The 57,166-nt window shown below is 36.0% G+C and overlaps 3 protein-coding genes across 4 annotated transcripts; 1 reads left to right on the forward strand and 2 right to left on the reverse strand.

Moving 5' to 3' along the window:
* Positions 1–7,287: 7,287 nt before the first annotated feature.
* On the reverse strand, positions 7,288–21,451 carry LOC131947166 (adenosine deaminase AGSA). Its single transcript, XM_059308290.1, has 12 exons — positions 21,183–21,451; positions 19,142–19,362; positions 17,317–17,446; positions 16,443–16,592; positions 15,139–15,199; positions 13,931–14,027; positions 13,266–13,379; positions 12,552–12,661; positions 11,916–12,106; positions 10,113–10,270; positions 8,513–8,715; positions 7,288–7,766 (listed from the first exon to the last, which is right to left on the reverse strand). The coding sequence occupies exons 2-12, from the start codon at positions 19,328–19,330 to the stop codon at positions 7,556–7,558; spliced, it is 1,614 nt and encodes a 537-aa protein (XP_059164273.1). The 5' UTR covers positions 19,331–19,362; positions 21,183–21,451; the 3' UTR covers positions 7,288–7,555.
* Positions 21,452–31,049: 9,598 nt separating this feature from the next.
* Positions 31,050–40,712, reverse strand: LOC131947171 (serine/threonine-protein kinase PLK1). 2 transcript variants are annotated; one of them, XM_059308307.1, is made up of 13 exons: positions 40,521–40,712; positions 37,860–37,967; positions 37,614–37,730; positions 37,302–37,519; positions 37,076–37,171; positions 36,776–36,975; positions 36,527–36,607; positions 36,273–36,386; positions 35,955–36,053; positions 33,911–34,064; positions 33,676–33,805; positions 33,233–33,349; positions 31,050–32,697 (listed from the first exon to the last, which is right to left on the reverse strand). In XM_059308307.1, exons 1-13 carry the CDS (start codon positions 40,629–40,631, stop codon positions 32,470–32,472), a joined length of 1,773 nt encoding a protein of 590 aa, XP_059164290.1. In that variant the 5' UTR covers positions 40,632–40,712; the 3' UTR covers positions 31,050–32,469. The 2 variants fall into 2 exon arrangements, with proteins under 2 accessions (XP_059164290.1, XP_059164289.1); XM_059308306.1 differs by having other exon boundaries at positions 36,467–36,607.
* A 3,364-nt stretch (positions 40,713–44,076) lies between these two features.
* LOC131947172 (uncharacterized) lies at positions 44,077–55,555 on the forward strand. Its single transcript, XM_059308308.1, has 15 exons — positions 44,077–44,315; positions 44,966–45,071; positions 46,388–46,635; positions 47,158–47,286; positions 47,535–47,651; positions 48,031–48,194; positions 48,816–49,062; positions 49,453–49,578; positions 49,821–50,057; positions 50,363–50,510; positions 50,898–51,033; positions 51,201–53,426; positions 53,743–53,824; positions 54,205–54,406; positions 54,795–55,555. The coding sequence occupies exons 2-15, from the start codon at positions 45,014–45,016 to the stop codon at positions 54,824–54,826; spliced, it is 4,152 nt and encodes a 1,383-aa protein (XP_059164291.1). The 5' UTR covers positions 44,077–44,315; positions 44,966–45,013; the 3' UTR covers positions 54,827–55,555.
* Positions 55,556–57,166: the final 1,611 nt, after the last annotated feature.

Here is a 57,166-nt window from a genome sequence, read left to right on the forward strand (position 1 = left end):
TGCCGCAAACGACACTACTTGGTCACTACGGTTAAAAGAAATATAGCGTTTAAACTGTCCTATCGTTAAACTATCCTAGCGTTAAACTATCCTAGTGTTAAACTATCCTATCGTTAAAACTATCCTATCGACTTTAGATCGACTTATTAGAAACACATTCTTACCTCGCTGAATAAAGTGTGACAGAAAAAGTCACAAAATACCCGTCCGCGTGGTCGTTAATTTCAAACAGTGAACACGTCGGTTAGATCGAAACTGTCACCGTTATTGTATGCACCGAATCAATTCACTACACACAATATGTCATGTGACTTTATACACAGGATCTTGTCCGAGATAAATGTTATATGGACGACAACTTTCATTTACCCACTTCACAACAGTCTACATTTTTTTTATCTTGACTGACAACTGGTGGGGGGGGGGGGGGGGGGGGGGTCGGTCCCTATTACGTGGCTTGAAAATATAATTTATTGGTTTGATAAAAAAGAGAAGTTAGGCAAAATAGATATCTCTACTCAACGGTTCTCGATTTATGAAATAAAAGAACAAATCCTATTCATTTACCCACTTCACAACAGTCTACATTTTTTTTTATCTTTGACTGACAACTGGTGGGGGGGGGGGGGGGGGGGGGTCGGTCCCTATTACGTGGCTTGAAAATATAATTTATTGGTTTGATAAAAAAGAGAAGTTAGGCAAAAATAGATATCTCTACTCAACGGTTCTCGATTTATGAAATAAAAGACCAAATCCTATTCATTTACCCACTTCACAACAGTCTACATTTTTTTTATCTTTGACTGACAACTGGTGGGGGGGGGGGGGGGGGTCGGTCCCTATTACGTGGCTTGAAAATATAATTTATGGTTTGATAAAAAAGAGAAGTTAGGCAAAAATAGATATCTCTACTCAACGGTTCTCGATTTATGAAATAAAAGACCAAATCCTATTCATTTTAGATAAGAAAGTTGTAAACGCGCCAGCTGATAAAACCAACAAAACGCGTTGAAAAAATCTTACAGCGGGTTGTTGAGATGGCGTGTCTTATCACCTAGTTGTCTGTGTCTTATGTGTCCGGGGTCTTATGTGTCCCTGGGTCTTATGTGTCCTGAGGTCTTATGTGTCCTGAGTCTTATGTGTCCTGAGTCTTATGTGTCCCTGGGTCTTATGTGTCCGGGGTCTTATGTGTCCCTGGGTCTTATGTGTCCTAGGTCTTATGTGTCCTAGGTCTTATGTGTCCTGAGTCTTATGTGTCCTAGGTCTTATGTGTCCTGAGTATTATGTGTCCTGAGTCTTATGTGGCCTGGGGTCTTATGTGTCCTGGGTCTTATGTGTCCTGGGTCTTATGTGTCCTAGGTCTTATGTGTCCTGAGTATTATGTGTCCTGAGTCTTATGTGGCCTGGGTCTTATGTGTCCTGGGTCTTATGTGTCCTGGGTCTTATGTGGCCTGGGTCTTATGTGTCCTGGGTCTTATGTGTCCTGGGTCTTATGTGTCCCTGGGTCTTATGTGTCCTGGGTCTTATGTGTCCTGGGTCTTATGTGTCCTGGGTCTTATGTGTCCTGGGTCTTATGTGTCCTGGGTCTTATTGTCCTGAGTATTATGTGTCCTGAGTCTTATGTGTCCTGGGTCTTATGTGTCCTGAGTCTTATGTGTCCTGGGTCTTATGTGTCCTGAGTCTTATGTGTCCTGGGTCTTATGTGTCCTAGGTCTTATGTGTCCTGGGTCTTATGTGTCCCTGGGTTAAAACAAACGGAATAACATTCCAGGGTCGCCATCTTCACATCACCCAGGAACAGGTGCTTCCCACAGCATTGTTTTCATCAGTGGGTATTTTATTTTTAAAACAGAGGCAGAAACACCTTGTTTGGGCACTGATTAAACGTTTTAGTCCTGCGGGTTTTATTTCACTTGAACCATTGTAGCAGCTAGCAAGTTACTGAGGGCGTCACAAGGTCGGGTCTCGCTCACTGTTTTCAGCTGAGTGTGTCACCCCACCAACATCTTTCGATTTACTGTCACCCCCCCCCCCCTCCCCTATTAGTTTAATACTTAAGCCGGATAAAGTATTGTTTTGATGCTAAATTTTACTTTTTGTTTGACAACCTATATCGGACCCCCCCCCCACGCCACAACATTATGACACTAGGGGTCGTCCATAAATGACATCACACTCGTAGGGGGGTAGGGGGGTCCGTAATTTTGTGATGGTGTGTGATGAGGGGGAGGTTAAGATGGTGCGACGTCACACTTTTGCATTATAAAAAGCAATGTTAGAAAACGAAATTTAGACGTTATTTCGCGTTTTTAGAAAACTGTTTAAAGATTTTAGAAAAATATCGATGTTTAAAAAAAAAATTCAAGTGTAATTTTGAGGGGGGGGGGTTGTAGGCTGAGGTGTGACGTCATTTAAGGGGGGTTCTGGTTTTTTTTGTGACGGAGGGGAGGGGGGGGGAGGTAAAATCGTCCAAAAAAGTGTGACGTCATTTATGGATGACCCCCTACCTGTTATTAAAGTGTAACGTTACGTTATTTATAGAATTAAAAAAGCATTCAGCTTCGACAAACGAAAACAATTTCTTTAAGAGTTTAAATACTTTCTTCACAATTTATTGCATACGGTCATTAAATGTAATCTCGTATACGTTACTGTGAATGATGTGTTCCCCAGCTTCAAGTTTGTATCCGTCACTAACTAGACAAGGCCCTATACATTGTTTGTTTTTTAAGGGGTCGAGTCGATAAAGCTCGTGGTTGCTATACTGAAAAGTCTCGAGTTCGAACCCTCGGGTAGATGAGGCTCGACAGATGGGGGATAGCAAATCTTCTTTTATGACGAAAAACAAGTTGACCCGTATCCAACAAAATCCACCCTAGTAACACTACTGTAGGTAGAAACCAATGAAAGTAGCACCATGAAAACAACACCAAGGAAAGTAGCACCAATAAAAGTAGCACAAAAGAAAGAAGCAGCAGGGAAAGTAGCTTTAATGAAAGTAGCACCAGTAAAAAATAGCGCCAATGGAAGTAGCACTACGGAAAGTAGCACTACTCTATGTGGTATCTTGTAGGTACATGACACGATCAAATGTTAATAAAGTGGAAATTCGTAGCCTGAACATTAAAATTTGTTTTTTTGTTCCTCTAGAAAAATTTTTTACTCTATTTATTTTTTAACGCAATTTCCATACTGGGATTGCGATTATTAACTCGTCATTTCTGGATGGGATGTATGGACGAATGAATGAATGAATGTGTGTCCGCAGCTTTACCGCAGCTTTAAGTCGTATCTCCTCTCAACGAAGCAATATTGAGGACTAGTTCCAAAGCAAATATGTTAAGCAAGTTCCGAGGATGATTGTGGGACAAAAAAATTCCCGGGATTCCTTCCTGGATTTCCCGGAAAAGCCAAAAAAACTCGAAAAAATGCAGTTTTTGGCCCATATCTCGGCAACCAGACCACTTAGCGACTTGAAACATTTACCATCGATTCCTGTCATAATTTAGAACAATATTGCCGAAGAAAGTTTTAAAAAATATCCTTTCGTTCGGTCACAATTTTTTTTTTAAATTACATAATCACCTACAAACCGATCGTTCTCCTAGCTTGAACGCATTATTCGTCTTTGTGATCACTTATATATTTTTAGATAACATAAGGAAATTGCGCTTAAATTGTCACTAGACTTTTTATTAACTTGTTTACTCTATAATTACCCTTTGTTTCTGCACATGAATAAAATAGTCTTGAAAGTTTAAAAAAGTCTTGAGTCAGATGTAGCTGTTAATTCAGATTTAGTTGTTAAGTCAACTATAGCTATTAAGTCATGTTTACCTGTTTACTCAGTCTCAGACGTTAAGTAAACGATTGATTCTAATCCAGGTTTAGCCGATAAATCATCTGTAATCGATGTGCCCAAGCCGTTGATCAAGTAGAACGCAAATCCTATTTTTTAAACTGCCTGTTGATTGAGATTGCTGACTTAAGTTTACTGTTTGCTTAACTCTTGTTCCTGTTTGCTTACCTATCTGTCAAAACGTCTGTCCATTTTTTTTGTTCTTTAAATACAGATCTCAGGTTTAATTTTTTTCTTAAGTTATTTTTATCTGCTAAGCCACTCTGTTTTTTTATATACCTCGAGATAACCTTAATACGTCATACACAATTAGGTGGCACACAATTTGGACAAATTTTAAACAACCCAGTCATGTGTTATATTATGTAACATTTTTTAACAACCACCACACCTGATATCATACAACATTTCTTGTAACAAATTGAACGCTCCCCACACCAGGAATTTTTTTGTGCATTTTAAAAATAAAACAAAAACAAAATCGCATTGGTTCGTATAAAAATAATATGTTTAATTAATCTATAATCAATATTATTGTTGTAAGTTCCAGTAAGATGTGTTTTAAGCCGCTGTTCATAATTTATTCAACTGGACTTTCTAAAAACCAAGCATTTAGCAAAAATATGAAGAAAGAAAGCCAAAGACTGAATGTAATAAAACATTCTGCCCCCCCCCCCCCCCCCCCCAAACCTGTACAGAATTATTGTTTGATAAACCACGCCCACTCTCCTCTCATTAAATAAAATCTGTGTCAGATCTTCGAACACCCGGCCAAATGCAAACATTGTATTTGTTCCGTGTGCTTGGACCTGTAAGGTTAGATAACTCGACCGCTCCTTATTTTCCTCTGTACACGGGCCGCACAAACACCATTTCACTTTGTGAGAGTTGGCTCCCCGCATTTAACCTATTGACAGTTATTGGCATTTATTGTCTATAATATATATATATATATATATATATATATATATATATATATATATATATATATATATATATATGTATATATGTGTATATTATATATATGTATATATGTGTATATATATATATATATATATATATATATATATATTATATATATATATATATATATATATATATATATATATATATATATAGATGTGTGTGTGTGTTTGTGTAAGTATGTGCATGTGTACGTGCGCAAAATCCCTTGGGTAGATATTCTATTAATTGAAATGTGTTAATTATTAGTTACAGTTTGTGGCAGGGAGGGTTCTAAATGTACTGTCTGATTAACTAAATAGTTACATCCTAGACAAATACTAAATGTGTGTGTGTCTGATTAACTAAATAGTTACATCCTAGAACAAATACTAAATGTGTGTGTGTGTGTGTTAACATCATGAATACTGAAGACTTGTGAACTATTTTCAGCTTTATCGTGCCTGAAGAAGCAATACAGATTACAGAAGCTTCTGTAATCAAAATCAAATGTCCTTGATTTTAAAAAATTGCATGCTAATCAAATATTACATAATAAAAAATCACCAGCTAATCAAAAGTGTCGAAACATTAAAAACCAGCTAATCAAAAGTGGTCGAAACATTAAAAACCAGTTAATCAAAAGTGTCGAAACATTAAAAACCAGCTAATCAAATACCCACAATTGAATGCAAACAATCTTCAGAATTTGGATGCTGTGATTACTCTTCAAGCTTATTAGAGGAAATCTACTTGATTACCGTGCGTGACGCCATTTTAAAAACGGTTATAGTGACTCAACCGACGTTATAATGACCAGAGTTGAAAGTATTGAGGATAAAATATAACATGTTTTATATAGAATTCCATTTTTTGTTTTCTCGCTGAGGAAAATGTCCGTCAGTTTCCTTAAATATGACTGAACACAACGTCCGGGAATGTTCTACACCACCACCTCTGACATCTCCAGATGATAGATGCGGTAGAGTTCAGCGTTTCAATAGCCACGGCATATCAGATGGTCATTTGAAGGGGCTTACGTGACGGTACAACTTCCTGTGTCATCTCTAGAGAGTGGGTGGGTGGGAGGTGTAGGGGAGGGGGTGTTATTGTGTAAGCTTTACATAATATACGACATCCTGGTTCAAACGCTAACAATGATCCAGTGCCTATATTCAAGTATCTTTAAATTATAGCTGAAGACACCACACAAACTTAAAGAATCGGGTCACATTTTCTTATCGCTAGATCAATAAATTGTACTTTATCTGGAATAGTCGGCTCAGAAAATTTATAACTTGATTGCATTTCTGTGGCGGTTTAATGTAGATGGATCTTAACCCTAGTTTACAACTGCAGGTGAACTATTTCAACTGTACTATATAGGTGAACTATTTCGACATCTATGTAGGTGAACTATTTCAACTGTACTATATAGGTGAACTATTTCGACATCTATGTAGGTGAACTATTTCAACTGTACTATATAGGTGAACTATTTCAACATCTGTTCTATGTAGGTGAACTATTTCAACTGTGCTATATAGGTGAACTATTTCGACATCTATTCTATGTAGGTGAACTACTTCAACTGTACTATATAGGTGAACTATTTCGACATCTATGTAGGTGAACTATTTCAACTGTACTATATAGGTGAACTATTTCGACATCTATTCTATATAGGTGAACTATTTCGACATCTATGTAGGTGAACTATTTCAACTGTACTATATAGGTGAACTATTTCGACATCTATTCTATGTAGGTGAACTATTTTAACTGTACTATATAGGTGAACTATTTCAACATCTATTCTATATAGGTGAACTATTTCGACATCTATGTAGGTGAACTACTTCAACTGTACTATATAGGTGAACTATTTCGACATCTATGTAGGTGAACTATTTCAATTGTACTATATAGGTGAACTATTTCGACATCTATGTAGGTGAACTATTTCAACTGTACTATATAGGTGAACTATTTCGACATCTATTCTATGTAGGTGAACTATTTCAACTGTACTATATAGGTGAACTATTTCGACATCTATTCTATGTAGGTGAACTATTTCAAATGTACTATATAAGTGAACTATTTCGACATCTATTCTATGTAGGTGAACTATTTCAACTGTACAATGTAGGTGAACTATTTCAACTGTACTATATAGTTGAACTATTTCGACATCTATTCTATGTAGGTGAACTATTTCAAGGTCCTTACTTTATGTAGGTTAACAATATATAGCTAAGCCGTTTCACCTTCCTGCGCCTACAAACTGAACTGACTGTAGTAGTTAAGCCAAATACAAAAATGAATGTGTTTTTAACGAGGAGATAAAAGTCTTTAAAAAAACAAATACTACGGAGAAGAAATTATTTAAATCTTTTAATTAAGTAAACAGAATTTATGTAAAAAAAAATGGTTCAATCTCCAAGTTTAGGAGATCAACACAACACGTCTATGGTATGGACGTTTTGATTTCGTCAATACAACTTGTATTGTAGATTATGTCAATACAACTTGTATTGTAGATTCTGTCAATACAACTTGTATTATAGATTATGTCAATACAACTTGTATTGTAGATTCTGTCAATACAACTTGTATTGTAGATTATGTCAATACAACTTGTATTGTAGATTATGTTAATACAACTTGTATTGTAGATTCTTTCAATACAACTTGTATTTTAGATTCTGTAGATACAACTTGTATTGTAGATTCTGTCAATACAACTTGTACTCAAATGACAACTTTGACGATCAACGAGAAACAAGCGACGGTGAAGAGAAAGACAACACCCGCAGGCGTTTGTGAAGGACTTAGTCCGTTTGTAGAGTGGGTGTGGATTGTTAGGTTGAAGAGGGTGAGGGTCTTGTTCACAAACTCGTCCCATTTCTGGCTCCATTTGTTCAGTGCTACATGTTTGTCGAATGGCGTCATGCTGCTGTACCTGCAACACAGACACGTTGTTCTTTGTAGAGATCATATGCCCGGTCAATGGAAAGGGTCATCAGCCCAATATAAATATATATATATATATATATATATATATATATATATATATATATATATATATATATATATATATATATATATACATATATATATATTATATACATATATATATATATATATATATATATATATATATATATATATATATATATATATATATATATACCTAATAGATTACCCCTGATACACCCTACACATTACCCAATAGATTACCCCTGTACACCCTACACATTACCTAATAGATTATCCCTGCTATACACCCATTACCCAATAGATTACCCCTGATACACCCATTACCCAATAGATTACCCCTGGTACACCCTACACATTACCTAATAGATACCCCTGATACACCCATTACCTAATAGATTACCCCTGATACACCCATTACCTAATAGATTACCCCTGATACACCCATTACCCAATAGATTACCCCTGATACACCCTACACATTATCTAATAGATTACCCCTGGTACACCCTACACATTACCTAATAGATTACCCCTGATACACCCATTACCTAATAGATTACCCCTGATACACCCATTACCTAATAGATTACCCCTGATACACCCATTACCCAATAGATTACCCCTGATACACCCTACACATTACCTAATAGATTACCCCTGATACACCCATTACCTAATAGATTACCCCTGATACACAATACACATTACCTAATAGAGTTGACGGCCAGTTGCTTCAGAAAGGGAAGACTTGTTTTCTGGCCTGACGTCGCCATGAACACGACGTAGAAATCGTGGGAGAGGGGTGCCGCTTCCCAGGCGGCGGGGTAGTCCGAGCTGACCACTACCGGGTATGTCTGTGAGGCCAGCATTGCCATGGGGTGGTTTCTCAGATCCGAGACAAGGCCGAGTATCTTTTACAGAAAAAAAAAATTCAAACATTTTACTTCCAAACTTTTACTTTCAAACTTTTACTTCCAAATTTTTACTTCCAAACTTCTACTTCCAAACTTTTACTTCCAAACTTTTACTTCCAAACTTTTACTTCCAAACTTTTACTTCCAAACTTTTACTTCCAAACTTTTACTTCCAAACTTTTACTTCCAAACTTTTACTTCCAAACTTTTACTTCCAAACTTTTACTTCCAAACTTCTACTTCCAAATTTTTACTTCCAAACTTTTACTTTTAAACTTTTACTTCCAAACTTTTACTTCCAAACGTTTACTTCCAAAATTTTACTTCCAAAATTTTACTTCCAAACTTTTACTTTCAAACTTTTACTGTCAAAACTGTATTTTTAAAATTATACTCCCAAAATTCTATCAGCTAAATTATTGTTTAAACTTTGTTTCAAAATATTTTTTAAAAGTTTTAGATGGAGTTGGTTTCTAAAAATAATAACACGCGAAATGTAACCCTTAGGGGTCGCCCATAAATGACGTCACACTCGTAAAGGGGGGGGGGGGGTCCGTAATTTTGTGGTGGTACGTGATGAGGGGGAGGGGTCAGATGGTGTGACGTTACACTTTTGCATTACAAAAAAAGGAATTATAGAAAACGAGTTTTAGCCGTTATTTCGCGTTTTAGAAAACTGTTAAATTAATTGTAATAGGAATTTATTAAAATACTCTATTTTGAAAGAGTTCAGACAACATTTTTGAAAAATATCGATGTTTTAATTAAGAGGTGTGACGTCATTTAAGGGGGAGTGTCTGGCTTTTGTGACGATGTGTGACGGAGGGGACGGGTGGAGGTAAAAATCGTTTTAAAAAAGCGTGAAGTTATTTATGGATCGCCCCTTACAACAACAACAAAAAAAAAAAAACGTGTATAACTGCCTAAATACTGGTCTAATTAATAGTACTTTTTTTTTATTATGTATCAAATTAATCAAACCTCTCAATAATCTTTGGGGTCATCCATAAATGACGTCACGCTTTTTTTGACGATTTTTACCTCCCCCCTCCACTCCGTCACACGTCGTCACAAAAACCCAGACCCCCACTAAAATGACGTCACACCTCAGCCTACAACCCCCCCCCCCCTCAAAATTGCTGTTGAATTTTTCTTCAAACATCGACATTTTTTCCAAAATCTTGTCAGAACGCTGTCAACATAGAGTATTTCGATCAATTCCTATTACAATTAATTAAAACCGTTTTCTAAAACGCGAAATAACGGCTCAAGCTGGTTTTTCTAACATTGCTTTTTTATAATGCAAAAATGTGACCTCACACCATCATCACACACCGTCACAAAATTACGGACCCCTACGAGTGTGAGACAAAATTGTTTGTTTTTAGACTCGCCTGGTTTGAGATAGGGTTGATCTCGATGGCCGTGTCTTTCGTCATCACCATCTCCAGTGCCTTGGGGTGCTTGAGCAGGCCGTAGCCGTGCCCGATGCGCCGTGTGTTCAGGAGGAGGGCGTCGATAACATTCCGATCGACTTCGGTGTCTTGCCATTCTGTACAAGGAAATACAAAACAGTCACCACAACTCCCATTATAATAACAAGTTTTAACTGCATACAAATGTAAGCATACTCTGATTATATATATTAAAAAAAATTCCAGTACTTGCTTATATATGAAACGATAAAATAAATAGTATTATTTCAAAATCTTAACTTTTGTAGGTATGCTATTTTAATGCCCAGACTGTTATTATTAATTTTTAATCCAATTCCACATATCCAAGAAACTGAATCGGTAACAATTGAAATCTGAATTATTTAGCGTCATTATAATCGTCAGTCCCCTAAGGCCGTCATGTTCTGAAATACAACCTATTAACCTGAAAGTTAAAATATTCTTGCGTCATCGTCAGAGAGAATACTTAAAGTTAAATGCATAAAAGCCCTTTCATTTATAAAAGGATCAAAATCGAGTAAAAAGATTTAAACGCGTACAAATTTACACCAACAGACATTGTAGCTTGAAAACAATCTTGTCAAAACAGTAAATGACAATATTTTATTGGGGTCGTCCATTTATGACGTCCACAACGATTTCAGATTTTAGACCCCCCCCCCCTTTCCCCTCCGTTTGGATGACCCTAACACAAAGTCTCGAGTATATAGTCATTATTACAAGTTTTTCTTTAGGTCACAATATCTGTTTGTCTGTCTATCTGACTGTCTGTGGGTCGAATCTTAAAATGACAATTTTGACCCATTTCTTATGCTGAGATTTAGTTCGAGCTAAATGTAAAATGTAAAAATTGCACTAATTGTGTTGTTAAATTTAAATATCAACCTACTATCTTGATTATTTGAAATGTATTATTATTATAAAGGGTATTGAAGAAAACAAATACAAAAGCCTTTACAATAACAAGCTTTTAAGTGCACTAATAATAAGAAAATAAAGCAAACTTGCTTTCATTCATGACAGCATGTGTCGGTAAAATATGTTAGAAAAACTATAAGCAACTGACGCTTTTGCTATCAAAAGTATGTTTTGTGTTCTTATTTAGATGCTATTGGTGTGAAGGATCCCCTAAATTGTATCTTCTAATGTACTCACTAGTTTCATCTGAGTGGAAGTGTGTCGTGTCGGCAAGTGTACTCACTAGTTTCAGCAGAATGGAAGTGTGTCTTCTAGTGTACTCACTAGTTTCATCTGAGTGAAAGTGTGTCGTGTCTTCTAGTGTACTCACTAGTTTCAGCAGAATGGAAGTGTGTCTTCTAGTGTACTCACTAGTTTCATCTGAGTGGAAGTGTGTCGTGTCTTCTAGTGTACTCACTGGTTTCAGCAGAATGGAAGTGTGTCTTGTAGTGTACTCACTGGTTTCAGCAGAATGGAAGTGTGTCTTCTAGTGTACTCACTGGTTTCATCTGAGTGTGTCGTGTCTTCTAGTGTACTCACTGGTTTCAGCAGAATGGAAGTGTGTCGGCAAGTGTACTCACTAGTTTCAGCAGAGTGTGTCGTGTCTTCTAGTGTACTCACTGGTTTCAGCAGAGTGTGTCGTGTCTTCTAGTGTACTCACTGGTTTCAGCAGAATGGAAGTGTGTCTTGTAGTGTACTCACTAGTTTCAGCAGAATGGAAGTGTGTCTTCTAGTGTACTCACTGGTTTCATCTGAGTGTGTCGTGTCTTCTAGTGTACTCACTGGTTTCAGCAGAATGGAAGTAGTAAGGCAGTTTCCCATCAGTCGCAGTCAGAGATTGCAGGTAGAAGGACAGTGGTCTGCCGTTTTCGTCTTCTTCCACCAGGTCAAACCCCGCCACTAGGTCAGGGTAAGCGGCCCTTGCTGTCAGCGCCGTCTGCACTTCCTCGGCCACAGTCTCCTGCAGGGGGTGTCTGTCGGTGGGGTGTGGGGTGAAGGGAAGGGAAAGGGGGGGGGGGAATATAGCTTATTTTAATTTTTTAAGTAGACGTGGTGGATTTGTTCTGAAAGGCGTGTATTTGTAGTGGAGTTGTAACGACAGGCTGGCAGTTGTGGTGGAGTTGATAGGCTGACAGGTGTGGTGGAGTTGATAAGCGGACAGGTGTGGTGGAGTTGATAAGCGGACAGGTGTGGTGGAGTTGATAAGCGGACAGGTGTGGTGAAGTTGATAAGCGGACAGGTGTGGTGGAGTTGATAAGCGGACAGGTGTGGTGGAGTTGATAAGCGGACAGGTGTGGTGGAGTTGATAAGCGGACAGGTGTGGTGGAGTTGATAAGCGGACAGGTGTGGTGGAGTTGATAAGCGGACAGGTGTGGTGGAGTTGATCGGCTGCAGACGTGGCAATATATTGCTAGGTACCTGAGGCTCGTCATGATTATCTTGGCTCCAATGAAGTCCGGGTTGTCTTTCTTGAACTCGTGCACCACCTGGTCGAACATCCGTAGTGCGTCCTTGACATTACTCGTGAACTGGGAGATAAAAAATAAGGGGTCGGCATGGTCCGAGTCGGTAGAGCTTATGGCTGCTAAACCGAAAAATCTCGAGTTCGAACCCTCGGGCTGATGAGGCTCCTTAGCTGGGGACAGCCACTCTTCAAATAGAGACAACTACAAAATCAAACAACTTCTGCCTTGTAGTTTGTTCTTGCTATGGAAGCAAATCCAAAAAGAAAAGCAGGCTGAAATCGGAGACAACGGCATAACCAGTTGACACGTATACTGAATAGATCCCTTCCTACACTAAAATTAAGGACGAAGAAGAAGATCTTCAATACTAGGAGATAGAGATCACGTTACATGATCATCTGACCAATCAGAAATCTTGTCTTTTCTTCTAAACTATCATTTTCATCTTTTCAACTAGGTGATAGAAAAAGCGGTATCTAATCTTCTTTCCAATTAAAAAAAAACTTTCTACATTACTATTTAAGCTTGCAGTAAATAATTCGAATTTTAAAAAAAACTAAACAACTTTGTATGCTATTTTTTTTAAATATTTTATTATGTGTGTATGCTTAATAACTTGTATACTTCGATAAACAGCCAGCAGTTTAAAATTCGTGCTGTTACTTACCATAGACAAAATACTCCGCACTTCGATGTACTGCACATTGTCTGCCTTGAATTCCTCCAGCGCTTGTCTGAAGTAGTCTCTCATGATCTCAGTGTTGTACAGCAGATATCTCATCTTCAAGGTGTAAACACATATGCTGGTCAGGAATTTTAGACACCTCCCAGCCCCTCCCCTTGCCGACTTTCTCTACATCACTACAGAGGCGTAGCCACCCCTTCCCGGTGCCCCCTCAAGATTTCGATTTGCACCGCCCTCAAACTTTCGATTTGCAACCCCCTCAACCTTTCATTTTATTTTTCCAACCCATTTTTTGCGCCCCCTTAGGTCGGCACCCGGGGACATGTGTGTCCCCCCCCCCCCCCCCTCACCCCCTCGCTACGCCCGGTTTTTTTACAATTACGGATAGCGGAAGCAACTCTATGCGCATGCGCAAGATCCGGCAAAATCTTTAAAAACTGGTAAACGAAAAAAATGACTCCCAGTTGCAACAATGTGTTTTTGGTAACCCCCTCCCCCCTGGAGGAAATAGAAAATTATTTAATTTAAATAGAAAATATATTCTTTAACATTTTTATAATTGCCCGCTTCCCTGCAAAGTTTAAAGTGCCCCCCCACCCCCAACTTTCTCCTGAGAACCAAAAGTCTGAAAGAAACCCAGATCGTACCTGCTGCAGGTACCTCTCAAAACGTTGCCGAACTTCGGCCGTGGTGGAGTATGTTGTAAGCGGGTCGGTGGACAGCAGACTGATGTTTTGGCGTAGCCTGGGAGAGGAGACACAATCACAGAGGTCAGTTAACCAAAGCCTTGACCTACGATAGACTCCCCACCCCCAGACTGTCATAAAATTGGTGGGAGGAGGGGGGGAGGGTCAGACTTCTGTAACAGTTTTAATTTTATTGAAGGCGCTTTCTTAAAAGGCAATCTTTAATAAATGAATCTATTGTAGCAGAGTCATTGCCCGTATATGTCAGTGAAACAGGTCAGTCATTTGGTCGGACTGTGTCAGATAAAGACCTGCTGGCTAGGAGGGGAGGGGGGGGGCTGCCTGTCTGGCTAAGGGGGAGGGGGAGGGGGCTGTCTGTCTGGCTAAGGGGGAGGGGGGCTGCCTCTAGAGCCGGAAATGTTCGCATCATCAATTAAATAAATTGCAGGATCCTTCATTGGTTTTGTATGCGGGGGGGGGGGGGGGGGGGGGGGGGGATGAAGGACATATTTCTGTGGGAGACTGGAGAACATTTTCTGGGATAGGAGATTGAAGGACATATCTCTGGGATAGGAGAGACATATTTCTGAGATGGGAGAGACATATTTCTGAGATGGGAAGATATCTCTGAGATGGGAGAGACATATTTCTGAGATGGGAGAGACATATTTCTGAGATGGGAGAGACATATTTCTGAGATGGGAGAGACATATTTCTGAGATGGGAGAGACATATTTCTGAGATGGGAGAGACATATTTCTGAGATGGGAGAGACATATTTCTGAGATGGGAGAAGAAATATTTCTGAATTGAGATTCAGTTTGACTTGATTTACCTGTGTGACATTTTTAGTTTTTTTTTTAGTGTGGAATAAGGGGAAGTTATTCTAAGAAATCTTAAACCATTATGAGTGATTGACTACGATGTTTGTAGTAAAAATGATAAAGTGAGAAGTCAATGGGGGCGATGGGAAGCTGTATGTTCTAGAAGTTTTAATCACATCTTAGCCTCCGTAATACATATATATATATATATATATATATATATATATATATATATATATATATATATATATATATATATATATGTATATATATATATATTAAAACGTTATTTTGGTTTTAATGCATGTTTCAAACTAGGATGTTAAAAAAAAAACATTCGCTCACTTTTCGTCAAACTGCTCGACATTTCCAGCAGCACTACGTCGGGCTTGTACTTGTTCCCACTCTTGGTGCACATAAAAATAGAAAGTAGATTGGTTTAAATCAATGTTGTTTATTTGTGAAGCATTGATGTCAACAAATGAAAGCATGTCAGTGATACATACTGAATGCTGCATGGCGCATACAAGTAGATCAGTGGCGTAGCCAGGATCGTCTCAAGGGGTGGGGTCCATTTTTTACCCGGGGACAAACTTTCGATTTGCACCCCCCCCCCCCTCAAACTTTCGATTTGCACCCCCCCCCCCCCCCTCAAACTTTCGATTTGCAACCCCCCTCAAACTTTCGATTTGCAACCCCCCTCAAACTTTCGATTTGCACACCCCCCTCAAACTTTCTATTTGCACCCCCCCCCCCCCACATACTTTATATATATATACCGAGGGGTCTATGGGGGGGTTATGACCCTTCCTAACCCCCCCCCCTCTGCCTACGCCACTGAAGTAGATGTAGATTTAGATATTAGAAGGTAGACTTTAGTGTCATGGTGCATACAAGTAGATGTAGATTTAGATGTTAGAAGGTAGACTTTAGTTTCGTGGTACAATAATATACAAGACACGCTTAGATGTCATGACACTGGTTAATGTCATGACACGGGTAAATGCCATAACACATGTAAATGTCATGACACATAAGTAACTAAACACGGATAAATGACATACCACGTGTAACTATCATGAGGGCATGACATGAGTAAATGCCATGACAAACTATCATTACACTCTTCCCTGAGATTAGGTAAGCCCTCAGGGCACAATGCAGTAGAGTAGATATATGGGCTTTATCTCCCCCTCCCCCCCCCCCCCCAATTTACAACTCTACATTCGTGCCAATACCTACCCAACTTGTATGAATAATATATAGTAGATAAATAGACTCATTCTTGCTATAAATCTAATTAAAAGCTTTCTGCCGAGAAAGAAGCCTACTTAAAAAGGGTGTAGTGTGGAATGTTTACTTTTATATCAAGGGAAGTTTATTTTTTTCCTGTGAAATGTTTAGTTTTATAGTGTGGAACGTTTAATTTTAAAATGTAGAATATTTACTTTGATGGTGTGAAATATTTACTTTTACATTGTTGAATGTTTACTTTTATAATCTGGAATACTTACTTTTATATTGTTGAATTTATAGTTTTATAATCTGGAATACTTACTTTTATATTGTTGAATGTTTACTTTTATAACGTGGAATGCTTTTACTTTTATGATGCGGGATGCCTAGTAGGATCATTTGTAAAAATTTACCTGTAAGATTTCCCGGGTTTCCGTCAAAGACCGCAAAGAAGACAAAGTCATGCTCGTCCACCTTCATGTAGACATTGTCTCTGTATGTCAAATTTTGGATGACCCAATGGCTGCTGGTCAGACCCGCGTCGTGAAGATGAAGGCCGGCCCCTAATTTCAGATTGTTTGTAATTAAAAGATAGGTTTCTATAGTATTCTTTCTCGACGTTTAATTATCGTTTAAAGTAGCAAAGTAATAAAAAAAGTACACTGGCAAGTTCGAAATACAACTTTGGTGGGGACTAATTTTCCAAAATCAGGAAGTTGAACTCAAATACAAAACAAAGATATAGTAGCGTTTGAGGATTGTGAAACTAGTTCTTGTGATTCGCCATACCTTCTATCAGATTTAAATACACCTCACTCGAAAATCTGACATTATCCCTGATAAAAATATCAGATACTATTTGAATCAGCAGTCACGAGGCCCGGAGCACTCAAGACTCCCATGCGAGCACTTGGGCGCCTACATTCGTTTTAAGGTGTGCTCTGCGCTGTGCATACTACTACTATATACTTCCCGGAGTGGCAGACAGCGCCTCTATGGTGGTGTAACCGAGAAGCCTCTGACACCCAGTGCGGTCGCCCGAGGTGTGCCCTACCGCGCCGATGTGGGTGGTGATCAACATACACTCAAGGTTTTTACTCTGCGCATCATTAGCATCAGGGCGGCAGTGGGACAAGCCAGAACCCAAACAATTGATTTCAAGAAAATGTGATGTCAACAGTGTTTACAATTAAATAACTAGTTCAATTCAACCCGAAATCATTATTTGCCGTCTAGGAAAAACCTTTACAGCAAACGGATACGCCGAAGTATGTTTAGCGAGGTTACCTTTCGGCATTAACTGAATGATTTTGTAGATCGCTTCTTCACTGACGTTCGGTTTCACCTTGTAGAAGCTGCCAGCTGGTAGGTAGGTCTGTCTGTTCTTACGGCTGTTTTCCATTACCATTTCTTTTTGCTGGAGGCAAATGAAGAATGAGCTACGCATGTTACACAGCTAGTTAATGGAAAAGGGATCGATTAAAATACAGACTTTCAGAGAAAATGGTTCAGTGGGTAACGACTTAAAGAAAATTGTGTTCAGAGGCTAAGAATAATGGTAATGGTAATGGATACTGAAAACATCAATCACAGTAAGTAGAAATGAAATTCAGGGGACTCTGTGAGAACAACTTGACGACTTTGACTTTGGAGACAACCTCGCGCGTCTCTCCAACAACCAACAGCAGATGCAGGAGAAAACAAAACATTGTGGTAGAAAAGTCAGCGCAGGTTGGACTTAACATCATCAAGCAAATAACTAAAGTACTGAATATTAACGCCGCCAGCACTGGACTGGTCACACTGAGGAAACGAGTCCTTTATCTACTTAAGTATAGTGGACCATCAGGTAGGAACAGATGCAAGAGCAGCATTCACACAGGTAGAGAAAAGCTGGACTTCCAGTGAGTTCTCCTTATCCTACAAAGTGCGTCTGATCAACTCTAATGTCAGTGCTGCTATATGGGGCAGAGAGTTTGGAGGACAACAGAGACCACCATTTATAAAGTCCAGACCTTTATAAACAGTTTCCTCAGACAAACACTCATCATCCGCTGGCCCGACAGAATCATCAACAACGACAAACAACCACCCGCAGATAAAGAAATGAGGAGTTGGATAGGCATACAATGGTCAGACGGCCAACCAACATTACCAGGCAGGCATTGAGGTGGAACCCTAGTGGAAAGCGCAATAGCGGTCAACCAAGAAACATCTGGTGACAGGACCTGTAAGTGGAAACTACAAAGATGGGTTTCAACTGAAACCTATCCCAGTCAATTCCAGCCTCTATCCTAATCCTTATCCCAGTCAATTCCAGCCTTTATCCTAGTCCCTATCCTAATCCCCATAAGAGTCGACACCATCATCTCTCAGCGCCCATCAAGAATTGAGCGCCATTGCATCCCGTCTTTAGCTAAAACCTCTGTCAATTGGAATGTTAGGCCTCTTCTTTCAACTATTTCTCTTTTAACCTTCTGTTTTATTTGGCTACCCTCGTTTTCTCTTGTCCTGTGGCAGTCCTAGACAATGGGTCTGCTCTTATTCATAGAACGCGACCCAACCATCCCCCATCTTTTTTATCTAATGACGCCTTTTGATAGTTGAATGGGTGTTCTTCTTTTAAACCCCTCATTTTAGGTGGTGTTTGACCAAAAGATTCTCAATATTTGTATGAAGCACTTATTGTGAAAAGCTTCCAGTTTTATCTCATTCGTCGACATCCTAGCCCTTAGAATAATCCCATCCTCTCCCCTGCCCTATCCTTCTCTCCATACCTCTCCCTATCAATATCACTGCCCCTCTTTCTAACCCTAATCATAACCTCATCCATTTGTACCTATGTATAAGAACGTGGAACCCACCCGGAAAGAGAAATAGAGGAAGACCACTGGGAACATGGAGGAGAGAGATGGAAGAAGAAGTACAGGCTACTGGCAAAACCTGGCATGAACTAAAGTGGCTCGCCCAGGACAGGGTGGAATGGCGGAGATTTGTTGCTGCCCTATACTCCACAGGGAGTGATGAGGATTAAGTAAGTAAGTAAGTATAAGAACGTGAACACAACTAATCCAAACATCCATGCACAGCTCCGCCAACACATCACTTGTACCTCTTGTAGGAAAAAATCCAAAAGCATCTCATTCCCGTTCAGCTCCACCCCACTGCCTATCCTCATAGCCGCCTCCTGTGCCACAATGTTCGCCTTCAGTTTCTCAATCTCCCGCACCGTCACGGCCGCGACGGTCGCCATGGAAACAAGAACGACGACCACAGAGACACACCAAATTTTAAATCTCATGCTGGCTGAGTTAAAAACTGTTTGGTGAAAAACTGTTGAATAAAAAACTGATGGATGAAATCTTTAGGGTGAAAAACTGTTGAGTGAAAGACTTGAGTGAAAGACTGTTGAGTGAAAAACTGTTGAATAAAAAAAAACTGATGGATGAAATCTTTAGGGTGAAAAACTGTTCAGTGAAAAACTGTTGAGTGAAAAAACTGATGGGTGAAAATCTTTAGGGTGAAAACTGTTGAGGGGGTGTAAATCGAAATCTTGAGGGGGGGGGTGCAAATCGAAAAGTTTGTCCCCGGGCGCCGGGAAGGGTCGCTACGCCTCTGGAAATAGGTTAGGTATAGGGCTGGTAAGTAGGTCAATAAACAGTTCTATGGCTCATGCAGGTTTTTTTGAGCCGTAGAACTGGTTGGTGACCTAGTTACCAGCCCTATAGGTATTGTTTTAAATATAGATGTAGTTTTAGTTGTTGGTGTAGTTTTAGGTGTAGACGTGGGTGTAGGCGTAGGTTTAGGAGTAGGTTGTTGTGCTGTTGGTGGAGGTGTAGATTTATTTACATGTATAGGTAGGAGATAAGGATATGGAAAGAGATAGGGTAAATAAAATAGGATAGGGACAGAAATAGGGAAATGGATAGGTTTAAGGATAGAGAAAAGGAGATAAGTACAATGACAATCACAAGACTAGGGATAGGATAGGGATAATGGTAGGAATTATTATAGGGACATATGTAAATATTGGGATAGAGTTATGATTATGTTTATAATTATGGTTATGATTCTGCTTAGATTTAGGGTTATATGTACTTTCTCGAATGTCCATATTCGAATATAGACGTTTAATTTTAACTTGTATATTATCCCCAAAACCCGGACAGCGCCGGTTCTAAGCTGCTAGTATATATATATATATATATATATATATATATATATATATATATATATATATATATATATATATATATAAACTAGCACATAATACAGGCATGGCAGTTAGGTTAACATTTCATCTCCCTTTAAATGTTTTCAAAATCATGCACGATGTTATTGAACTAATTATGGCTAAAAATCTGACTTTGGTTTTTTGTTGGACTTTATTAAAGATTGGATGTATTTGATGTGTTTAGTATTTTTGGTAACTAAACAAAAAAAAAATACAAATGCCACAAAAAATTTGTTTGTTTACATTTTTATCAAAGACGATGTAAACAAAAATGGCAGAACTACGTCATGTGGTTTACATTTTTATTTTTATTTTAAAAACTTTTGCAGCAAAGTTTTGAAAACAAACCACTGTGAAGTGGGGTTTACAAAATATCTATCATGGAGTTCCTGTTTGGGTAATCAATGTTTGTGTAAAGTATCATGAAAATAAACAGAAGTTTAGCCTTAAACCCATCAATTATTTTCAAGTTCCCTGGATTCAAAATATTTATAACATTGTTTCTAAAAATATTAAATTTCTGAATTATTTTCAGGCTGAAGTTTTTTTTATTTTTTTTTTTTAATGGCTGCTTTGATGGCAAAATCTAAAAATAAAAAAAAAACCACGATTTGTATCCATGTGACCATGTCAACAATAATGATGGGAGCATTCTCGTCAACTCGGTCACGCCCTTTGGGGGTCGTCCATAAATGACGTCACACTCATAGGGGGGAGGGGGGGTCCGTAATTTTGTGACGGTGTGTGATAAGGGGGAGGGGGGGGTCAAATCAGGTCTATATATCTAGATTCTAGATCTAGTAACTTTACTGTATCATATGTATGCTTATGAGTTTGTACAAGCTAAGTTACATAACGGTTTTGTTATGGTAAACGTAGTCCTATTTCATCTTTACGACAAAAGAGTTAAAACTCTTACCTTGAGAAAGTCGAACAACACTCTACAAAAAAATGACACAATATTTCCTTCAATAAAGATCAATGCGCACCCCACCGCAGTGCACTCTGATTAAATGCGTAACTTGCTTGCTTTGACACGACACATCGTGCGTAGGTGAGAAGACAGAAAGTGAATACCCGTTCCAAGTCGAAAAAAGACATAAAGGGTTGGTGTGATACCAATCGCTGAATTTATACACACCCCACCCACATGCACATCCAATCGGCGAACATACTTACACACACTCCAGCCATATAAACATCTAATCCGCGAATATATTTACACACACACCCCAGCCATATAAACATCTAATCAGCGAATATATTTACACACACACCCCAGCTATACAAACATCTAATCAGCGAATATATTTACACACACACCCCACCCATATACACATTCAATCGGTGAATATATATATATACAAACATACACCACCCATATTATACAAATACAAAATACAACAACCTATATTATATATATATATATATATATATATATATATATATATATATATATATATATATATATATATATATATATATATATATATATATATATATATATATATATACTAGGCATACTGCCTAGCTTCGCTTAGGTTTTTAAATAACATTTGAGAATTTGAATACTTAATTATTTAGCGATGGATTTGGTGTTGAGTGCTTTAATTTAAACAGTAATGCTAACTTTAGAAAAAAAATGTTTTAGTTTGTCATTTAAATACCGTTCTCAGAGAAATATCGGAAAGTACGCAATGTATAAGTAAAATGGAATTAGAACTACACAGCTTCCATGAAAAGTACATCTCATAGTTTTTATTACATTGCCTTTTGAAATTTATTTATTTATTTAATTGGGATACGTAACTAAATTAACAACTTAATTTTGTACTAAAACAAATGCTATACTTCGTCATTTTCTGTTTCTGTTTAAAATAGTATACAATTATTTGAAAAATAATAATTTAAAAAACGTTACCTCCCTTGAAAACTGAACGTATGACGTATGTCTTTGTTTTTTTTTTTACAAACAGTTGCTATGCTTATATAAGAAATTACGGTATATGAACATATTTAACAACTATAATAGCTGTTTCCGACGGGATTAAAGTTTTTTTGTTAGCCTCCAGGGTCGGTCTACGACGTCACATAATATTAAGGGGATCGTTCGTCAATTTATTTATATATATATATATATATATATATCTCATATAAGGAGAATTTCACTCAAGATCATCTTTTAGCCCTCGTCGAGGGCTTTGAGTCTGACCAACAGTTTTTCCATACGGCCTAGTCATCTATAGTAGTGTATGCAAAAAATTAGCCAGATATACTGAGCTTAAGTACCCTAAAGTCTGCGTTGAAATGACCCTCTGTTTTTCCCATAAAATACAAAGATTATATAGGGAAATACAACTGGTCAGTTTTGACCGCTTTACAAAGTTTTCCCAGATATGCCGAGTTTTTTGTGACACCCCTAGGTGTTCTTCTACCACCTCACAAAATATCAAGGGGGGTCGTCGGAGGAAATTTTTTTTCGTAATAGAGCTCATATAAAGAGAATTTCACTCGCGGTCATTTTTTAGCCCTCGTCGAGGGCTTTGAGTGTAACCGACAGTTTTCCCTAAAGGTCAAGCCATTGACCTAGGAGCATGCAAAAAATTAGCCAGATATACTGAGCTTAAGTACCCTAAAGTCTGCGTTGAAATGACCCTCTGTTTTTCCCATAAAATACAAAGATTATATAGGGAAATACAGCTGGTCAGTTTTGACCGCTTTACGAAGTTTTCCCAGATATGCCGAGTTTTTTGTGACACCCCTAGGTGTTCTTCTACCACCTCACAAAATATCAAGGGGGGTCGTCGGAGGAAATTTTTTTTCGTAATAGAGCTCATATAAAGAGAATTTCACTCGCGGTCACTTTTTAGCCCTCGTCGAGGGCTTTGAGTGTAACCGACAGTTTTCCCTAAAGGTCAAGCCATTGACCTAGGAGCATGCAAAAAATTAGCCAGATATACTGAGCTTAAGTACCCTAAAGTCTGCGTTGAAATGACCCTCTGTTTTTCCCATAAAATACAAAGATTATATAGGGAAATACAACTGGTCAGTTTTGACCGCTTTACGAAGTTTTCCCAGATATGCCGAGTTTTTTGTGACACCCCTAGGTGTTCTCCTACCACCTCACAAAATATCAAGGGGGGTCGTCGGAGGAAAATTTTTTTCGTAATAGAGCTCATATAAAGAGAATTTCACTCGCGGTCACTTTTTAGCCCTCGTCGAGGGCTTTGAGTGTAACCGACAGTTTTCCCTAAAGGTCAAGCCATTGACCTAGGAGCATGCAAAAAATTAGCCAGATATACTGAGCTTATGTATCCTAAAGTCTGCGTTGAAATGACCCTCTGTTTTTCCCATAAAATACAAAGATTATATAGGGAAATACAACTGGTCAGTTTTGACCCCTTTACGAAGTTTTCCCAGATATGCCGAGTTTTTTGTGACACCCCAAGGTGTTCTCCTACGACCTCACAAAATTTCAAGGGGGGTCGTCGGATGAATTTTTTTTTCGTAATAGAGCTCATATAAAGAGAATTTCACTCGCGGTCACTTTTTAGCCCTTGTCGAGGGCTTTGAGTGTAACCGACAGTTTTCCCTAAAGGTCAAGCCATTGACCTAGGAGCATGCAAAAAATTAGCCAGATATACTGAGCTTAAGTACCCTAAAGTCTGCGTTGAAATGACCCTCTGTTTTTCCCATAAAATACAAAGATTATATAGGGAAATACAACTGGTCAGTTTTGACCGCTTTACGAAGTTTTCCCAGATATGCCGAGTTTTTTGTGACACCCCTAGGTGTTCTCCTACCACCTCACAAAATATCAAGGGGGGTCGTCGGAGGAAAATTTTTTTCGTAATAGAGCTCATATAAAGAGAATTTCACTCGCGGTCACTTTTTAGCCCTCGTCGAGGGCTTTGAGTGTAACCGACAGTTTTCCCTAAAGGTCAAGCCATTGACCTAGGAGCATGCAAAAAATTAGCCAGATATACTGAGCTTATGTATCCTAAAGTCTGCGTTGAAATGACCCTCTGTTTTTCCCATAAAATACAAAGATTATATAGGGAAATACAACTGGTCAGTTTTGACCCCTTTACGAAGTTTTCCCAGATATGCCGAGTTTTTTGTGACACCCCAAGGTGTTCTCCTACCACCTCACAAAATTTCAAGGGGGGTCGTCGGAGGAATTTTTTTTTCGTAATAGAGCTCATATAAAGAGAATTTCACTCGCGGTCACTTTTTAGCCCTCGTCGAGGGCTTTGAGTGTAACCGACAGTTTTCCCTAAAGGTCAAGCCATTGACCTAGGAGCATGCAAAAAATTAGCCAGATATACTGAGCTTATGTATCCTAAAGTCTGCGTTGAAATGACCCTCTGTTTTTCCCATAAAATACAAAGATTATATAGGGAAATACAACTGGTCAGTTTTGACCCCTTTACGAAGTTTTCCCAGATATGCCGAGTTTTTTGTGACACCCCAAGGTGTTCTCCTACCACCTCACAAAATTTCAAGGGGGGTCGTCGGAGGAATTTTTTTTTCGTAATAGAGCTCATATAAAGAGAATTTCACTCGCGGTCACTTTTTAGCCCTCGTCGAGGGCTTTGAGTGTAACCGACAGTTTTCCCTAAAGGTCAAGCCATTGACCTAGGAGCATGCAAAAAATTAGCCAGATATACTGAGCTTAAGTATCCTAAAGTCTGCGTTGAAATGACCCTCTGTTTTTCCCATAAAATACAAAGATCATATAGGGAAATACAACTGGTCCGTTTTGACCCCTTTACGAAGTTTTCCCAGATATGCCGAGTTTTTTGTGACACCCCAAGGTGTTCTCCTACCACCTCACAAAATTTCAAGGGGGGTCGTCGGAAGAATTTTTTTTTCGTAATATAGCCCATATAAGGCGCCGGTCAGTCGAGGTCAGTTTTGACCCACTCTCTGTAGACTTTTTGCCGAACCGTCACCGGCCCTCGTGTTCTATCGCCATAAGGCACCTTCGTGCCGAATTTGACGCGCCTGCGGCGCCGGGAAGTGCCCTATCGGGCACCCGACCACTTTGCTTTATATATATAGATATGACTACATTTCTATGCAGTGAATTATGGCTGTCATTTATTGCCAGGTAAAGTAAAGGCTCCAAGAAAAGCGACAGTCGTGGTATTATTGATATAGTTTCTGGACCTCTGCCAATTTGACGCTAGCGCTGCTGTATGTATAGGTATTGTTATCGGGTCAGCATGTGGTCGCTGTCTATACAGAGAAGTTGGTCTGTGTTGTATGATGTATTATGGCATTTGTGTTTGGGGGTGTTTGGGGGGAGGGTTTCAGGTTGTCCCCTAAAACGCTTTTTAAAATGTGTTTTGTTATCCCCGGTGCATTAACTCAACAATGTTGCATTTTTTGTTTGGTGTCACCCCTCTCTCCTATTATTTTATTATTTAAACGGGATAAAACATTAACACGAAATTGTACGAGTTTTCAATATTGTGTCACCGCTTAAATGGCGCCACCCGTTGTGAACACCCCCCTCCCCTTTTCTTGTAACACTACTGAAGTAAGATGTCTCTGAATTTTAAAAAAAAAATACTTTTGGCAAGTTTGTTTAAATTACAATTTCTTTCAAAAAATCAAATTTTTTTTATATTTTTTTCCGAGATGTTTGAAAGTTTTTTGCTAGTGTTCTTTCATTAGGTTGATCTACATGAACTCTACTTCTTCTGCTCCACTGGCTAATAAAACCATGGCCACAAAAATACTAGACGATGCATTTCAACAAGCAGTTTATATTTGAAACATATCTGGGATGAGGGGGGGGAGACCCCCCACTAAATCGAATTTAATATACTTTTACCAGTGTCCGTCTCCATTTTGTGCTACAAGTTTAATTAGAGTGCCCCACCTCAACCAAGAGAAAAAAGTCTGTAAGAAAAGAAACATTTTCCTCAAGATCCATCCAACTGGCTTAATATTTATTCAGTTCATAATTTGAGTAACTTCAATTCAGATTTACCAAGAACGGTAACTCATACTTAATTATTTTACGCTGTCAAACATTGACGATAGCGTCCCTTTACAATAAACAACTACTGAGGATATAAAATTACAGCTTAGGTGTCGTCCAAAGAATGACAGTCTGTCTGTTAAGTTCGATCCTTCCCAGGGAGTGTGGTATCATTTATGAACTAACCCTTACAAATAAAAGTATTATCACTAGGAATGGACTAAATATAAAATAATGAAAGTGTAATTAACCGTGCTTAATTAAGCTCTTTAATGTGTATAGAGATGAACGAGTGACAGCTAGGCTAGAAGTAATGTCCTGAATGTCATTGTTTAAAAATTTAAAGATAGTTCCTTCTCAAGCATTCAATCTATAGAAGTAGTGTGGTGGTTGTATTGTCTTGTTTTTTTTTTTTTTCTGTTTGTGGTTATTGTTTTTTCGTCCGTCAACTATAAATGGTGTCACAGTACTTGTGATGGTGTGTGAGATGAGCATAGAAAATGTGGGAAGAGAGAATAGAAGACGGGTAAGTTTGTGGGTCGGACTTATGCATTTCAAAAGTAATCTTAAAACTGAATTTCACACTTGTATGTGCATTGTGTATAGGTGTAAAAACATTACGAAGACTTGGCGAGCTTTTGGAGTTGGCAATCAAGACATTCTCACTGCAGCAGAGAACTAAAATAAGGATCTATAAGTCTAATGTACGTTCTGTACTCCTCTATGCTGCAGAGTCATGGAAACTAAACAAGAAAGTAGACAGCCGACTCAGAGGCTTTGAAAGAAGATCCCTCCAACGCATCCTCAGGATAAAGTGGGACGACAAAGTCCCGAACAAGGAAATATGGCAAAGGACAGGATTAAACGACATTGTCTCAGAAGTTAGAACGAGGAGATGGAGATGGCTGGGCCATGTCCTACGCATGAGCAAAAAAAGACTCCCCAACATGGCGCTGAAGTGGAACCCACCCGGAAAGAGAAGTAGAGGAAGACCACTGGGAACATGGAGGAGGGAGATGGAAGAAGAAGTACAGGCTACTGGCAAAACCTGGCATGAACTAAAGTGGCTCGCCCAGGACAGGGTGGAATGGCGGAGATTTGTTGTTGCCCTATACTCCACAGGGAGTGATGAGGATTAAGTAAGTAAGTAATCAAGACATTCAGTCCTTACCAGGCCTTCACGTTCTTATGGAATGATAGAATAGCTTGCAGACTCAGTGCTGTAACACATCTGGATATAGCATTTTTTTGTGCTTTCCATATATATATATATATATATATATATATATATATATATATATATATATATATATATATATATATATATATATATATATATATGAATAAGAATGTCATCCTCTCCTCCAATACTCTCTAGACTAGTCTAGACCTATGTGCAAACAAGCAGGTGTCACGTGATAAATTTAAAATGTTAACCTACAGAGTTGATATTTTAATAAGATATTTTAATACGTAAGTAAGGATTTTAAAAACCAAAAGCAGTGTAACAATTCTCTTATCCCTCTTTTCCTGTTTCATAAATACATTTTAATCAAATTAGTGGGACGGCGTGGCCTAGTGGTAGAGCTAGATTGCTAACCTAAAAGTATCGAGTTCGAATCCGGGTTCAAGTCAGTTGACCGTCCACTCTGATGGGTTAAGTAAAGGCGGCTGGGTCTTGTGCTGAACACACTATCCCTTCATATGCCGAGGTCACAGAAACAAGTGAACTCTACTTCACCTGCCCAATGGTCAGTCAGGTTCTAAAAGGGAACGTTACTTTAAAAAGTCAAATGACTTAGACCTCGATACAGAAAATATTTTTTCTCAATATATGTATTGCAAAGATTTTAAAGTTAATCCTAACAAAAAAGCTTAGCATGTTGTTTTTTTTACTATTTAAAATACTATTAAATATTCTGCTACACAATGATCTGATTTAAATGTATTTGATCTAATCTTTAGTATTGTGTAGCCTGGTAACAGTCATGCAGAAGAGAAGTCGTGAACTACGTCTCTAAGCTTATTTTCCACAGCAGAAGACAGGATCAAAGAGTTACTTTGAAATGTAACTAGAACATCTGAAGAAACTAGGCAATAGTCACATCAACGTTTCCGTAAAGTACATCCTAAAATAGCTAAAATATGCAGGAAATTTATTCAGGTAAATTCCTTTATAGTAAACAGCTTGGTCAGAGGACGCGTTGAACGACACCGAACCAAGCGGGTTGCAGACGGCTTTTGGACTACAAGTAGAAAACCACCAGCCGGCACCGGCATTGCCGGCGCAGTTTTTTGCCGGCTCCAAGTCGTTGTCGTCGTTGGGCGTTGAAAACGGCGTCGAGATGTTGGGCGGCAGACAGTTGGCGGCGGACAGGTTGAAGTACTGCAGGGAGGGGTCGACAATCGTGGCGTTCTGGAAACTGATGGCGTAGTCGGTGCTGGCGTCGCCGATACGGACGCCGTAGAAGATGTGAGAGTTCGTGTCCTGGCCCAGCCCCAGCAGCAGGACCATCGTATCAAGGTGAAGGACGGTGTTCAGGTTATGCATTTTTTCAAGCCCAATCCAAAACTCGTCCGAGCCGTTGTAAAACCCTTGGACGTACTCCGCCATTGTTCGGTTATACCGGAAGTTATCATTCTGCATGCGTATAAATAAATCCGTCCTGACCTCCAAATCGAGAAGAGCACACTCGGTCAAATAGGGGGTGGTCAAGCCTTGTAGTTGAATATAGAACGGCAGCCTGGTGTGTCTGGGGTACCCATACTCCAACAGTTCCCTACAACTCACGGCGTAACGTTCACAACTAAGCCCGACGAACCCACCATAACACGCGCAGGATCCATTCTCCGGAAACCACAATCCGCCGTTCAAACAGCTCTCAACCTCGGGCCATTTCTTGTAATAAGTAAAATTAGCGTTGCACGTCATGGCGGTTATTATCACTGGACAGTGCGTGCTGATGTAACACACTTCACTGAACAGACCAAACCCCTCGCAGGCGGCCATACTGGAACACAGGCGGGCACATTTTAACAGGTTAAATTTTTCCACAGTCACCGCTGTCAAACACCTTTTGTTGATTTTTGCGGTACCACCACAAAAAACTTGTCTTTTAAATTTTACACATGTGCCATAGGTATTAAGCAACGACAATCCAAAAAGAATCCAACTCGACTTCGATATAAAACGAAAATGTGAAAAATTCTTTTGCATTCTCACCAAAACTGTGTCAATGAAAAAAAAATATCTTTTTAACAACCATTCACGGAATGAATTGAATTTGTAGATTATTTTAAATTTTCGAAGAAAAAAAATATGTATACTAAATGTTTACGTACCTTCATTTAAGTACGTTTCGGTATTTAAGTCACTTAAAAGGATAGAAGAAAATGTTCCCTTTACTCACGAAACCAGTTTTATAAGGTACCATGTTTTATTTAAAAATCAGGCTGCCAGAACAATTTGTTGTCAACAGCAAAAATCTTAATGTCTCTATTGATTTTCTTTAATCGCGAACCATCTCAGCCCTACTTAAACTTTGTATGACCAGCCCATTACTGATTTTCTTTAAACCTAGTGTTTCGCTCAAGGTTCGATTAAATCCTAGCTTTAATGTTGTTGAGGAACGACATGGAAACGGTTGTTGACCGGCATTTTAAGATCGGATTCAAATGTCAGACCATTGTCTTGGTCAGACTTGAAAGCATGGAGTTCTAAAGATAAGTGGACGTTGGTTTGGGCAATTAGTTTTCAGCTGGTTGAACCACCGCTACAGCGTGGGGTGACGTGAAATTAGGGAACAGACGGATTCTTTTATTTATTTACTTGTAATTAATGACAAAGCTAAGTAAGAATACTAGGTGTATTTAAAAATCGTACATGTATTGAGTGCCAAATAGATCTAGAACCGGTATATAGATCTTGTACAATATGTGTACATGGCAATAACTACGACTACATAATATCCATTCAACATCTATAAACGGCTATCGTAGTGTACAACTCAAACAGCTTAAATAATCAATAGCATACTTTACCATAATAATTACAATACATGTACCTACTTTTTTGTGACAAGCTATTTATCATTCTCAGAAGTATTATGTTAACTATCTTGAAATTCTGCCTTCAATTAACATCCTTCCCACAGTCATAAATCAAGTCAAAACAACAATTAATCATGTAATGTAAATTTATTGCTATTCCTTTTTTTAAAATAGCCAATTTTTATCAAATAGCAAATGATGAACTGGACATGAGAACACAACTAGGACAATGTCCTAATGCTAAACAATCACATAATATGGCTGTATTTACAAAGATGAAATATGGATGATTAAAACATGGAGACATGATGAAAGTTAAATAAGTGAATAATGTATTCAATGATTAATTCAACAAAAGAACATATCACTGATATTCTACTTTAAACATCAAGCTGTTCTTCAACATCACTTGATGTTCTTCAAACCACACTTTATGACAGAATTGTAAGATCATGGTAAAGATACAAGCTTTAAAAAAAAACTGGGTTGTGGGTCTTGAAAAAAATTAATATTTTGAGTACTAGGCTTTAGTATAGTATAGAGCAGGGGTCTCCAAACTTTTCAGTCCGAGGGCCACATTAACTATCAAATTTCAGTTCGGGGGCCAGTTTCTTCCAGACATGTCTTTGATTTTTCTGGGCAAAGTTCCTCAGCCATCACCAACAAACGTTTTTTCCGTGGACAAAAATATCTCCGCGGGCCGGATGAGAGGACATCGCGGGCCGGATGCGGCCCGCGGGCCGTAGTTTGGAGACCCCCTGGTATAGAGTACAAAATTGATTTGTCTTCACTATTTCTTTACAATTACAACTAAGCCAGTTGAAAATATGTCCAGAAATAAAATTTCAGTTTATAAAAAAGCACAATACTGTATGTGCCAAAACAAAACAATGAAATGAGTAGAATAGGACATAGTTTAGTGTCTATTCAATACACAACACCCTTTAGGTCTGAGCACAAGCCCTGACATTATTATCAAAATATGTACACAAGATTGTAATATATTTACAATTTTATAGTATTACAGATCTTTGACTGAGGCTTAATTTTATTGAATACAGAAACACCCACATAAGCATAATTGTTTTTAACTTTTGAAGCTTCCTGTAATTGACCTAACTTCTGACGACTTATTTTTGTCAAATTAGATGTGAAAAGAAAATTTGTGAAAGAATGCTGGAATGTTGCTAGTTTAATCTTTAATTAGGGCAAAAGCAATGTGATTACCAAATTCTAAGATTCAAGCTGAAAAAAAAAAGATTTTAACTTAAACCATTAAGGAAATGTTCATAATTCAAAATTAAATCACAATTATTAATACATCTGAGCCAAATAACTTGTATTCATAGTTTAACCACTTTGTCAAATCATAAAAACAAAGTCATTGTTAGTGTTAAATTGATCCAAAGGATAGAAACAATGTATCACTTGGGGGATTTGAGATGATTAGATAAATGCACAACTGACCACATTAGGTGCTATATCTATTCTACAAAATTACAACGTTGCATCCTAATAAACATGACAGCTGTAATTAACCTTAAATATTGACTTTCAGCATACAAAAAAATGTTTATGTTGAAATAAAACTTAGAGTAGATAGCAAATTGGTAGCTCTAAACAAAGTTTAATCAACAGCTTGTTCTAACTAAAATGTAAAGTTGACAATTTTTACAAGAGTATGCAAGGAAATACAAAACTGACAATACATCAATTTAGTGCATATTTATTTATATAAGAAATCAACTCTTGCCACCTTAAACATAGTCTTTGGTGATTAAAAATAATTCATTTCTTGTGTCGCACTTCATGATAATTTTAAGTATTAAAATGTGTCTTGAAAATGTTCACGATTTGATTAAATCACTAGCCCACAACATTCAAAATAAGGCCTTTGGTGAGATCAGATGTAAACAAATCAAACCCTTCATATTGTGCTTAATCTGGCAAATTCTTTAAAAAAAAAAAATAGGTCTATTTAAATCACAACCATTGTGATCTAAATAAGAAGGTTACTCATAGCCTTAACTATTTAAAAGAATTTTTTTTTTGTCAAAACCTTTTCCCAAACAAAGTAAAAATGTGATTCTATTGGACTCTACCATAAGTACAAAAAGAGTGCAGTAGACAAACAGAAAAGTAAAAAAATAAGTGACAAAAATCTTTACGGTGCTGCAGTTTTAGGTCTATTGGAACCCACAGATTTGGAGTTCAGCAGTCTTTCAACCATTGTTCTTGCATACCGGAGGCGACTTGCTAAATCCCTTGAGCAACCATACTTCTCTATCAGGTTAAGGCGGTAAGTACGAAATTCCCTCTTCTCATCAATGTATGTCACTGCAGCCATCAAAGGACACACTATTATCTTTGTGTGGTCTTGGAAAAAGTTTATCTGGAAAGAAAAGGTTTGCTAAATTAACAACTGTATAGATTACTGCCTACATTATGAGACCATCTGCAAATACTTTATTTTTTTACAACAAAAATTGACCATCTTAGTTAATGCATTGGCCTTTAAAATGGTCGAAACCAAAATTACTTTGAAGCATTAACTCATTTGCCACTAGTGTGGTAGCTACCTTCCTAATTACCTATCCTGTTATCATGCAAAAGTGCTTCAACACTAATTTAGTACAAGAATGCACATCAGCCTGTATTTGGAATTTTTTTTTTATTTTATTTATTTTAGTCATGTAACTAAAACACTCAGAGGCAGACTTTTACCACATACATTCTAACTAATTCATAATTAAATTCAATAAATAATTCACAAAAAGTAAAACTGATTTTTATAAACTATTCAAACTATAAAAAAATGTTTAAAAATAGTTTTGAAGTTAAGTTGTTGGGGTCTTATAGCTTAGTTTCTGGTGGATTTCTGAAATAGGCTTTAGTAGCAAATGTGTTAGAAAAAAATATACACCAACCTGCAAGGTGCCATTACTAAGATGTAAAACAATAGCATTTCTTGTTCTGAACCATGTCCTAAGGAAAGGCAATCTAATCATCTCATCAGAATCACGTGGAGTCATGTTAGCACCAGCCTGTAGATATTTAATTATTAAGTTCTAACTAAAATCTGTTCACATTTTCTTCTCAATTGTTTAAAGTGCCAACACAATAAATAGTCATCTTTTCCTTTCTATCTAAAATCTAACCATACGATTAGTTAATAAAACAATAACATTAAGAGGAACTAAATATTTACATATCTTTGTAAGAAAAAGCACTAAGTAATTTAAAATTTTTAGCATAGAAAAAATGATCATTTATTTTCGACCATTTTTTTTACCCAGCATGGAGGTGTTTAAAACAATGAAGATAAAAATGTAAACCAACAAGTTAAAAACCTTGTAGTAAAAGAACTTACTTTGAGTAAATGTTCATTCATATAATTTCTGAAATATTTTAGAAGTGTGACTTTCTTTCCTAGAGATTCTGGGAATAACCTCAACGTGTGATAATGTTCCTTGCCATCTCTTTCAATGTAGTGAATGTTTCTGTAAATTAGTTATATTAAGATAATCAAATAGAAAAACTCACAAACAAATAATAGGCAGATTGACACAAGTGATTAACTGCAATTACTAAAATTCTAGACTCACTCTCCATTAGTCAGCAGAATCAACCGCGTAGAGTCATTAAAAAGCACACCAAAACTGTTGTCACAAAGTTGGTACCCCAGTCCATACTTGTCTGAATAATCAACCCACTTGCTAATCCAGTAAATAGGTATAGCTGCAGGATCTTCACACTCATCTAAAATTGAAGACAATGTATACAAAGGTAAAACCAATTTACCAAAAAAATTTTTTAGTATAAATAAAACAAAGGTTTAGTAAAAAAAATGTGCAAACTCAATATGCTTAACGCATCTGGAATGTTTAGAAATAAAGCAGTCTCACATTATACTAATTAATAGCTCAATATAGCTAGTATCTTAAATAGAAGTTTATGTCACTCTAAAATAAGTCTTTTTTAATTACTATTTTCTTTTATTAAACTGATTTGAACTGTAATAATTTATTCGCAACTTTTGTTTTCAACTTCATGTAAATGTCTTCTTTTTTTTAAAGATGGACATAATATCTAAATTTTTAAAGTCCTTAATGGATAATATCCTAAGTGTAGTTTTAATTTAGCAGATGAGTTGGACAATTAAATCTACCAGATTTTTAGAAAGTGTTTTGAAATGATTCTTGAAAAACAAAACTAATCCAAATATAATGATTTCAATAATAGCCACATCATTATTTATGCTTTTAGAAAAGGCCTTAAACTGCCATTAAAAATTGCTGGCATTGCGTCCCCTACCTTCCCCAAACAAGAATACTGAGGGCCACAATTAAAATCAGTAGACTTATAGCTATTTGAGATTGTCAGGATGTCATTCACCCCCTAATCAAGGTCAAAGCACGTTAACATAAATCAAGGAGGGTGATTTGTCTAGTCCTAATAGTGCAAGGATTTCAAAATTAATTTGAGGTGCCTAAATTACAGGAAACCGCTGTTAGAGGTTGATAAAGCATGCAGTTAAAAAATGAAGGGTAAATTTAAAATAATGATAGAAAATTATATCTAAACTACCGAGCATGCAAAATTAAAGGTAAAAAAAGGGGACCCTTCAATATAAAACATGCAACATTTTGTCAAAATAAACATGTCACATCCATTATAACCATTTAATCCCCCGTTGCTAAACACCCCTTATTTAATATAGTGTCGGGCCGATGACTCTTTCATGCAAGATTAGCGGTAAGGAAAGGAAGCTTGGGCGATGTACTCTTCATTTTATGAGAGGCAACATTTTAGATTACCATTTTCTGTATTTTAGATAAATATTTAACTGAAAATAGCGGAAAATTCAAACTAAAAGTAAAAGAATAAGCCTGCTGTAAAATTCGGAAATCCAACAAAATTCTGAATCTTGATCAACATATAATCTTAATCTAGCTATTGAAAAGAAATGCTTGTATTCGATTGTCCATTTCCCCTGATATCGGCACAGCAGACCAAGCTTAATACTCGATTTAAATAAGAATATGTGGAATGTGCATCTGGTCTGTTTATATGAAAGTCAATTTCTGTTTTTTATCCTAATTTTAAAAACGTAGTTAAAAAATCAATAAAAAAGAAAAATTGGCAGGAAAATTTGGAGAAAATGAAATTAGCTGAGGAAAATTGCAACTGAAACAGAAAAACCTGATTTCCACTAAAAATCAGAAGTCACATCCTTGCTATAGTTACTTATTGCGATAAAAATTCTCCAGTTAAAAGAAATGGAAATCCAAATTACTTTCAGTAATTTTAAACTTTTAAATTTTAACTCTTAAATCGTATGGGTTATATTTAAGTGGTTTTTTTTAATAAACCCATCAAAATTTTCATAATTTAGCAGGAGCGGCATGGCTTTTGACCAAGTTATAATAGAGTCATGTATAATTTAGATGAAAATAAATAGTAGTGACAGTATTTATTATGATAAATATTAAAGAGAAATGCAGACTTGTTTGGTTCTTCTTAAGATGGAAATTGCCAATAATAGTAATAGTAGTGTTACTTTTGTTTGCTGGATGCCCAGTTATGAATTACATAAGACTAACTAAATGCAATAAAAAGTTTAAAGAGAAAAAGAATTTTGCAACCTACCAAGTTGGGCATTAAGTCTTTCTCCTGGTTTAGCAGCGATCACAGCAGACAACTGACCACATAAGTCAGAGAGATAATAATCTCTTGGCTCATCCTCATCTGAAAATGATATGAAATAATTAGAACAAGAAATATAGAACAAGGTTTACAACATTTAATTTTAAGAGGACAAAAACACGTCTGAAAGTAGTAGTAGAATGATTGTTTAGTAATGTTGAAACATCAGTGAAGAAAAAATGTATTGAATAAAAATCTGAAAATAAGCTATGCTAAGTCTGCATGTAAAAGGCATACAAAGCATAAATTTAAGACAATTACTTTTTCTGCCAATATCAGGGCGTGTTTCTATCTCAGGTTCATTCACTCCTCTATCACTTCTTTTTTCTATTTCTCGTTTGGCTGGGTCTGCTGTGTAAGGCCTAGCTTGTACTTCTGCAAACACAATAAAACAATTTTTATTTAATAAAAAAAAACCTATTCATATATAAATTTAGCTGAGATAATGTACTGACCATTCATATCTAACAAAGGCTTTCTAGACAGACCAGAAGCTAGCAGAGCCATATCAGCACCTTCATGTGGTTGTTTAATTAAGGTGTCAAATCTGGGTACCATAGTCAAACAAGATGTTGGGAGACGTGGTGGTAAATAGCCTGTAAAAAAATTAAGTAATAGGGTACAAAATTTTTGATTACATTTATTTATTGCTGTATATTGTAATTATTAGTTATTATTTATAACAGGAAAAGTCTGTTATTAAATAGCTTTTTATTATTTAAGCAATAAAAGAAAAACAATGCTTACAAACATATGGTCATTACCTGCTGTGAAAAATGGATCTTCCATAATCTGATCCATATTGGGCCTATCTGTAGGATTTGATCTTAGCAAACGGTTTATTAAATTTCTTGCAGCTGTGCTTACTTTAGAAGGAACACTGTACTCATTCTTTTTAATACGCATATATGTGTCTTTTAGACAGGAAGTTTCAAAAGGTGGTTTGCCAACCAGCAAAGTGAACCTAAAGCAGAAAAAAAAGATGTGTATGAAATTGTAAACAATTTTTTCCGTAAGGTTTCTTCAATAAACAAAAACCTTATCTAAGCTATAAAAATACATACACAATGCATCCAAGCGACCATACATCAACTTCATAACTATGCCCTTTCTTGCCTAATACTTCTGGGGCTATATAGTTGGGGGTACCACATAATGTTCTGCAACACAATTTATACATGCAATTGATCAACAGAATTTAAAAAAACTTAACAAACATTCTTAGGAAAAACACTTTTCATTATTCTTAAAAAGGCTAAAATAATGGTTTAATAATTTAGCTTTACTCACTTCTTTCTCTCTCCCTCATAATCTAACTTGGTAGCAAGACCAAAGTCACCAATCTTTATTTCCATTTCGTCATTCAAAAACAGGTTGCCAAGCTTCAAATCCCTATGAATGACCCTGTTATTGTGCAGATACTGGCAAGCTTCAATGATTTGTCGCACAAAGTATCGAGCCTCAGGCTCTGTTACAGCCTTTCGTCTTTTATGCAACTCCATCAAAGACTAAATGTGGAAAAAATTTTTAGTAAGTGACAAATCAATTAGAAAAACTAATTTCAAATGTGTCTTGAAAACTTAGAGAAACTAAGGAACTTACCCTTCTACGGCATAATTCAAGAAGTATGTACACATTCTCACTATCCTCAAAAAAAGTATGAAACAGAACTATGTGTCTGTGTGCCACACTTCGATGAATAGCAATTTCTTGGGCCATCTGAAAACAAGCATTGCTTTAAAGTTAGAAAAGACTACTAAATAAAACTAATGATAAACCAAAACAAAAGCTTGTGTTTAACATGAAATAGTAATTATTGAAGAGAAATTAAATACATGATGGGCATACCTTGTCTTTCTGATGTTGCTTTACAAGCAAAGATTTGGAAACAATCTTTCCTGCCCATATTTCTTTAGTGTCCAAGTCTGTCAATTCGTAACATTTAGCAAATCCTCCCTGGTAACCAGTATAAAAATTTGGTAATATGTTGTATTAAAAAAAAATTTAATAAAGCAAGTTTTTTTTTTTAAAAACAAGTATTTGACCAGGAAAATATATTCCAAAAACATTAGCACAAGAAGAACCAAAGATAAATGTAGGCCCTATATAAAAATCCACATACATTTCTAGTCAGGCAACCACGCAAATTAGATTTAGTATTTGCAGGCAGAATTGTTAATTATAAAGGAGATCACACCGCCTTTGAAACCATGCAAAAAACATGGTAATAGAAGAAAATCTGCCAAGACTAAAAGCACCCTTTTCAAAAGTAATGTCCTTTGCATCCTTCAAGTGTTTGCATCTCCAATGATAGACTACTAGGAGCAATGGAAATGGAAAGTTTCCAAAATAATCAAAAATAGAAGATGGCATAGAATAGATCCAGACTGGCCATGAGCGACGGGGAAGCAGCTAGCAGGGACTGTCTTGAGGGACTGCCAGGAAAACAGAACGAGCTTTCTGTGGCCTCATTTTCTAAAGCACTAAATGAAAAAATGATGAATAATACAAATACAAAAGCCTTCTGAATAATTTTTTCATAAATTTTGTTTACAAAATATTTGAAGTAGAATCTGGAATGTGTTGAAAAAAATATAAGTAAGATGGAAAATAAAATTTGTGAAAAGCACTGGTTTTTTTTTTTAAAAGTCTTTTCATCTAATCAAACAAAACTTTATCCTGGGTATTAAACTTTCTTTTTGTATACAAAGAAAAGTTTGAGAGTACTAGATTTAGGCTATTTTACATTTTGTAAGCAGTCTAATAATATAGGTTAATAATAAGTTGTAATGTGAGGCCACATCAAGTTCAGAACCTACATTTCAGTTCACATACATCATTTAGGCCTACTCTCTGAGATGTACAGACTATAGACCTACTTCAATACAGCATTTCAGCGTAGTTATTAGATCTACCTGCTTGATTAGTTATCTTTAAATTATTTAAATGTAGGCCACCACATTTAAAATGAGGTTAAAAGTTCTTAGGCTGTTAAATGTATGGATGCCACTAAATTTTAATTTTTTATTTTAAAAAACAAAATTTTAGGCGACTAAAAAATAATTTACACAAAAACATGACCTACAGGAAAACTGCAAAATAATCAGGTCTTGAGAAAAAGTGACCAGTCATTTTTATTATTGGTGCTGCAAGATCTAGAGTATTCTAGAGACTAGATCTAGGCAGAAGTGGTAAACTAGCAGTAGCATCAATCAATAGTATCAATTGGGTTGGATAGAGGGTCTATTTTATAACTTTTTGTAAGGGACATATTTTAAGACTATAGTTGAAGTTGTTAATTACCCTAAATAGTAGTATTGCTCGCTATGGCGTCCACACCTGATGCATGACTTCCAACAATTTTTCTTATTAATTCCAGTGACCTTTTTAGAATTACTTTTTTAAATGTTTACCATGGCAGCGAAATGGCAGGTTTTTCACGTTCTAAAAACAAGCTATAGGTGGCAGGGCTAAATATGCCAGAAAAGCATTCTAAAATTGGCTTTGAAGAATGAAAGCAAAATTTATGGTGCCATTAAAAAACTTTTAAAATAGCCCAGCGAGTACAAAAATGAATTCAAGATTGTAGAACTATCAGGTTCATCAGCCTAAGAAAAAAAAATTAAATATTGCATGCCACATTTTTTTAAAAAACACTACATTTGAATGACAACCAAATTTTTTTTTAACCATGAGACAGCTAGTCCTCACTAGTGAGGAACTCTTCTAGTGCATAGTCAATTGAAAAGTCGAATTGATTCGTGGTCTGCCATGGCCTTAAACGTAAGAGTGATATAACACAGGTTGTTATAGAATTGTGTGTCCTGCCCATAGCTGAGTGACAATAATAAATATTAAATTTAGTAGATCTAGCTAGATCTAGGTCTAATTTAGGTTAAAAAGAACTTCAAGCCTCAAAATTAGTGCCTAATTGATTAAATATGAGAATGTCTATTATTCAGTGATCATGTTTAAATTGAAAATTGAGTAAGTTTTAGATTTAGTGAGAAAAACTACAATTTAAGAATTAGGCCTAGGCCATTAGTTAGGCTTAAGTTTTAAGACTTAAGAGTTTAATTAAGTTAAATTGTTAGATTCTAGAATCAAGATTTCTAGAAGTCTGGTCTAGCTTTTCGACAAAGTGAATATAGAGATTTTTAAAAACTCTTGATTCATCACAACACCAATGAAGCATTGATTTTAATTGCAATGAATGATCAGCTCCACTTGGTGATTCATTTCTTTTCTGTTGACATCACTGTAGTATTGTAACTGGAAATCCCGTTGAATAACGAGCTAGATCATCTAAGTCTAGATTCTAGTCTAGACTCTAGATTCTAGGCTTATTCAAGTTTATTTGTTTTGATCATTGTATGATCAAGAATTCATATTCAAAATCGTGACGTCTAGTCTAAAGATTTAAAAGAAAACATTTAAAATGAACAAAAATTTTGTCATAAAAATAAAAATTATAATAAAAAAACAAGATTGGACAAGTCTGAATTTCACCTTCCCGAGAAAACGTCCTCTTAGATATCGTTTTCCTGTACCAGGATCATTTAACACTTCTGGTATTGAGTCTTTAGGACGGCCATCGTCTTTCACACTTGTGCTAGCCATTATTTATTTCAAACTTTAGCAAAACATGAAGTAAAATTTAAAGGTAGGCACACAGCAGATTCCTACGAGCCCGTGATTCAAATTTAGGTAGCACCGAAATATTGGAAATAAAGCCTTTCTATTGGCTGATACTAATTCCTGTTTTTTCATTGGTTGATATGGGTTTATCTCTTAGGCTATGTCTTAAAAAACCCTAACCGGATATAGAATGTGGGATGGGCCCTGAGACCATTTAATTTTTTAAAACTATTACCATTCCGCAACGAAATATACAAATTAACTTTGAAATTATTAGCCTATGATTTATTTTATAGTAGTTATGCTTGTTTTATTGACAGAATTAGATATATCATACAATGGAGAATAAATTACTAACAGTTAATTATTTTTAACATACACTTCTTTCTAAAATATTGACTGAGCTCGGTCAACATAGAGTATCGTATATGAATCAATTGTTATTATAAATTACAAGAACATTTTCAAAAACGCGAAATAATGGCAAAAGTGTGACGTCATACTATCTGAACACCCCCCCCCACCTCTTTCCGAATCATCGCCTCAAAGTACGGACCCCCCCCCCCCCCCCCCCCAAATCCCATCTACGAGTTTGACGTCATTTTTAGATTACCCTTATATTTGATGCATGGCAGTGTTTTCTAAGCAACCTGGTCAATGCTAAATTCCTAATCAAAGTGTGTTCGTGTTTGGGTGGAAATGTGTATGTTAACAGAGAAACGCTGTAGATTTGATTAATCGGTCTTTTTTTTTAGCGCAATTTCCATTCTGGAGAATTGCGTTTATTAACCCGTCATTTCTGGATGGATGGATGAATGTATGGATGTGTGTCCGCAGCTTTAAGTCGTATCTCCTCCTCAACGAAGCAATATCGATGACTAGTTACAAAAACAATTATGTTAAGCAAGTTACGAGGATGAACATAGGCCATAAAAATTCCGGGTTTCTTTCATGGATTTCCCGGAAAAGCCAAAAAGCCTCGAAAAAATGCAGTTTTTGGCCCATATCTCGGCAACCAGACCACTTAGCGACTTGAAACATGTACCAATCGATTCCTGTCATAATTTAGAACAATATTGCCGAAGAAAGTTTTCAAAAATATCCTTTCGTTCGGTCACAAAAATTTTTTTGAAGTAATAAAAATTTGGACCGAATTAGTAGGCATTTTTTCCAACCACACCACACGCGTCATCACGTTCAATAGCTGCGCCATCACGTTCAATGGCTGCGTCATCACGTTCAGTAGCTAGGCGCGCAATGGTTTTTAGTCATGTAACTCTATTGTAAATAAAACATGTAAAATACTGAAAAAAAAATTAATAAAAAACGTTTTAATAACTAACCAATGGTTTTACTAACCCTGCTCTTGATTTACGCTACGACAGAGCTATTTTTAGATAACACAAGGAAATTGCGCTAAAATTGTCACTAGACTTTTTAATTAACTTGTTTTTTTTTTGCTTCCTAAAGCAAATTTGATACAATTAATGGGTTACCTCACTTTTGATATTATAGGTTACTAAGTAGTATGTTATCCAGTAGGGCCTACACCGTGCGTGTAAGTGGATCTAGTGTTAAAGTGTGTTTTTTTTAGAAGAGTCTTTACTGCCTTTCAAGATACCCCCTTCCACAGATGACAAATGTGTGACATTGTGAGGCTATACCTTCCAGTTAACTCGATAGCATTCCGGAGTAGCATCATCAGACAAAAATATCTACCCCAAGTTGTTGTTTGTGCAATAATCAATGAACCATCAAGCTGACCTATCACAGATAAACAAGTGTATGAACAGACCTCAATGGCATGCAGCTTATTTTTTATTGGCGTTATGTAGATCACATCTACCAATAAAATTATGCTGAAAAACATGAGAAACCAAAGAAACATGTTTGCGTGGCTAATTTTACAATTGACCTGACGACCTCTAAATGAATGTAAATAGTAAATTATATAAACAAGTTCTTTATGAGAAATAATACTGCATATAATAAAAGAGCTACCGTGGCACCTCGCTATTTAAAAAAAAATTCCCCTGCACCCTCTCTATTGTCTGGCAATATGAATGATAAATGAGCTGCATAAACATTTTATTAATCTATTTGTTTTATTAATTATTATTAAAATTTAGTTAAAAAGGCATATATAAATAGCCCGAAAATAATGTTAAATTCAAGTTTTTTAAAGTGTATGTCAAGCAAAAGTGTGACGTCAAACTTTCTGATCTCCACACATCACCCCACCCTTGTCACACATTGTCACAGAAATTTGAACCCACCGCTCCCCTCCATATTCTGACGTCATTTAGTTAATGACTATTGACAATTTTAATTTTTGAAATATTTAATCCCGTTGGGGGCTTTTGATCTTTACTTCGCTACTTGTAGCCTACACTAAACCAGGCCAATACAAACGGTAATCTCTTTGGATTACGTTTATTTAAATACTTTATTTTCGCTTCTTTGCTTTTGAAGAGGAAAAACTGTGACTAACTCTACGCATACTCATGGGTCTCTTAGGGCAGATCAATATGGTTAGGTGGGTCGTAGGTTTTTATATGAAACACCTGGCCTCACCCCAACACGCCCGCTTAATCGAGCACGTGTGTATGTACAGTCTCAGCTGTTGCATCGTGTGTTTTAAGCGGAGTACTCAACTATGAGATACATTATTTTAAACACGGTAAGCATGCATTGTATAAAGAGCAAAAGCTTCGAAACCAAAATTTATTAGATCTATATGTTTGTTTTATTTTTTAACATTATCATTATTATTCTTTGCTTTTTTAAAAATAACTATAAAATATTGTATTTTTAATAAATCATCAATATGTTTGTGGTACTCAGTAAACTGCAATAAATTAACAACTATAATTAAGCATTTTAAATGCTGCAATTTACGTTTAGAAGCCTATGTTATTTTTTCAGGTGGGTTAAAATTTAGTGGCTAGAGATAACAACTTTCCAATGCAACCGACGTATTGTAAATGATAGATTTTCTTCCAATAACTGTAATTCAATCGACCTACTTGCGTGTTTATTGTCGTTGTCGTGTAAGCGTGTGAGAGCTCTCCATAATGTGGACGCAACATGTGTACGTCAGGGGCGTAGACTGGGTCACGCCTGTCCATTATTTTAAACGATAATAGAATTTTACTATCGCTGTAATCTAGATAATTTAAATGAAGCTTACAGCAGATGGTCTGTTCATTTTAAAAGGCATTGAACTTTATATTTTAAATTTAAATGTAGACCCGCCTCTAATGCGTCGTCGATTGATGTTGTGTCATTTCTTCTCCCTCCACTACCCCTAAAGACACACCTTTGTTGTAATACGAGGAATAGTATTTTTTTCGTGTGTGTTTTGTTTTTTTCTACGCATTTTTATCGGTATAGCCTAGTTTTTATACACTGCAAACACAGTTGGTGATTCAAATGGGATTACGTCAGTAGAAGCTGAGGGGATGTGTTTGGTTAGTGTTTAGTGGAATTTCAAAATAAGATTTAATTACACTCATACTAGATCTAGCTAGTAGTTGCTGTATGCGTATCTAGTTTTTTCTGACCTTTGGAAATATGGTGAAAACTGTTTAGCGGTGGACTTATCCTGTTCAATTAAAATACATGGACGTTTTATTAAAAGTTGTGACCACATCAAAGAACGGCTAGGTATGTTTCTAGTTGCAGGTAATTATGTTTAGAAATCTTTCTATTTTAGTGAGGTTATTTTTAGTAACGAACCAGCATCATTATTTTTAAATTTTTTAGACGTAGACCATATTTTACATGAAGTGCTTTTTGGATCCGTTGTAAATATCAAATTACAATTAAACTTCTAAATATTTTAAAATTTGCTTTCAAAGTAAATAATGGTTCTCATTTGATTTATCTTGTAATTAAAAATTTAGTCATATACACATAGATCTAGATATAAGGGAGAAATGGGGGTGGGGGGGAGTTTATTTGACGATCTAAATTAAAAAAAAAAAACAATATGATGAAAAAATAAATAATTCATTTAAATTTATTATATTTTTGTGACGATTTCACAACTGATGAAAAACTCAGATAATAGACGCTATGATTAAATTTATTTTGGGGGATTGGGGGGGGGGGGGATATTCGTGAAGCTACTTAGTAGGGCCCGACAGCACATGACGATAAGGGAGGCAGGTATTATCGCCGCGCGTGACATCATTAATGGACTACCCCTTAATAAGTCATTAGACATGGGCCTGCTTAACAGGTTAGAAGCTTATACCTTCAGAAATTTGCTCTATATTTCTCACTTGCTGTTTTTGTTCCTTATACTTTTTCAGAAACAAATTTATTTACATATTATAGCAGACAGCTTTTTCAATTCAAACATGCTAGAAGAAGCAAGGAAAGACAACTCACTAGAGAGGGGACTTATGATATTGTCAGGTAGTTGAAACCCAAATCTACAAAAAAAAAAATAAAAAAAATAAACACATTTAATTTTATATTTAATTAATAATTGATATATTAAACTAGCTTTTATTTTTTTAAATGTAGAAATAAATAATATTATTAATTAATTAAGGCAGTGCCTTAAATCGTACGTAATTACCTCCCTTTCTTTTTTTAATATCTCTAATAATCTAATTCTAATCCTATTGGCCTACACCTGTGGTGGGCTTGTTAGGTCATATTTTCAAAGTTATTAGACTTTTAATGATAACAGAGTTGATATGGAATGTATCAGAGGCGTAGCGAGGGGGGGGGGGGCGGGGGGGGGGACATATGTCCCCGGGCGCCGACCTTAGGGGGGGCGCCAAATTGAAAGTTTGAGGGGGGTGCAAATGAAAAGTTCGAGGGGGGGTGCAAATCGAAAGCTTGAGGGGGGGGGTGCAAATGAAAAGTTCGAGGGGGGGGGGGTGCAAATCGAAAATTTGCTCCCGAGGGGGGCGCCAAATTGAAAGTATGTCCCCGGGCGCCGGGAAGGGTCGCTACGCCTCTGGAATGTATTAATTAAAATAGGCTAAATGTGCTGTGACTTCGACATAACTATTTGTAGCATATATATATTTATTCTTAAATATACCAGCCAACTTGGCAATACAACATTGAGTAGCATTGTATTTAACGATAGGCCTAATTAATTAACTCATTCTGTTATTGATCAATTCGCCAAAATTAATCATATTTAGTAGTGTTAGCAGGCCTAATTAATATTATTGTTATCGGCGATTTCCGCTTGAGTATAGACGATTTAGTAGCCTACAAAATTTAGATCTGGATCTATTAAACAAGAGTAAAGAAAGCCAACTCTGAAAAATGCCTAAAATAGCGCTAAAATTAAAAATAATTTGTCTCTAAATGTCTAGTATTAAGTCTAAGGCTTGTAACTGGTAACTAAGATTCTAACACTCTAGGTCTAAATCAAGTTGTATAAAAATCAAATTAGAATGTACACTGTGTAGCCTACTAATACACATCATTTAATTAATGCCTAAGTAGGCCTTGAGCCCTTGTTAGTTTGAAATAAACTCTTTACATTTGAAAATGAAAAATAAATATAAAGTTATCTTTATTAGATCTAAGTAGTATAAGTAATGATTGAAAAAGAGATGGGCCTAGTAAAAAGTGTTTTTTTTTTTTGGGGGGGGGGGGGATAAGTTTCGTTGAGGTTTTTCTTACATTAGAACAAATTGTCATTAATTTTGAGTTAAAAATGTAGATCTAGAATCTAGATCTAATTACAAAATTGTTTTTTTTAGGCGGCCAAGACAAATATGGAAACTTTCTGCTGACAATTCCAACAAACAGGCTAGAAGAACTTCAGCAATGGGGCTTTGGGGAGTTGTCTGCCCTGATCCTCCACTTGGCCAAAATAGCCAAAAGTCATAAAACATCAAAGGAAAGCTTGCCTGCAAACAGTCAAAATTCACTTGCATGTCTTGCAGATCTGAGAAATGCATCTACAGATGCTATTACTCAGATTATTGAAAGCTTAGAAGCAACTGAGGTAAAAATAAATAGTAAAAAGAAAATAGCAAGTTATAATTATATTGTAGTACTATTACTATATACTATATATTATTATATAGTATATAGGCCTATAGTCAAAGTCCTTTTAATTTTCAAATTGATTATTACTATTAGGCTTATTTATTAAGAATAGAGTGTTAGATGTGTAATCTGTATATATTTTATATAATATTCAAATTAAATATCCGAAGTATATTAATATTTAGGCCCTAGGTGCATTATTATTAGTCTAATTGACACACTTTGTAAATGTTAGTCATACTTTTTAAAAAGGACTTAATTTAATAACTTACTAAAATGATTTTGTGAGATTTAGGAAACAGCCGCATCAATAGAGGAATGGAAATAAGTCTACTTTAAAAATTACTATGAACAATTGTAATTTAAAATCTTTACTACAAATCTTTATAAAATAACTGATATAAAAGTTAATATAAATATCTTATGTATCCTTTTACAATTATTATAAATATTAAAAAACATTTGTTCTACATTAAAGCATCATAGCAGAGGAACAATTAGTGCCGTTTACTTTCTAAGCCCTGTAAAAAAAAGTAAATCACACATCCTCAAAAAATTGCTTGGTTTAAAGCCAAGCAAATCAAGGCCTAGGATTCCACTTTTTAAGGTAAAATATTTATTTTACAATAAAGTTGGCAGTTCGGTCTTTTAAAATTTGTTGTATTAAATACTGTTCATCATGGTTTTTTTAATTGGAAAAATATTATTTATTCTTCTTGCCATTGTAAAAAAGTATAGTCTAAATAATAAAAGGATAATCCCATAGGAGGCCATTATTAATGACTATGAATGCATCAGGTGCATAAAATAAACATTATTTATCAAATTGATATACTTGTTTTTTTATCCCTGAAGATCCTACTTTTCAAAACAATCCAAGAGCTTCACAATCAGATTGATGTATCTCAGCTTACTGTGGATTTCTTTGGTACACTTCAGTACAACCATACTGCGTGGATGCACTTGTACAATGTAAGAACTGAAGAAAAGTCTGGCTATTGTTGAATAATTAAATTTTTAATTTAACCTTACTAACCTTTATATGCTTCTTACATAGGTAAGAGTTATTATAAAATGCTAGCAGTTATGAGAGCTTTTTGTAACAGTGTCTCAATTAGGATTATAGTTATGACTAGAGAGAATATGGGTCCAGTCTAGAATCAGGAATTGAGTTAGGGTTGGGGTAGCAATATTAAAAGAAAAATTAGCCTTATGTATGTCTGCATGTGGTCCCATGTGTTTTGGGCACAGAAGGGAACAGATGATGTCCTGCAGATTTTGCTTAGTAAAATGAAGTCCTATCTTCTTAGGGAGTTATTCCATCATTTTTAGCATGTGACATTTTATTCAGGTGGTTATCAGGTGTATTGAAGACTGTGCCAACGTAATGACCAAACTACCCAGTGTGAAAGACAGAGTTGATCTGCTACATGAGTATGAGACAGACGGCCAGACTTCTAATCAACTGCAGCAGCTTCTAGCAGATCTGATAGAAAAGTACCATATCATTATTTCGTAAGTTTTCCTTGTTTTAAATACATATGAATTGGTTAAAAGTAAAGCTGCATTAATTGAAAACACGACTTTTTTAATGATTAGGCACTAGTGATACAGTTTCTGACAATAAATTATTCTATCACTTCCTTCAATGTTCATTTGTTTTCATGTTATTTAGATTTATGCTAGGTAAGCATTCATTCATTTTTAGCCTCTTGGCCATACGTGTTATTCGTATTCGATATAATATAAAGTAAATAGTTATAATGCCCACATTCAGGAATTTTTTTCCCCTTCAACTCTAAATATCAGCTACCAAAATAACTTTTGCCCTTTAAGGAATGGTATTGAATAGGAGGAGTTTACTAATTACATACACAATCTAATAAACTTGACAGCGTAAATCCCTTTTTGCTAGTCATTATCCTGTAGCTCAGTTAGTAGCAATTCACCTGTTACAGTATCCTGCTTCTAATTAGCATAGTTGGATGAGTTTCAAAGTTCAAAGAAAATCTATTGATCTGTAGTCTATTTGCATAAGATTACATTTTTTTATCTATCTGGAAGCTGTAAATTCCTTATTACTACTCTCTAATAAGAGCCCAACTAATTTTTACATGAAATTGATTTTTTCTTTAGAGATTCATCACTACCACTATACCTTACACTAAGCAAGCAGACCCTTTTCCTATTGGAAAATCCAGCAACTGACAGTCAGTTGTCATCAGTCCACCCAAATCTTCTCGAAGGATTTAAATTACACCTGCGTGATTTGTATTCTGCCCTTAATTGTTGGAATTCTGACCTAGAAGAAGCTTGGAAAACCACAGAAAACAGACTGACACTTTTGATAAAACTATATAAGCACAGAGAAAGAGCCAAAGAGGCAAATAATTTGTTTGATACTTTTCCTAAAATACTAACTAAGTTTTTTAATAATATTAATAGTGCATAATCATAGCGTCATAAACTTATATCAATGATATCTGATTACAGATATTGATCTTACATAGACTACTTACCATATTAAAAAAACCTACTTGATTATTAGTGATAATTCAGTTTATACCTTTTTTTTTGTTTAATTACATAATACTTTTTACTTTTTTTTTTTCTGTTTGCAGAATTTTTTATCTCTGACATCATGCTTAATCTATTAGATTTTTGTGGTGACAGATTTTATAAACTGAATATTCTGAGCCAACTTAATATTTGTATTATGGGTCACTGAATTAAACTTATTCATTTCTGATTTTTTAAATATTTTACTTTGAAGATTGAACGCAAAATCTGGGAACATTACCACCCTCTACTACAAGAGCATCCAATTGTAGGGAAAACATTAAGCCAAGCTGAGCTGTACAGAGCCCATTTCACCACAACTCTTTATGAACCTGCCAAGGTAAGCCTGACACAGCAACTAAGAAAGCCTTACACAGCCCTATAAAAAACTAAAACTTTTGTTACAAGACAACAGTAGTATATTTTTTAATAATATAGAACTACTTTAATTTTATATTCTACAATGGCTAAGACATTGGTATTCCATATAATATAATGTATATTAAACTTTGTTTGCCCCTATGTACACATGAATGAGGGGTTTACTTTTTCACCATAATAACACATATTATATTTTTACAGGAGCTACTTAGTCAAGCCACAGAAATACTAGAAGCTGTTCAGAAACTTAAGAATGGTGCAGCTGTCACAATAAATGGTGCTGTTTCTGGTCAGCTAACCAGTGTTGCTGGGGGAAGCATTGATATCAGTGACATCAGCAGCTGCTTGACCACCAGTATACAACCATTTGCCTTACAGCTCCAACACCTGCAACAGCTTTATGTCAACATTCACATCTTCCATCTCCTCTTTGAAAAGGTTTGTAAGAATGCTGGCATGTCATATTAAAGGCCCCAAAACACCCCAGTCAGAAAATAATTTTTGTAGGGATCTTGCAAATCTTGGGATGACTGTGTAGTTCATCTTAATTGTTGTACAGTGCTAAGGTGTTGATAAGTAAATATCATACATTTTAAAAAATTACGGTTCGCTAATCTTTTGTCCTCAATTAAACTTTTAATATTGCTTAATTGCCCATATTCATACATCTTCACTTACCCACAAACCCCGCCCATAAATAACATAAAATAATTGATAAAGATCATTACAATGGATATTAACAGGCACTGAGCTGGTACAAGAAAGTCTTGAAATTCATCCCTGAAAGTTTGCTCCAGAGGTGCACATTAGAATCTGAACATGCCACACTTGACCTGTCAGCTTACAGCCTCTCCCCAACAGCAGTGGAAAGTCTTGTGTTTATGCCCACTGGTAATATAAAACACCTAATATATATAGGCTTGAGAGTGCAACTTCTAAATACAAGTCAGCAATAGATCAAACTCACTAGATTAGAGAACATAAAAATTTTAAGTTGCCTTTATTTGTTCAGCAGTGCCAAAATTGTATTTTTCAATTTGTCCAAAACAAATATAAAAAAACCTTTTACGACCCAACATTAAGCAAAGCCTGCTTTTTCTTTTTCATAAAAGAGGTTGGCCTAGGAATGTGTTTATTTTGAATGATCATTACATATAGACAACACTACATGCACAAGATTTCACAAATTTATTTTTAATAGCATCCTACTAATGTTATTGTTTTCCTAATTATTTTATATTGAAAGATGAATTTTATAAGGCGGCATTAATTTTTTAGAGTGGCTGGGTGCAGTCAGGGTGTTTTTATCTCGGCATCCTCCACCAAGACCAGAGCACATTGAAAGACTAGATGAAAGTACGCCTCAACAAGTGGACAGAAAGCTTAGAGCGCAAGCTAGATCTTTAGCTCTAAGGTAACTTAAAGCTTTATTTGAAATCATCTAGCATTGTATTGTATTTAGTAAACCTGAATTACTTATTTCAATATTTACAAATACTTGGTCAACTTTTAAAAGTATTGATTTCATTATGTTGTATAACAAAAACTATCTAATACTTTTTTTTAAATGTACATTTTCAGACTTCGACTGCTGCAGCGAATACTTTCAAGTACTCGACTTCCTCTACGCCTAGTAACAGCTGTTGTTGGATGGAAAGCTGAACTTTTTGGTACTCCACAAACTGAAAAACTACCATTTAACCATCACTTGTCTAACTCATCCAAAGATAAATCAAAACCCCAGCTAGATGCAGCTCAAGCATTAAACGACTCTGTACCAAAACAACCTCCTCACAAGGTTCCAGAGAAGAGTTCCAGGAATAAGAAAACTTTAGGTTATGAACAAGAAGAGAGTTTCACATTGACTACAGGAGAATCACCTGCTAGCCCAGAGGCCATGAAAAGTTTTGAAAAATCACTGCAAAGAAAAATCCCAGTTAGAAACCTGCTAAAGTCTAAAAGTGTTGAGTTCAATTTCAACAGCTCCAGTACTGATGGGAGTGTTTTTGATTATGATAAAGCTGTGTTAGGAGCTCAACAGCTGGCCATGACTTCTGAATCTGGCGGAGTGGATGTAAAACCAAAAGCTTTTCCACGTAGGACTCGAGGATTCAGTAAAGACGTAAGGCCTATTTCTCGTAAGGAAGCAGTGAAGGATGTATTACACCATGAACAAGCTTTCTATGATCCCACAGACCTACAAGCCAGTCAAAACTCTGACCATGACTACAGTTACCTTGATCAGCGAGAGTGCAAGACAGAGTCCAGTAATGGAAATGATGAAATCAGTTTCCAAAACCAAACAGAACCAACTCCTGAGCCCCCAGAATCTGATTCTGGTCCTGCAGCTAGAAAATTATCTCACACTATGCAAGAAGAAGAAAAGCAGATTGATAAGTTTACTCCCCCTAATGTTAATGAGAGATTTATTCGTCTGACCTTCACCCCTAAAGAGATCAAACAAGGCTCTGAGTCTACATTTAAATTTGATGAAATAGGCAAGATGCCGTATCATTTAGAAAATCAATATCAAGTGAAAAATTCACCTACATCTGATTTTGATATAATTGATCCCTATGACAACCTAGTAAAAAGAATTCGAGAGATCTCCTCAAGTGATTTAAATAACACGGAAAAGCTGAAGAGAGTTACTGCCCTGCTATCAGACAGCACTTTAAATAAAAGTCACAGACCAGTTGGTAATCTCAGCTCCTCAAAGCATTCAGTCTCTACACTAGACTTGAGACCACGGGCACAACACATTGATTACAGAACAGATGACTACCATAATGAGAGGCCTGTGGACTCTGTGCTTAGAATGAAAAGAAACTTAGCAAAATCTATGGAAGAATTAAATGTCATTTGTTCAAATACAGAAAGTTTACCTGCTGTTTCACAAGAATCAAATCCTGCAACTGGGAGGTATGTGTCTGGTTCAAGCACTTTACCTCACAGCAGGCATGCATTTGGAACCAGCGCCTTACCTGGTGGCAGGTATGTTTCTGAGCTGAAAATTTTACCTCTGTATCAACTCCCTGGAGGAGAAACAAAAGAAATAAATCCCCCAAAACCAAAAAGAACACCAGTCTCCATGTCAGATGTGGAGGCTTCACAAAGTCAACATCGAGATGACCAAAGAAAAAATTACAGTTGGTCGGATCAGGACTCTTTCAGTCCCAGCTCTAGCTGGACATCCAACAGACAAGATGTGCCTTTAATGGCAGCAAACTTCAACACAATGTCAGACTCTAGTTCCTTGTCTGCCAACCAAGCACCTTCACATTTACATAGCAGACACAGCCAAGAACTTGACAGCCCACATACAAGACCATCAAGCTTGAGCTTGTATTCAAGCAGGAATTTCTTATCACCATCATTCTTACGCCCTGCATCATCCATGAGAGAACTGAACACTGCAGTGCCTTCCCTTGTGTACAGCCACCATCAAGACACAGACCCAGACTCTGATTATTTGGCATTGGAAGATATTGAGATGTTAAGAACACTTCAAGAGGATCCTCTTTCCAATCAGTTTTCAAAGCTCAGTTCTAGCACTGATAAAAAATATCAAAGAAGGAGATCTAATGAAAATGTAAAGAAAAAAGATGAAAGCAAACCTGTTGTGGAAGAAAACTATTCACCGATACGAACAAGATTTCCAATTTTATTTAAGGATCTACATAGAGACAGTGTATCCATACCGGATATTCATGTGAACTACCTTTCATTCTTAGAAAGTTTTGATAGTCCTGAAAAAGCAGGACATGAAGAGGAGTTTCGTTTTTTACAGTCAACAAACTATGACAGGTGAGAGCTCTTCGTGTTTATTATCAGCCTAGTTCAATGAAAGAATTTTCCACAGAAAAAAATTGCTAAGGCTTTTGATTTCAACTTTTTCTGTATTTATAAGAATCATTAAGCTCTTGATAATGTTCAATGTAGAATATATTTTTTTAAGGAAAAGAAATACAATTTTATCTTTAGGCCTAATACTTTTGTTTTACCATATAAGTCTATTATTAAAGTAATTTGGTAATTTTACTGGAATAGAATATTATAATGTAAAGAAGTTTCTAAAATAATAAATTTCATTTAGACAAATATTTACATGGATGTGTTTCAGGTTGACAATTGAAGCTGATCATGAATACTTAAGTCAAGAGGAGGTAGCAGACAGTCTGAGGAAAACTCAAAGAATTCTAGAAGTTTGTACTAGTTGATATAATATAGATATCTATTATATAAGTATTATAGTTTTCTCATATTATTATATTGGATAAAGTAAAATACTTCAGTTTCATGTACAGCATAACAACAAACTAATAAGTTTATAAAGTTATACTTCATTTCAAGTCTTGCTCTGTTACCACATATTGTCCTAATATTGTGTCAACCACCTTTTCTTTTTTGATTCATTGGTGGCTATTGCATATCCTAAAGATTTTTATTAAAATACTAAAGTAACCAGTTTTATTTTTTGAAAAATAGACATATCTAAAATTCTAACAGAAGATACTTTACAACAATTTATACTATATACTATATACATCTGTTTATTATTAATCAGCATAACTCTTTTTAAAAGGAGGAAGAAAACAAAAGACAACACTTGGACCATGATATTTCTGATCTTAGTGCTGATGATGAAGTAGGGGAGGGAATTTTGAGAGGAGCCAGAGGCTTGAGCAACACAACATCTATTGACAATGGCTATGGATCTTGGGCCAGTAAATTAGTGTCAGCACTGAGCACTAGCTCAGAGGGCCCTGAATTAGAAGCAGATAGAGGTAAGTTTTATTTTATTTCATTTGTCCACAAGTTTTTAACTAGTTAACTATAGCTTTACACATGAGATTTTAGAATGTACTAATGTATATGGGTAAAAGATGTATATAATGTTCTGTCATTTATTTTTACATTGTTTCTTCAATACATAATATAATAATATACATAATAGAAGCTTACAGTTAAAAGTGGAATTAACTATAAACTTTAACTACAGCTCTGTGAATGATTTAGGGCCTATATACTGCCTGCATGAGCTAAAAGAGTTGCAAATCCCAACTTTATAGCCTATACTATGCAATGTATAATTTATATTATATGTGTACTAATATATATAGTTTTGTAATTTCTAAAAGACTATTAATGCGATTAATACTTTTCTCTTTACAGACAGACCACTGGCAGATTCTGACCTTTACTGAAACAAGGCACCAACGTTATGATGACAGTTTTATTATGCATAAGTGCAATCATGTATTTTAATTGTTATTAGTTGTAAAAATATAGCAATTTTTTAATGAACTAAATAAATCTAAATATAATTTTTAAAAGGTTACCCATCATGGAAATACAAAAATATAATAAGCATGTTAAAATTTTTATCCCAAATATATCTTTCTGTATACCACCTACTCACCAGATTAGTAAGTTTGTATATTTATCTATATTTCATAGTTTCTAATTAAATAAATCGAATATAAATAATGTTAATAACTAAAAACTATTTTTTTAAATGTAATTAAATAGCAGATTAATATATTTGCTAAAATTAAGTTGATTTTCCTCATAATAAAGAGCATTTAATATATTTTGCTTTAAAGTAAAGGAAACTAGCAAATAATAAGTTCACTCACTATGAAGTAAATAAAATAAAGGCATTTGGTATTTTTTTGGTACATACATAACAAACGGGTCATCCATAAATGACTTCCGTTTTATTTGCACATTTTTTTCCATACCCATCCTATGCTTATAACACATCAATTTTTTCACTTCTTAGTTCAAGAAACATTTTTTCTAGGAATCTGATGTAATGTATGGATGACAACCTGAGCTAGAGCAGTAGGGCAATATTAAAATTGCATTAAACCAAAAAACATTTATGTTAAACAACAATAATTATAAATATTTTATTTTTAATCATTATTTCTTATGAGTAAAAAAAATATAGTTAAGTTAGGTTTTGAATCTGTTGTCCCATTAGGGCAGGTGAAGTAGAGTTCACCTGTGTCTGTGACCTCAGCATATGAAGGGATAGTGTGGTCAGCACAATGCCCTGCCACTTTCAATTTCCCTAACGTAAGTCAGGTACCCATCAGAGTTGGGTGGACTCAGGGACATTTTACAACCCTATCCAGGGACCCGAAGCAGTCAAACACTCTACCATTCGACAATGATTTCCCATGAGATCCTGCAATATTTTTAAATCATTATCCCCAATCTGATTAAAATTTCCTTTTGTCTTCTGCAAAAATGTTATCCCTTTAAAGTTGTGATACTATAGGCCTATCTGTAAATTGCTACAATGCCTAGTTCAAATGATATTATTTTGTTAAATCAAAACTGTATATACATTAATTTATCTTTTGTCTTCTTACAGAACAAATATAGTCCTGCTTTTGTTAAATTCTTTATTCATAATTAATTACTTATCTTCCAAAAATTTCTGTATAGATGTAAGGGTCTTTGGTAATTAAATTTTGAATAAAAATGTACTATTTGTTATTTAACATTGTGCACTTAATTAATAGTGTTTGTAATCAATATTTATCTTGATTGTACTATTTGTTGATTTATTTGCCATTTGTAAATAAATTGAAAAATAAAAGGTGTATATTAATAATACATTAACAAAATAGAATACCTGTGGCAGAAGAAACAATGGTGTCATGTTTAGCATTCTATTGTACTAATAGTCATTGTTTTGTAATGAAGTATGAATCAGTAATGTTTATGATACAGTGCCCCCCTTCTAGAGATGCCTGAAAGAAACAATGAAAGAAGGGGGAGGAAGATAAGTCACCCCAGTAAACCACTAGATCGCCAAGCCACCGCTAGATAGGATTCAGCCAATGTGCATTATCAGCCAAGGCTACGGCAGTCCAGAAAATTTGTCGTTTCAATTAATATGATGATTTAGACCAGAGCCGTAGAGACCCATTTTGGCACCCGTGCCGAACTATCAATTTTGATCCCTTCTTTCCGTTTCTATATATAGTTATTCCTGACTGTGAAAAAGCGCCCCCCTCCCCAAGTTGGAAAGGTTTGTAGCGCTTCTTACCAGCTGTTATCCCGTAACAGTTTCTATTTTGGTGCCACAAAATTGTTAAATCATTGTGTAAAGCCTTCTTGTGTTTTATTTTCGAACCGTTGATTGTGTATAAATACTATAATTAAATACTTCAGATTTTTAATTATTATTTTACTCCCTTTGGTGACCCATTAAGGTCGGCGCCCAGGACGGCCACCCCACCCACCCTCCACTAGCTACGCCACTGACTTGGACTTGTTGACAAGCTTGAACGTCTATCACGACCAACATCGTGTTCAAAAGAAGAAAACACGCAAAAGAGAAACCCCAAATAATGCATAAAAACATTGTAATAATTTTAAATAATTTAATTATGCACTAAAAAGGAAAAAGGTAAATGATTTCCTTTAAATATATAATAAGAGGTCATCCATAAATGACGTCACGCTTTTTTGGACGATTTTTACCGCCCCCCCCCCCCCTCCCCTCCGTCACACATCGTCACAAAAAG

The sequence above is a fragment of the Physella acuta genome, unplaced genomic scaffold (genome assembly GCF_028476545.2).
Source record: "Physella acuta isolate Inbredline_101_S28 unplaced genomic scaffold, ASM2847654v3 ptg000587l, whole genome shotgun sequence".
Taxonomy (NCBI): domain Eukaryota; kingdom Metazoa; phylum Mollusca; class Gastropoda; family Physidae; genus Physella; species Physella acuta.

What these genes read in the sequence shown, in the direction of transcription:
- LOC131947166 (XM_059308290.1), bottom strand. Translation starts at nt 19,330, where the DNA reads ATGAGATTTAAAATTTGGTGTGTCTCTGTGGTCGTCGTTCTTGTTTCC. An exon ending in CATTCAGTTAATGCCGAAAG is followed by an intron (nt 16,593 to 17,316) that starts GTAACCTCGCTA and finishes ATCTGAAATTAG; the next exon opens with GGGCCGGCCTTCATCTTCAC. An exon ending in CTTCCATTCTGCTGAAACCA is followed by an intron (nt 10,271 to 11,915) that starts GTGAGTACACTA and finishes TTCCTTGTACAG; the next exon opens with AATGGCAAGACACCGAAGTC.
- LOC131947171 (XM_059308306.1), bottom strand. Translation starts at nt 40,631, where the DNA reads ATGGCTAGCACAAGTGTGAAAGACGATGGCCGTCCTAAAGACTCAATA. An exon ending in TATGAGGGAGAGAGAAAGAA is followed by an intron (nt 37,172 to 37,301) that starts GTGAGTAAAGCT and finishes ATTGTGTTGCAG; the next exon opens with AACATTATGTGGTACCCCCA. An exon ending in TTAGTAATGGCACCTTGCAG is followed by an intron (nt 32,698 to 33,232) that starts GTTGGTGTATAT and finishes TTTTCTTTCCAG; the next exon opens with ATAAACTTTTTCCAAGACCA.
- LOC131947172 (XM_059308308.1), top strand. Translation starts at nt 45,014, where the DNA reads ATGCTAGAAGAAGCAAGGAAAGACAACTCACTAGAGAGGGGACTTATG. An exon ending in ACAGAGAAAGAGCCAAAGAG is followed by an intron (nt 49,063 to 49,452) that starts GCAAATAATTTG and finishes TTTACTTTGAAG; the next exon opens with ATTGAACGCAAAATCTGGGA. An exon ending in CAGTCAACAAACTATGACAG is followed by an intron (nt 53,427 to 53,742) that starts GTGAGAGCTCTT and finishes GATGTGTTTCAG; the next exon opens with GTTGACAATTGAAGCTGATC.